This window comes from Mizuhopecten yessoensis, unplaced genomic scaffold (assembly GCF_002113885.1).
Source record: "Mizuhopecten yessoensis strain PY_sf001 unplaced genomic scaffold, ASM211388v2 scaffold921, whole genome shotgun sequence".
In the NCBI taxonomy this organism is placed as follows: domain Eukaryota; kingdom Metazoa; phylum Mollusca; class Bivalvia; order Pectinida; family Pectinidae; genus Mizuhopecten; species Mizuhopecten yessoensis.
In genome coordinates, this window is record NW_018403788.1 from 385813 (window position 1) to 447242 (window position 61430).

At 41.0% G+C, this 61430-nt stretch overlaps 2 protein-coding genes across 2 annotated transcripts in view; one reads left to right on the forward strand and one right to left on the reverse strand.

The window, feature by feature from the left end:
* LOC110455101 (transmembrane and TPR repeat-containing protein 3-like) overlaps window positions 1–2108 on the forward strand; it is a 60292-nt gene extending 58184 nt beyond the window's left edge. Inside the window, exon 20 of the mRNA XM_021505048.1 lies at window positions 1–2108. This exon is cut by the window's left edge and continues 97 nt beyond it. Within this exon, the coding sequence (XP_021360723.1) occupies window positions 1–500 (500 nt within the window). The 3' untranslated portion in view covers window positions 501–2108.
* A 12865-nt stretch (window positions 2109–14973) lies between these two features.
* LOC110455111 (probable helicase senataxin) lies at window positions 14974–60621 on the reverse strand (the record flags this gene model as incomplete). Its single annotated transcript, XM_021505060.1, has 16 exons — window positions 14974–17079; window positions 17198–17285; window positions 18016–18120; window positions 18275–18421; window positions 19326–19415; window positions 24840–25009; window positions 26598–26705; window positions 33765–33950; window positions 34251–34322; window positions 43233–43363; window positions 43470–43586; window positions 52533–52635; window positions 55402–55554; window positions 58740–58889; window positions 60117–60226; window positions 60412–60621. Coding segments are annotated over 16 exons (2066 nt in total), but the record flags the coding sequence as incomplete, so codon positions are not given.
* Between the last annotated feature and the right edge of the window lie 809 nt (window positions 60622–61430).

Sequence of the window (61430 nt, forward strand, 5' to 3'; positions counted from 1 at the left end):
AGAAGTGTCTCGCACGCGTCCACAACATGGCTCCCGAGGAGGAGTACATCTACAACCATCTACAGATCGTACGTTCTCGCATCAACGATGCCATCAAGGCTCACAAAGAAAAACAGCGCGCAACACAACAGGCAGCAACAACTGAGCAGAGTACACCAGGCAAACAGCAGCAGGGACAACATCAACCAAAGCAACAGCAGGAACAACATCAACCGAAGCAACAGCAGGAACAACATCAACCAAATCAACAGCAGGAACAACATCAACCAAATCAACAGCAGGAACAACCTCAACCAAAGCAACAGCAAGGACAACAGCAGGAACAGCAACAACAGCAAGCAACGCAAAAGAAGCAGCAAAATCAACAACGTAAACCAACTCCTCCTAACCATCAACCTCCCCCACCACCAAAACAACAGAAACCCTCTAAAAATCCACCACAACAACAGAAACCACCTAATCGTGCTTCTCACTCAGATAACTCCCCACCCAGACATTGATACGTCTATACACAGCTGTATTGAGCCGTGTTTGCTGTGTGAATGTGTAGGAAGTGGTGTGATACAGTATGTAGTGTTAACTTTGCCAATGTTTGTGTTAGCTGGTAGTATATATGGTAAGGTAGCTGTATGCTTGGTATATATTTAGCTGGTGTCGAGTAACTGATACAAAGTTGTAATGGAGATGTATTTGTTAGTATTTTATTGTGGGTATGATTTTTTGGGAGTATATATTTTGAACAATCCAGCCCATTATTAGAAATGAGGATATATATAGTTTTGCATATGATAGGTTGTACATATATCAAGAAGCTGAGTTACTTAGCTGATAACAATATTGAGTCAAAGGTTGCCAAAAGGATACATAACAAGTCTTGTTCTACCATTGGTATAGGTTTGGTGATACACCTTCCCATCAGAGCTCGTTTGTAGGGAGGACAGTAATCTCAGTAGGCCCACATCCAATGTTTATTTGTTCTTGTATTATCTACGCATAGTAATCTTACTCACTTTTTAAAGCCATGAAGAAACTTTAAAGTTGAGTTAATACTGTCTTCAGGTACTAAAATTGAGTTCATAATATTCTGCAGGTACTAATTTTGAGTTGATAATAGTCCTAAGATATTAATATTGCTATAAAAAGAGTTACTGTATAGCGCTTTAAATTTGCGGGGTCAATATTTAGTGGTTTCGTATTCAGTTCATATTCGTGGGGGTTTAATTTCTCTGCGCACCCGAATCCCATGTGTCGTGCAAAGTATTTTGTGTGTCATCATTTAAGGGTTAAACATCGAAATACAGGTTAACTGTTTGAAAACACTGATCCCAAGCGTCATCATTCGCCAGTGACTTCACTCAGAAGGAAATCAAATGTTTATGTATCTTTGTAGGAGTAAACTGTTATCAATAAATCACCTACTGTGTACACATACATAGGTTGTGACCACTTATAGGTAAGTGTTGTTTTTACATGGACTGCCCAGTTGTCCGGTGATAAACTGATTTGAGTTCATTCAAGTTTGCATAACAGCGTTGGGTTATAAGTATTTTCAACATATTGTGATAAGGTCCATAAAAGTGGTTAATATTTTCAATAATTTCGCTGGTGTTTAGAATTCGCGGATATTAGTCAAAGGGAGATTAAAACCCCGCGACATATAACCGCTATACAGTATATGATGATTTAAGCTAGCAGCTGTCAAGGTGTTATCTCTCCATAAGTAGTTCAGTGATTTTTCCCCATGAGACTTCAGCTTGCAGCCCATAGTTAGCATCTCATTTTGATGCTAGGCAGGTTGGTTCATTGGTTGGGGAAGTGTACCATTGGCAGTGTAAAAGTCCCAAGTTTGACTCGGCAGTTTGTGTTTTTTTGAACATTGTAATTCTCATGGAATTTTTCTGTAGAAAACACTTAAACAAATGTTTCAGAATAGAGGGATTGTAATATGTTTTATTTGATGTGCCCTTGACCTTAATAGTGCATGTTGGACAGCACTTCTCAGTAATAGGGTGTACAGATGAAAACCTGCTGAAGTCTATCTACTTGTTACTCAGTAATAGGGTGTACAGGTGAAAATCTGCTGAAGTCTATCTTGTTGTTTCTCAGTAATAGGGTGTACAGGTGAAAACCTGCTGAAGTCTATTTACTTGTTACTCAGTAATAGGGTGTACAGGTGAAAACCTGCTGAAGTCTATTTACTTGTTACTCAGTAATAGGGTGTACAGGTGAAATCCTGCTGAAGTCTATCTACTTGTTACTCAGTAATAGAGTGTACAGGTGAAAACCTGCTGAAGTCTATCTACTTGTTACTCAGTAATAGGGTGTACAGGTGAAAACCTGCTGAAGTCTATTTACTTGCTCCTTTGCTGTCTCTTTCTCAGAACTTCGCTGTTCATTGGCTTTCCTGTCTAGTCAGGTCTCACACTGTTTTACTGCTACATGTTGACTGTAGGAGAAACTTAAAAACTGAAAATAATTTCTAGTAAACTTGCTGATAATAATAATTTATGTTATGAATTCATTATATTTTTATGGAACCTTAGAAGTTCTATTTTCATATATATTTGTAGTTAATAAAATAGTAATTTCGCTATAAAGCTTATTTTAACATATAATAATGGTGAATCAAATTTAGAATATATAAATTGTGATCAAGTAAAAACAAAAGGTTATTGAAGTGACTTACCTAGTATGACCTAGTGGCCTGTATCTGTCTGTCTGTGGCCGATATATTACATAAGTATACATCCTGTTGTATAGATATATTAGTAAAGTGTAAAAGATTTCTATTTTACTGGAGACTGATGCACAGGTGCATTGTGTTATATAAATATATATATATGTAGTTTAATAGATTGACTATATAGAGACTATGATAACATGATAGTGTTCATTCGTATATTGTTCTAATGATGTATATATAGTAAGGTGTTGATGTTTTGGTTGGAGACTGATGTTGTGGGTGGAGACTGATGTTGTGGTTGGGGACTGATGTTGTGGATGGAGACTGATGTTGTGGTTGGGGACTGATGTTGTGGATGGAGACTGATGTTGTCGTTGGAGACTGATGTTGTGGTTGGAGTCTGATGTTGTGGGTGGAGACTGATGTTGTGTGTGGAGACTGATGTTGTGGATGGAGACTGATGTTGTCGTTGGAGACTGATGTTGTGGTTGGAGTCTGATGTTGTGGGTGGAGACTGATGTTGTGGATGGGGACTGATGTTGTGGGTGGAGACTGATGTTGTGGTTGGGGACTGATGTTGTGGATGGAGACTGATGTTGTCGTTGGAGACTGATGTTGTGGTTGGAGTCTGATGTTGTGGGTGGAGACTGATGTTGTGTGTGGAGACTGATGTTGTGGATGGAGACTGATTTTGTGGGTGGAGACTGATGTTGTGGGTGGAGCCTGATGTTGTGGGTGGAGACTGATGTTGTGGTTTGAGACTGACGTGGCGGTTGGAGACTGATGTGGTGGGGGGAGACTGATGTTGTGGTTGGAGACTGATGTTGGGGGTGGAGACTGATGTGGTGGTTGGAGACTGACGTGGCGGTTGGAGACTGACGTGGTGGGTGGAGACTGATGTTGTGGTTGGAGACTGATGTTGGGGGTGGAGACTGATGTGGTGGTTGGAGACTGACGTGGCGGTTGGAGACTGATGTGGTGGGGGGAGACTGATGTTGTGGTTGGAGACTGACGTGGCGGTTGGAGACTGATGTGGTGGGTGGAGGCTGATGTTGTGGTTGGAGACTGATGTTGTGGATGGAGGCTGATGTTGTGGTTGGAGACTGATGTTGTGGTTGGATACTGATGTTGTGGTTGGAGACTGATGTTGTGGGTGGGAACTGATGTTGTGGTTGGATACTGATGTTGTGGTTGGGGACTGATGTTGTGGATGGAGACTGATGTTGTCGTTGGAGACTGATGTTGTGGTTGGAGTCTGATGTTGTGGGTGGAGACTGATGTTGTGTGTGGAGACTGATGTTGTGGATGGAGACTGATTTTGTGGGTGGAGACTGATGTTGTGGGTGGAGACTGATGTTGTGGGGGGAGACTGATGTTGTGGTTGGAGACTGATGTTGTGGATGGGGACTGATGTTGTGGGTGGAGACTGATGTTGTGGATGGGGACTGATGTTGTGGGTGGAGACTGATGTTGTGGTTGGAGACTGATGTTGTGGGTGGAGACTGATGTTGTGGTTGGAGACTGACGTGGCGGTTGGAGACTGATGTGGTGGGTGGAGACTGATGTTGTGGTTGGAGACTGATGTTGTGGTTGGAGACTGATGTTGTGGATGGAGACTGATGTTGTGGTTGGAGACTGATGTTGTTGTGGTTGGAGACTGATGTTGTGGGTGGAGACTGATGTTGTGGATGGAGGCTGATGTTGTGGATGGAGACTGATGTTGTGGTTGGAGGCTGATGTTGTTGTGGTTGGAGACTGATGTTGTGGGTGGGGACTGATGTTGTGGGTGGAGACTGATGTTGTGGTTGGAGACTGACGTGGCGGTTGGAGACTGATGTGGTGGGGGGAGACTGATGTTGTGGTTGGAGACTGATGTGGTGGTTGGAGACTGATGTTGTGGTTGGATACTGATGTTGTGGTTGGAGACTGATGTTGTGGTTGGAGGCTGATGTTGTTGTGGTTGGAGACTGATGTTGTGGGTGGAGACTGATGATGTGGTTGGAGACTGATGTTGTGGGGGGAGACTGATGTTGTGGATGGAGACTGATGTTGTGGTTGGAGACTGATGTTGTGGGTGGAGACTGATGTTGTGGATGGAGACTGATGTTGTGGATGGACTGATGTTGTGGTTGGAGACTGATGTTTTGTGGAGATCAATGGTTACCATTGTCTTGTAGTTGTACCAAGTGGTTGATTCTACATTGATCTCTATTGCCTGTTTGGATTGATAAAGTTATATAAAAATTATTTTGGAAAAAAACCCCATATGTAGGTGATTTTATTATGCAGAAACTCTCAGTGATTTAGTATAGTGAAACTTTGTAAGTCCAGATACCCTAAAATCTCAATGTATAGCCTGATACAGGAACTTAAAAAAACAGATTTCGCTCAGAAAGCAGTTGATGACTATTTTGAGTAAATGAAATGTGTTAGATATGATATAGATATCAAAAACAAAAAATACCAATGTCACTATCGAATAAAAAAAAGAGCAAAAACATTGTTTAAATATAGGGCCTATATTACACCAGTTAACTAATTTGAAAGCAACACCTCCATGGAGCTAGCTATGGACAAAAGGCTGGGATTCATACAGAAAAAAAATAAGCTACAGCTTCTTATCAAGAAATTAGGGTATTTTGGTTTCTGCAGTGTTTCTACATTACTATTGATTTGTGACTTAAACTAGTATAGCCAGTCAGTCTTAGTTCAGGAAATGGTGTACATACCCAGTGTGGGACGTTAAAACAGTGTCTTCCCCCCACTATGCCTTGTGGAACACCTACAGTGCTGTGTACAGCTCAGACAGATTATTGCCATGTAGGAACACTTAGTGTCGTCTTACTGAAGTAACAGACTAAACGGGCATATTTTTAAAAACGTTTGTGTGAAGTTGCTGACATTACCTGTATCTGTTGTCATGGAGATATAGTAATATTTTTTTTGGAATGAAGTTGTTCTAATATTGTGATTAAGAAGTACACTTTGTCAGAAATATTTGTGTTGTCATGGAAACGTATCATATCATTGTAGTTGTTGTTATGGAGATGTATATATAGTGTTGTTGTGAGATGGAATTGATGAGGACCATTTGTACACTTTATATCCCGAGTAGGACTGGACATCGATCTTAATATTTACATAGATAAGAAATATCACTATGGTTACCATGAATGTTTGTTAATGAAGTTTAGAAGCCAAGACCAACATAAACAGACCAGCCAGCATACTGTTTTGTTGGTAGTGACCAGCCAACATACTGTTTTGTTGGTAGTGACCAGCCAACTTACTGTTTTGCTGGTAGTAAGATTTTTTGATTTTTTTTTTAAATTGTTGACATGTATTTTGCTATTAATTGTTTAATAGATTTTAAAGAAATTAATTGCATGCAATTGTTTTTTATGTCAATGTTAAATATTATATGATTATCTGCCTTGTTACACAACGACAGAAGTGTACTGTTGTATACATCATACTTTTATGTTTGTAATTATTGTACTAGCTAGAGACTGTTTTGTTACATTAGACAAGTTCATTCTCCCATGTAGGGGATTCAGGTTAGCCTATTTTCACCTGTAGGAGTTAGGTTGAAGATCCAAGTAACTCCCTTGTAGTGTTGCACTTTCATTTGCTGGTAGATTGTCACTTTGTTTCTAATTTAACAGAACAGTACACTAAATGAAGGAATGTGGACATTTCTAATTTAATTCAAACGAGAAAGTGGTCCGAGCCATTTATAATTTCATCTTTGTAAACCGTTTATGTCAGAGACATTCCTTATTTCATCTCTGTATACTGTTTATTGCTAATGGTTGGGCTAGCCGTCTGGACCATTTGAACACGTCCAGAACCCACTACACATTCCCTGGTGCTGTTCATTATTTCCACTCATGTTCTCTTACTTTTGATCATTATAGTTTTGCTCCACTCGTGTACTTTTGATCATTATAGTTTTGCGACACTCGTGTCCTCTTACTTTTGATCATTATAGTTTTGCGATCAGTTTTTTTTAAATTTTGTTCCACACCATATTAACAGCCAAGGTCGTTTAAGGACATGTTTTTTTTTTTTTTTTTTTTTTTTTTTTTTTTTTTTTTTTNCTTGTTTACTCAAAGGGAGAGTTGTTTGCAAATTAAAATATTTCACGTTTATTCATTCCAGAGATGACTAAATAAAGAAACAAGCATCCTCTCCAGGACAAATTCAAGTGTTCCTCATAAAAACGTTCAGGTTTAGTTCATCTAATAACAAGGTTTACAAATTACCATGTTGTTATTCATGCTGTTTTTGTTTTCTTAAAATCACACATTTTTAGTACCCGGATGTCTTTAGTCTGACAAGTATTTTGAAAGAGCTAGCTGGCAAATTGCATAAAAGAAAATAGCCATACTTCAGTGGTATTTTTTCCAACATTTCCGTGGCTGTTGAGTAATGGTGGGGATTATAGTGCTTCTGTGCAGATATCAAGATACCCCACCTCGAGTGGAATCAGTCTATAGGCTTCAATAATAATTTCTATGTTTTTTTGGTTTTGACAAATGTAGAGTACTATTCTTGTGTTATCAGTTGGTGAAGAATATTCCAAAACTGTAATCCATTGACCCTACAAAACCTATTACTGTGCATTCCAGAGCCTTGTATAACGACACACATGGAATCAGGCTGTACCAGCCGGTGTATAATGGATTGTTAGAAGTAGTTAACAGCTGTAACGGTGCGGTCATTGTGTCATAGTGGTGTTACAGTTTTAGTGTGGTACCACAACTTACAAGATTTACCTGTACCATACAGAATCATTGGATTACTGTTGGTGTTTTAAGTTAATGCTAATATTCAATGACAAATACTCCATCTTGATGAAGAATGTGTTGGTTTTACACTGTACTAAATGAATGGTTATATTTGAGTTACAAGAGTCAGAAGTATTTATTGATGAAACATTTGATCACTCACATTTCAATAAATATATTTTTTGTACAAATTACTTGATTTCGTTTCATTCTCCAAAGTGATGGCTTTGCACCGACGTAATAATAATGAATTATCAAAATGGTAATAACGGTACTTGAAAATTTTCAAAACTTTTTCTTCATTTTAACAACTAAATATGTTCAAACATGTTCTTTAAATGTTCTTGATAATCAACGTTTTTCCACAGATTTATTTCCTCATTCATTTGAGTAATTGTCTTTATCATTCCATAATGCTTTCATTCTTCTAATCAATTTTAAACCAGTCATCAAATATTTGATAAAATAAGTTGACCAGATTAGCTGTATTTGTGTCCATATAAGCTTTCATTTCCCAAATGTCAGGGAAAACCTAGATTTAACAATAATGTTTACTCCAGTGAGCCTATGTTTGCCTACCCTCTGTAGAACTGTTAATGACTGCCTACCCTCTGTAGAAATGTTAATGTCCGCCTACCCTCTGTAGAACTGTTAACGTCTGCCTACCCTCTGTAGAACTGTTCATGTCTGCCTACCCTCTGTACAACTGTTAATGACTGCTTACCCTCTGAAGAACTGTTAATGACTGCATACCCTCTGTAAAACTGTTAATGTCTGCCTACCCTCTGTACAACTGTTAATGACTGCCTACCCTCCGTAGAACTGTTAATGACTGCCTACCCTCTGGAGAACTGTTAATGACTGCCTACCCTCTGGAGAACTGTTAATGACTGCCTACCCTCTGTACAACTGTTAATGACTGCTTACCCTCTGAAGAACTGTTAATGACTGCATACCCTCTGTAAAACTGTTAATGTCTGCCTACCCTCTCTAGAACTGTTAATGTCTGCCTACCCTCTCTAGAACTGTTAATGTCTGCCTACCCTATGTACAACTGTTAATGACTGCCTACCCTCCGTAGAACTGTTAATGACTGCCTACCCTCTGGAGAACTGTTAATGACTGCCTACCCTCTGGAGAACTGTTAATGACTGCCTACCCTCTGTAGACCTGTTAATGACTGCCTACCCTCTGTAGAACTGGTAATGACTGCCTACCCTCTGTAGAAATGTTAATGTCCGCCTACCCTCTGTAGAACTGTTCATGACTGCCTACCCTCTGTAGAACTGGTAATGACTGCCTACCCTCTGTAGAAATGTTAATGTCCGCCTACCCTCTGTAGAACTGTTCATGTCTGCCTACCCTCTGTACAACTGTTAATGACTGCTTACCCTCTGAAGAACTGTTAATGACTGCCTACCCTCTGGAGAACTGTTAATGACTGCCTACCCTCTGTAGACCTGTTAATGTCTGCCTACCCTCTGTATAACTGTTAATGACTGCCTTCCCTCTGTAGAACTGTTAATGTCTGCCTTCCCTCTGTAGAACTGTTAATGACTGCCTTCCCTGTGTAGAACTGTTAATGACTGCCTACCCGCTGTAGAACTGTTAATGACTGCCTACGCTCTGTAGAACTGTTAATGACTGCCAACCCTCTGTAGAACTGTTAATGACTGTCTACCCTCTGTAGAACTGTTAATGATTGCCTACCCTCTGTAGAACTGTTAACGTCTGCCTACCCTCTGTAGAACTGTTAATGTTTGCCTACCCTCTGTTGAACTGTTAATGACTGCCTACCCTCTGGAGAACTGTTAATGACTGCCTACCCTCTGGAGAACTGTTAATGACTGCCTACCCTCTGTAGAACTTTTAATTTCTGCCTACCCTCTGTAGAACTGTTACTGTTTGCCTACCCTCTGTAGAACTGTTAACGTTTGCCTACCCTCTGTACAACTGTTAATGACTGCCTACCCTCTGTACAACTGTTAATGACTGCCTACCCTCCGTAGAACTGTTAATGACTGCCTACCCGCTGTAGAACTGTTAATGACTGCCTACCCGCTGTAGAACTGTTAATGACTGCCTACCCGCTGTAGAACTGTTAATGACTGCCTACCCGCTGTAGAACTGTTAATGACTGCCTAACCTCTGTAGAACTGTTAATGACTGCCTACCCTCTGTAGAACTGTTAATGACTGCCTCTCCAAGGTGAAAATTACTTACACTGCACTTAAATAAGCTGCTCAGGTCATATTATCCTATCCTATTTACATTGGGATCTACTGATCTAAACAGGAGTTAGATCTACACCCAACCAATAGTTTTTTTGATACAGTGTGTTTAACCTCTATCGATAGGCGAAATGTCCCGTAGCCGAGCAACAAAACTTACCTTCAAGCCAATTGAGCTACAAACTTCACAGAGGTTAAGGTCAAAGTTCAAGGTAAAAAAAAAATGTAGTGCAACATGTTTAAGCCATGCATATATGTGGAGCTGCCCGACCCTAGCTGCAGTACTTGGTCCATAACTCGCATTCATTCAAAAACCTAACCAGCTTGACGTACGTATGGACAAGGGTACACTATAGGCACAGCACAAAGTTATTGCAGGACATAAACAAGAGGTCCATTGGACCTGTATCGCTCACCTGGTTTTATATTTAAGTCATTACAACTGAATGCATTAGTACATCTTTATATGAAATTTCCTCAAAACCAGACAAGATCTATGTTCTAACCCAACTGGGACCACACTATCTGACTGACCCTCAACTAATCAGGGCCTCTATTGAGTTGCCATGATAACAGATTTTGAAATAAGTAATATGTCATATTACAGGGTGTAATTAGACAATACTTAAATTTTCATTCAACTATAAGCTTTTATAAACCTAGAAACCAATTTTTAACAATTTATGAAAACTACACCATAGAATATCATAATCTAGCTGTACCATTTCTTAGGACTGCAGGGGTCAAATCAACCTCATTCAATTAAGAAATGCTTGTTTATCCTCAATAAGGTTGTTGACCATATTTTGTACAATCCACTCAGGCAATTAGGGGGTATTAGCGTCTTAAAGCAAAATATTAGATAATTTTCCTGTTTGGGGCCCGGTCTTCCTAGCCCCAGGTGTCGAACCAGTCTCATTTATTTAGGCAATGATTGCCCTCCCCCAATGAAGTTTCAGAGCAAATTTGATTGATATCTTCTTTGGCGTTTAGGAGGAGATGTGTTTTAAAGCAAATTTAGTTAAGTTCCCCTTCAGGGCCCCGCCCCCCTGGCCTCAGGGGTCAAACCAACCTCACTTATTTAAGAAATGATTGCCTTCCCCCTAGTGATGCTTCAGACTAAATTTGGTTGAAATTCTCTTTGGCGTTTAAGAGGAGATAGGTTTTAAAGAAAAAGTTGACAACGGAAGGCGGACACTGCGCCACGGCATAAGCTCACTATGGTCCTTCGGACTAAGTGAGCTAAAAAGTGTGAAGAACTCATCAGCTGAAGTCAAGTTGATGGAACAGATACAGTGCAGTCCTTCAGGTTTCACACATAGTGACTTATCTCTGACGATAATAATTCACATAGAACAGAACACAAATTTTAGTATTAAAAAATTCTTATTATTAAGTGGTCTTGACACTTAAGACATGAAAAGTACAATTCTAACTATCACCCAGAGGAAACAACTCTGGATCTAACAAAGTGGATTTCGGCGAATTTCACTGTACAGACATGCTGTACAGCTCACAGAACCATCTTCACAAACTAGCTGTAACCCACTGTAGTCCAATGTCCCACAGTCACCACAGCTGGACAACACTGACTTAATGTACATGTGTGAACACAAATGTGGACTTCAAATTTTGACATGACATACTTGTCTTTCTATCCAGTGAAGTTTCATAAAACTTTGCTGAAAATTAAAAGGGGAGTTGTGTGAACAACATTGTCTACAGACGGACATTCCAGTATACCCCCTCTGTCTACAGACGGACATTCCATTATACCCCCTCTGTCTACAGACTGACATCGGACATTCCAGTATACCCCCTCTGTCTACAGACGGACATTCCAGTAAACCCCCTCTGTCACAGATGGACATTCCAGTATACCCCCTCTGTCTACAGAAGGACATTACAGTATACCCACTCTGTCTATAGACTGACATTCCAGTATACCCCCTGTCTATAGACGGACATTCCAGTATACCCCGTCTGTCTACATACTGACATTCCAGTATACCCCCTCTGTCTACAGACGGACATTCCAGTATACCCACTCTGTCTACAGACGGACATTCCAGTATACCCCCTCTGTCTACAGAAGGACATTCCAGTATACCCCCTCTAACTTGGATAATTTAGTTCACAGCCACTGCAGCTGATACCAATTGCATTTGGACATTTTTATTAAAAACCTTTCCTTTATACAACATTTCTCTTCCCATCCCAGGGGACAATCCTTTCCTTTATACTACATTTGATTCCCTTGTCCCAAAGATGCCTTTTAGTAATTAGAAACTTGTTTTTGTAGCCAATAGACAAACTTTGGTATAAAAAATTAACAAAGGGCCATATATATCTCTTTATATAGTGGGGCACGAGACCCGAATTTAGAATGCGACACTCCTACTTCACAAGATACATAACTATAGCAAGTTTGGTCAACGTAGGTGAAATAAAATGGAAGTTATGCTGTGGACAAACTAAGATATAAAAAATAAACAAAGGGCCATAACTCTATATATAGAGGGGCACAAGACCTGATTTTAGTGCGAGAGATTCCGCCTTCCCTAGATACATAGATATGGTAAGTTTGGTCAACGTAGGTGAAATAACATGGAACTTATGCTTCAGACAAACTTCGGTATAAGGGCCATAACTCTGTATATAGGGGGGCACTGCACGGCTTCAGTGGGTGATGCAGGTATACCTAAATTTTGTTTAAGATATCTTTAACAGTTTAGAAGTTGTGCCGTGGACAAACTTCGATATAAAAAATAAACAAAGGCCCATTATATAATGGGTCACAAAACCTGATTTTATTGCGAGAGATTCCGCCTTCAGAAGATACATAAATAAGGTAAGTTTAATCAATGTAGGTGACAGAACATGGAACTTATGCTTCGGACAAACTTTGGTATCAAAAAACAAACAAAGGGCCATAACTCTGTATATAGGGGAGAACAAGACCTAATTCCAGTGCACTGCACACCTTCTGTGGGTGATGCAGGTATACTTTAAGTTTGAAAAAGATATCTTTCACGGTTTAAAATTTATGGGCCAGACAAGAATTTACTGAAAATGTTGCACTTATTTGACCTTTGACCTTTGACCTTGAGGTGAAGGTCACGGTGACCTAATTCCTGTGCACTGCACACCTTCTATGGGTGATGCATGCATAACTCAAATTTCATTAAGATATCTTTAATGGTTTAAAAGTTATGGCCCGGACAAGTTGCGATTAGAAGAACCATAAGAAGAAGAAGAAGAACCAGTACTAATACAATATGTCTCCCTTCATTCGAAGGGGAGACATACTTAATGATCAACTCTTCAAGATAAGTACAGTTTCAAATACTTAAATGCCCAATTACAAACTTACAGTTTCAAATACTTAAATGCCCAATTACAAACTATCATATATTTGGCACAGTCTGCAGGAGCCATGCCAATGAGCTAATCCTTGTAGTGTGAGTGTTAATCTCTTCATGCCCACCAATCACCCATACAAGGTTAAGGGTTAGGGATCTTAACACTGTACAGATGAGATGATAATGATTGACTGAAAATAAAAATTCTCAACACAACCAACACTTATTTGGAACATTGATCCTTATATCATCACAACCTAGTATACACAAAACTTACAAGTATCAGGTCAACCTTACCATACTCAGGTTCTGTCCACAGAACTTGTACATCATCAAACCACAATTATATTAAAAATCAAAAGTTTATTCATACACAAATATCACAGCTGATTTCATACTGGGTAAAATAATCAAGGTCACATTCAATGACCTTCACCTTACTAGATGGATGGTTACAGACGACAGAATCCCCTGAAATATCTAGTACAGTACATATCGTAAATTGTTTATAAGTAAATACTTTGTACTGTACTTACCATGTGTATAGGTAAATACATTGTACTGTACTTACCATGTGTATAGGTAAATACATTGTATTGTACTGACAGTGGGTACAGGTAAATACATTGTACTGTACTTACCATGTGTATAGGTGAATACATTGTACTGTACTGACAATGTGTACAGATAAATACATTGTACTGTACTACCAATGTGTACAGGTAAATACATGGTACTGTACTGACAGTATGTACAGGTAAATTCATTGTATTGTACTGACAATGTGTACAGGAAAATACATTGTATTGTACTGACAATGTTTACAGGTAAATACATTGTATTGTACTGACAGTGGGTACAGGTAAATACATTGTACTGTACTGAAAGTGTGTACAGGTAAATACATTGTATTGTACTGAAAATGTGTACAAGTAAATACATTGTGCTGTACTGACAGTATGTACAGGTAAATCCATTGTATTGTACTGACAATGTTTACAGGTAAATACATTGTATTGTACTGACAATGTGTACAGGGAAATACATTGTACTGTACTGACAATGTGTACAGATAAATACATTGTGCTGTACTAACAATGTGTACAGGTAAATACGTTGTACTGTACTTACCATATGTATAGGTTTATACATTGTACTGTACTGACAGTGTGTACAGGTAAATACATGGTACTGTACTTACCATGTGTATAGGTAAATACATTGTATTGTACTGACAATGTTTACAGGTAAATACATTGTATTGTACTGAAAATGTGTACAGGTAAATACATTGTACTGTACTTACCATGTGTATAGGTGAATACATTGTACTGTACTGACAATGTGTACAGGTATATACATTGTACTGTACTTACCATATGTATAGGTATATCCATTGTACTGTACTGACAGTGTGTACAGGTAAATACATGGTACTGTACTGACAGTGTGTACAGGTAAATACAATGTACTGTACTGACAATGTGTACAGGGATATACATTGTACTGTACTTACCATATGTATAGGTATATCCATTGTACTGTACTGACAGTGTGTACAGGTAAATACAATGTACTGTACTGACAATGTGTACAGGGATATACATTGTACTGTACTTACCATATGTATAGGTATATCCATTGTACTGTACTGACAGTGTGTACAGGTAAATACATTGTATTGTACTGAAAATGTGTACAGGTAAATACATTGTACTGTACTGACAGTATGTACAGGTAAATACATTGTATTGTACTGACAATGTTTACAGGTAAATACATTGTATTGTACTGACAGTGTGTACAGGTAAATACATTGTACTGTACTGACAATGTGTTTTGGTAAATACATTGTACTGTACTGACAGTGTGTACAGGTAAATACATTGTACTGTACTGACAATGTGTATAGGTAAATACATTGTACTGTACTGACAATGTGTACAGGTAAATACATTGTATTGTACTTACAATATGTAAAGGTAAATAAGCAAGTAGTCCTGTTCATTAAAGCACACAATCTCCACCTTTTTCAAGGTTCAGCACAAGGCCTTTACACCCTATCAGTGAACATTGAGATATCACCTAACACTGATTGATTGCATTTCTCCCAAAATTTAACATACAATAATAATAAAAGTAACAGAATGTGGTAATACAGTACAGTGTAGACTTAGAGAATATGGTACAATGTAAGTAATACAGTGAAGACTTAGAGAATATGGTACAATGTAAGTAATACAGTGTAGACTTAGAGAATATGGTACAATGGAAGTAATACAGTATAGACTTAGAGAATATGGTACAATGTAAGTAATACAGTGTAAGTAATACAGTGTCGACTTAGAGAATATGGTACAATGTAATTAATACAGTGTAGACTTGGAGAATATGGTACAATGTAAGGAATACAGTGTAGACTTGGAGAATATGGTACAATGTAAGGAATACAGTGTAGACTTGGAGAATATGGTACAATGTAAGGAATACAGTGTAGACTTGGAGAATATGGTACAATGTAAGGAATACAGTGTAGACTTGGAGAATATGGTACAATGTAAGGAATACAGTGTAGACTTGGAGAATATGGTACAATGTAAGGAATACAGCGTAGACTTAGAGAATATGGTACAATGTAAGGAATACAGTGTAGACTTGGAGAATATGGTACAATGTAAGTAATATAGTGTAGACTTAGAGAATATGGTACAATGTAAGTAATATAGTGTAGACTTAGAGAATATGGTACAATGGAAGTAATACAGTGTAGACTTAGAGAATATGGTACAATGTAAGTAATACAGTCCTAGTACACCCCCACATGTCAGGTTTGTGGATTGTCCCAGTATACATCAACATGTCAGCTTGGTGGATTGTCCCAGTATACATCAACATGTCAGCTTGGTGGATTATTCCAGTAGACTTCCAAATGTTAACAGATCGTTACAGATCTCCAAAGCCAGGTTTGTGGAGTTCCCTGTATACTTCCATATAAGTACATGGATTGTTGATTGTTACAGTTGTTTGTATGTCAAGTTGTCTCCTGATAGACCTCCACATTATAGGTAAGCGGATTGTTTTCAAATCTCCAAGGCAGCTTGGTGGATTGTCCCAGTATACATCAACATGTCAGCTTGGTGGGTTGTCCCAGTATACCTCAACATGTCAGCTTGGTGGATTGTCCCAGTATGCACATCAACATGTCAGCTTGGTGGATTGTCCCAGTTTGCCTCAACATGCCAGCTTGGTGGATTGTCCCAGTTTACATCAACATGTCAGCTTGGTGGATTGTCCCAGTTTACCTCCACATGTCAACTTGGTGGATTGTCCCAGTAAACATCAACATGTCAGCTTGGTGGATTGTCCCAGTATACCTCAACATGTCAGCTTGGTGGATTGTCCCAGTATACCTTAACATGTCAGCTTGGTGGATTGTCCCAGTTTACCTCAACATGTCAACTTGGTGGATTGTCCCAGTAAACATCAACATGTCAGCTTGGTGGATTGTCCCAGTTTACCTCAACATGCCACCTTGGTGGATTGTCCCAGTATACATCAACATGTCAGCTTTGTGGATTGTCCCAGTTTACCTCAACATGGCAGCTTGGTGGATTGTCCCAGTTTACCTCAACATGGCAGCTTGGTGGATTGTCCCAGTTTACCTCCACATGTCAACTTGGTGGATTGTCCCAGTACACATCAACATGTCAGCTTGGTGGATTGTCCCTGTATACCTCAACATGTCAGCTTGGTGGATTGTCCCAGTATACATCAACATGTCAGCTTGGTGGATTGTCCCAGTATACCACAACATGTCAGCTTGGTGGATTGTCCCAGTATACCTTAACATGTCAGCTTGGTGGATTGTCCCAGTATACCTCAACATGTCAGCTTGGCATCCGTTTAAAACAGGCCTGTATAACAGTAGAGAAGTTGGTCTGACCACCACATTCGAGAACAACACTGCGGTTCCTTGCATCGTCTATCAGGATCCTCCAGTCTCCTCCAGGCCTCTGTAATTGAGGATGAGATTTTTCATTTTCTATAAATACTTACGCCTTATATCATTCTTATGTATGTTATGCTTTATAAATACAACTGGAACTCTCTAATTCTGTTCAGTAAGCTTACCTCTAGAGAGCTGAGGTTTCCCACCACATACATTGCTGACCTCGCCCTGGTCAAAGCTACATTCATCCTCTTCCTATTGCCAACAAATCTGCAAGAAAAAGGTCAGAGGTGAGGTCAATTAGAAATAGAGAGGTAACATTCATACAAATAATAACACCTTGTGTTGCAGGTATATTGTAGAATTACTGTCCCTGACATGGCATAATGGTGAGTTTTATCTTTATATAGGTCTATAGATCTTTCTGACACAGGACATATGATGATGACCCTTGACCTTGATACATACCCAATGCCTCCAGACCTGCTGGCCCTGACACATGACATGATGATGACCCTTGACCTTGATACATACCCAATGCCTCCAGAACTGCTGGCCCTGACACATGACATGATGATGACCCTTGACCTTGATACATACCCAATGCCTCCAGACCTGCTGGCCCTGACACATGACATGATGATGACCCTTGACCTTGATACATACCCAATGCCTCCAGAACTGCTGGCCCTGACACAGGACATGATGATGACCCTTGACCTTGAGACATACCCAATGCCTCCAGAACTGCTGGCCCTGACATAGGACATGATGATGACCCTTGACCTTGATACATACCCAATGCCTCCAGAGCTGCTGGCCCTGACACATGACATGATGATGACCCTTGACATTGATACATACCCAATGCCTCCAGAACTGCTGGACCTGACACAGGACATATGATGATAACCCTTGACCTTGATACATACCCGATGCCTCCAGAAATGCTGGCCCTGACACAGGACATATGATGATGACCCTTGACCTTGATACATACCCGATGCCTCCAGAACTGCTGGCCCTGACACAGGACATGATGATAACCTCTTTTTCTCTGCCCTGGAATCCATCTACAGTCCCCACCTCAATGCTTGCCATTTTCCTGAAGGACAAAGTTTGTACATTAATTATTGTTTCTATAACATCAAATCTGATACTCACTACATTTTATATGGTTAACATCCCCTCATTATTTACTGATTTAATCACAAAGCATATACAGGCTCACTAACATATAGTAGAAGAGTGGTACTCACCATTGTCTTAAGTAATCAACAATCAAAGACTTCTGGCTCTGGTACGGGGCAATGATTCCAATGTCTGTCTGTGGGATGTCTGTGTGGCGTATGATTTTGTGGCAGAGCATTGCCACAAAGTGAGCCTCAGCCTCATTCTTTATGGACCTATAACACAATCATATCTCGGCCTGAGATCAAACTCAATATTTTTTACGGACGTTTTGTACTTGATTATATTGGTCTATAGATGTATTAGTGTCACATGGTTTAGCCGCATCCATCAGGGTTCTCCCCAGGTGAATCAGCTGATACAGAGTCGTTTCATCTTCAGTTAGAAATCCTCCCTACCCTATCAGCTTAACAGCATGGCCCGTATCGCCTGGTTACTTGTACTAAAGGGAGTCTTTAACACAAGAATTAGACACTGATTAAATGACAAGGCACCCTAGTCCAGCAGTGTCCAACACTGGTTTGTAGCAGGGTGGTGTATGCCGTAGGGGGCCTGTAATTAGTGGGGGAGGGGGACCAGAGGACAAGTTAACAGGAGTCTGGCATGTGTGTTCACTCGACCCTAACAAAGCAATTATGTCCGGTCCCCTTAGCATGGTCAATAAGTGATTAATCTGCAGAAACTGTGCAAGACTTGAAAACCAAACACTTGATAGAGCTTTATATTATGATTGAATTTACTCACATATGATTGCATTTGACAGTGCTCAAACAATGTGTATATTCAGTTAAATATGGACGCCATCTTGGATTGTGTGAAGTACTGTTACTTTATAACCTCCTTTTCCCAATATTTCCCCATATCATCCATGATGTATTTGGTTTTTTTCTTAAGTTACTGCCGTAGACCTTTATCAGAGACACCTGAAGATTTGCCTCCCTTAAGATGTGTTAAAGATTTGCCACACAACTCTTTTAGTTTGAGACTTTCTTCAAAACTCTCATAGGCTACATGGAAACAATTTCCTCACAGATCCCTTAGACTGAAGAAATCTAGGATGCTGCAGATGTTTTAAAACACTCCCACTTTATGCATTCATTTTACATTGACTTTTCTTACCCTGCCTGTGAGCTCTGTTCTTGACCTTCGTCGATGTTAAACACCAGGTAGGGCTTCAATGGAAAGTTGTGGCCTCGCTCCTCCACACACCTACAGTGTAAATATCAGCTGTACATTACCACACACCTTAAGTGTAAATATCAGCTGTACATAACCACACACCTACAGTGTAAATATCAGCTGTACATAACCACACACCTACAGTGTAAATATCAGCAACCTAGAGTAAATATCAGCTGTACATTACCATACACCTACAGTGTAAATATCAGCTGTACATTACCACACACCTACATTGTAAATATCAGCTGTACATTACCAGACACCTAAAGTGTAAATATCAGCAGTACATTACCACACACCTACATTGTAAATATCAGCTGTACATTACCATTCGCCTACAGTGTAAATATCAGCTGTACATACCCACACACCTACAGTGTAAATATCATCTGTACATTACCAAACATACAGTGTAAGTATCAGCTGTACATTACCCCACACCTACAGTGTAAATATCAGCAGTACATTACCACACCCCTACATTGTAAATATCAGCTGTACATTACCACAAACCAAAAGTGTAAATATCAGCTGTACATTATCACACACCTACAGTGTAAGTATCAGCTGTACATACCACACACCTACAGTGTAAATATCAGCTGTACATTACCACACACCCACAGTGTAAATATCAGCTGTACATTACCACACACCAAAAGTGTAAATATCAGCTGTACATTACCACACACCTACAGTGTAAGTATCAGCTGTACATTACCACACACCTACAGTGTAAATATCAGCTGTACATTACCACACACCTAAAGTGTAAATATCAGCTGTAAATTACCACACCCCTACATTGTAAATATCAGCTGTACATTACCACACATATACAGTGTAAGTATCAGCTGTACATTACCACACATATACAGTGTTAGTATCAGCTGTCTTTACAACACCCCTACATTGTAAATATCAGCTGTACATTACCAAACCTACAGTGTACGTATCAGCTGTACATTTCCACACACCTACAGTGTAAATATCTGCTGTACATTGCCACACACCTACATTGTTAATATCAGCTGTACATTACCACACACCTACAGTGTAGGTATCAGCTGTACATTACCACACACCTACAGTGTAAATATCAGCTGTACATTACCACACACATACAGTGTAAATATCAGCTGTACATTACCACACACCTACATTGTAAATATTAGCTGTACATTACCACTCATATACAGTGTAAAAATCAGCTGTACATTACCACACACCTACAGTGAAAATATCAACTGTACATTACCACACCCCTACAGTGTAAATATCAGCTGTACATTACCACACACCTTAAGTGTAAATATCAGCTGTACATTACCACACACCTACAGGGAAAATATCAACTGTACATTTCCACACCCCTACAGTGTAAAGATCAGCTGTACATTACCACTCATATACAGTGTAAAAATCAGCTGTACATTACCACACCTACAGTGTAAATATCAGCTGTGCATTACCACACACCTACAGTGTAAGTATCACCTACAGTGTAAATATCAACTGTACATTACCACCCCCCTACAGTGTAAATATCAGCTACACATTACCACACACCTACAAGATAAGTATCAGCTGTACATTACAACACACCTACAGTATAAATATCAGCTGTACATTCCCACACACTTAAAGTGTAAATATCAGCTGTACATTACCACACACCTACAGTATAAATATCAGCTGTACATTACCAAACCTACAGTGTAAGTATCAGCTGTACATTACCACACATATACAGTGTTAGTATCAGCTGACTTTACAACACCCCTAAATTGTAAATATCAGCTGAACATTACCACACACATACAGTGTAAGTATCAGCTGTGCATTACCACACACCTACATTGTTAATATCAGCTGTACATTGCCACACACCTACAGTATAAATATCAGCTACCTAGTGTAAGTATCAGCTGTACATTCCCACACCCCTACAGTATAAATATCAGCTGTACAATACCACACATCTACAGTGTAAATATCAGCTGTCCATTACCACACACATACAGTGTAAATATCAGCTGTACATTACCACACATATACAGTGTAAATATCAGCTGTACATTACCACACCCCTACATTGTAAATATCAGCTGTACATTACCACTCATATACAGTGTAAAAATCAGCTGTACATTACCACACCCCTACATTGTAAATATCAACTGTACATTACCACACCCCTACGGTGTAAATAGCAGCTGTACATTACCACACACCTACAGTGTAAATATCAGCTGTACATTACCACACCCCTACAGCATAAGTATCAGCTGTACATTACCACACACTTAAAGTGTAAGTATCAGCTGTGCATTACCACACACCTACAGTGTAAGTATCAGCTGTACATTACCAAACCTACAGTGTAAATATCAGCTGTACATTACCAAACCTACAGTGTAAGTATCAGCTGAACATTACCGCACACCTACAGTATAAATATCAGCTACCTAGTGTAAATATCACCTGTACATTACCACACACCTAAAGTGTAAGTATCACCTGTACATTACCACACATATATAGTGTAAGTATCAGCTGTACATTACCACACACCTACAGTATAAATATCAGCTACCTAGTGTAAGTATCAGCTGTACATTACCACACACCTACAGTGTAAGTATCAGCTGTACATTACCACACACCTAAAGTGTAAGTATCAGCTGTACATTACCACACATATATAGTGTAAATATCATCAGTATATTACCACACATATACAGTGTATATATCAGCTGTACATTACCAAACCTACAGTGTCAGTATCAGCTGTACATTACCACACATATACTGTGTTAGTATTACCAACCTCATTATTGACATTTGTTTGTTTGGGGCTTAACCTCCTCACAACAGTCAGGGTCGTATGATACATTGGTAGACACAACAGTCAGGGTCGTATGAGACATTGGTAGACACAACAGTCAGGGTCGTATGAGACATCGGTAGACACAACAGTCAGGGTCGTATGAGACATTGGTAGACACCACAGTCAGGGTCGTATGAGACAATGGTAGACACAACAGTCAGGGTCGTATGAGACATTGGTAGACACAACAGTCAGGGTCGTATGAGACATTGGTAGACACCACCAGAAAGAGGAAGTAGATAGGTAATAAAGAAGACAAGAAAGATACAGGAAACGAAAAATCATTACTGACATGACCCCCTGATTCTATAAAGGTACATATAGCACAAACAAGGAATGTCTATATGTGACACTTTGATGAACCCTGTCACGTTCATCAGTTTTGATCATCATTTTGTACAATCATAACAATTGACAGTGATGTGATTGTCCCAACTTGTATATATTAACAACTTTGTGCATATATGCTTTTCCAATCATTTGTTATAGGAACCTCTTTACAATCCATACTTACCAACTTATCACACATAAACACTTCACTGGTTGTGTTATAGGAACCTCTTTACAATACATACTTACCAACTTGTCACACATCAACACCTCACTGGTTGTGTTATAGGAACCTCTTTACAATCCATACTTACCAACTTGTCACACATAAACACTTCACTGGTTGTGTTATAGGAACCTCTTTACAATCCATACTTACCAACTTGTCACACATCAACACTTCACTGGTTGTGTTATAGGAACCTCTTTACAATCCATACTTACCAACTTGTCACACATCAACACCTCACTGGTTGTGTTATAGGAACCTCTTTACAATCCATACTTACCAACTTGTCACACATCAACACTTCACTGGTTGTGTTATAGGAACCTCTTTACAATCCATACTTACCAACTTGTCACACATCAACACCTCACTGGTTGTGTTATAGGAACCTCTTAACAATACATACTTACCAACTTATCACACATCAACACTTCACTGGTTGTGTTATAGGAATCTCTTTACAATTCATACTTACCAACTTGTCACACATAAACACCTCACTGGTTGTGTTATAGGAACCTCTTTACAATCCATACTTACCAACTTGTCACACATAAACACCTCACTGGTTGTGTTATAGGAACCTCTTTACAATCCATACTTACCAACTTGTCACACATCAACACTTCACTGGTTGTGTTATAGGAACCTCTTTACAATCCATACTTACCAACTTGTCACACATCAACACCTCACTGGTTGTGTTATAGGAACCTCTTTACAATCCATACTTACCAACTTGTCACACATCAACACTTCACTGGTTGTGTTATAGGAACCTCTTTACAATCCATACTTACCAACTTGTCACACATCAACACCTCACTGGTTGTGTTATAGGAACCTCTTTACAATCCATACTTACCAACTTGTCACACATCAACACTTCACTGGTTGTGTTATAGGAACCTCTTTACAATCCATACTTACCAACTTGTCACACATCAACACCTCACTGGTTGTGTTATAGGAACCTCTTTACAATCCATACTTACCAACTTGTCACACATCAACACTTCACTGGTTGTGTTATAGGAACCTCTTTACAATCCATACTTACCAACTTGTCACACATAAACACTTCACTGGTTGTGTTATAGGAACCTCTTTACAATCCATACTTACCAACTTGTCACACATCAACACTTCACTGGTTGTGTTATAGGAACCTCTTTACAATCCATACTTACCAACTTGTCACACATCAACACCTCACTGGTTGTGTTATATGAACCTCTTTACAAACCATACTTACCAACTTGTCACACATAAACACTTCACTGGTTGTGTTATATGAACCTCTTTACAAACCATACTTACCAACTTGTCTCACATCAACACCTCACTGGTTGTGTTATGGGAACCTCTTTACAATCCATACTTACCAACTTGTCACAAATAAACACTTCACTGGTTGTGTTATAGGAACCTCTTACCAATCCATACTTACCAACTTGTCACACATCAACACTTAACTGGTTGTGTTATAGGAACCTCTTTACAAACCATACTTACCAACTTGTCACACATCAACACCTCACTGGTTGTGTTATGGGAACCTCTTTACAATCCATATTTACCAACTTGTCACACATCAACACTTCACTGGTTGTGTTATAGGATCCTCTTTAAAATCCATACTTACCAATTTGTCACACATCAACACCTCACTGGTTGTGTTATAGGAACCTCATTACAAACCATACTTACCAACTTGTCACGCATCAACACCTCACTGGTTGTGTTATGGGAACCTCTTTGCAATCCATATTTACCAACTTGTCACACATCAACACTTCACTGGTTGTGTTATAGTAACCTCTTTACAATCCATACTTACCAACTTGTCACACATCAACGCCTCACTGGTTGTGTTATGGGAACCTCTTTACAATCCATACTTACCAACTTTTCACACATCAACACCTCACTGGTTGTGTTATAGGAACCTCTTTACAATCCATACTTACCAACTTGAAGTGAATGTTTAGAAATGCCTCACCTGTCCGAGAGAAGCCTGCCTTCATACACATACTGGCTGGGGAAGGCTGCAATCTCGGGGTTCATACGATACTGTGTGTCCAGTAGTATGACCGGGTTATGTTCCTTGTATTTATAGTAGCCATACATACGCTCAAACATAGACTGGCCAAAACATTTCTGTTCTGCTTTCTGTTGAAATAAACCAATAAGTGGATAACCCTTCCGTGTTTTAAGATTATGTGGTATTATTTTATATCACAATTATACAAAGTAAATACAGATACTTGCAATAGTATGATCACAATATACTAACACAAATCTCCAAATACAGAAGGTTTATCCCCATTTTAATTCACATAGGCTAAAAACAAAAACAAAACATACACAACGTTACAGTGAAGCAGAACATAAAACACCGTCACACGTTGAATGTACGATGGTTGAAATTAATTCATTTAAAAATTACACGAGACATTGTGTGCACACTGTTTAAGCTATTGATTAAAGGGGCATAACTCAGTAAATTATAGTCGGACAAGGGTTGTTATCAATCTTCTCTGAGCTCTCATATTTATTAACCTTCCTATGAAGTTTGAAGTTAATCCGTTGAAAATTACTCCAAACATTGCATGTCCACCCACCCACTTGCCCGGCTGCTCACAAGATAACATAATATGTCCCCTCTTTCGACAGGTGAAGAAAAAGGTTTGGTTTAGTTTGATTTGGTTTGGTTTAATTATGTTTAATGTCCTATTAACAGCTAAGGTCATTTAAGGACGTGTTCTTTGTGTGTAGTGTATGCATGCTTGCGTGTGTGTATGCAGGAGACAGGGTATGTTGGTGTGCTTGCCTCCTTGTGATAGCACAGATATGATGCCGACTTTATAGTGCTATGTCACTGAAATAACATGCCGGAGGCACCCAGCTAAACATTCTTGTAACCCTGTTACTGTAATACCCACCCTGGAAAGGACAGTTGGGGACAGATGTTACTGTAATACCCACCCTGGAGAGGACAGTCGGGGACAGTTGTTACTGTTATACCCACCTTTGAGAGGACAGTCGGGGACAGTTGTTACTGTAATACCCACCCTGGAGAGGATAGTCGGGGACAGTTGTTACTGTTATACATACCCTAGTTGAGCATGACTACTGTCTATTATGTGTACTTATCATGACATTGTAAATAATTTCACTCTATTTGTATTAAATGAATTTATTATTTTTAATTGTAACAGTTGTTGGTAGCAGTGACCTGTGCAATATATGCAAATGGACTTTTGGTCTAAGCCTGCCAATATCTGTCTATGATAGTGTATATATATGCTGAAATAAATGTATTTGTACATGTACTTGTATGTGTGTGTAAGTGTGTATGAGGTGTGTGAGATGTTTCCTTCATGAGTTACTTCCCCTTAGCCTTGTGTTAATATGAATTATTTTGTGTTAATTTTTTCATTTGCAACATGTCTAAAATATTATGTCTCCTTGTTTATTCAACTTTGGCCATTTGACGGAGAGAATTTATATAGGCTTTGCCTGTTATTCAATCCAATTGATTACGACATCTTGTCAATAAAATTTGATGAAATGAAAATACATACCCTGGAGAGGACAGTTGGGGACACTTGTAACTGTAATACCCACCCTGGAGAGGACAGTTGGGGACACTTGTTACTGTTATACATACCCTGGAGAGGACGGTCAGGGACAGTTGTTACTGTCATACATACCCTGGAGAGGACGGTGGGGAGAGAGTTGTTACTGTTAAACATACCCTGGAGAGGACGGTTGGGGACAGTTGCTCTGGGTCCCCCACCATGATAAGCTTACTGGTCCCATACTGAAGTGGAATGAGACAGTCCAACTCTGTCGCCTGTGACGCCTGCAATAAAAACAAAGTTGTCAGTTCACCAAACAAATATTTCTTAACTTGTAAACTATCAAATGCCACTGTAAAAGAAATACCTGTCACTACCTGTGTGTTATACAGTGTACCATGTTACCCCTCCTGTGTGTTATACAGCGTACCATGTTACCCTTCCTATGTGTTATACAGTGTATCATGTTACCCTTCCTGTGTATTATACCGTGTACCATGTTACCCTTCCAATGTGTTATCCACTGTACCATGTTACCCTTCCTATGTGTTATACAGTGTACCATATTACCCTTCCTGTGTGTTAAACATTGTACCATGTTATCCTTTATGAGTGTTATACAGTGTACCATGTTACCCTTCCTGTGTGTTATATAGTGTACCATGTTACCTTTCCTGTGTGTTATACAGTGTACCATGTTACCCTTCCAATGTGTTATCCAGTGTACCATGTTACCCTTCCTATGTGTTATACAGTGTACCATGTTACCCTTCCTGTGTGTTATACAGTGTACCATGTTACCCTTCCTGTGTGTTATACAGTGTACCATGTTACCCTTCCTGTGTGTTATACAGTGTACCATGTTACCCTTCCTGTGTGTTATACAGTGTACCATGTTACCCTTCCTGTGTGTTATACAGTGTACCATGTTACCCTTCCTGTGTGTTATACAGTGTACCATGTTACCCTTCCTGTGTGTTATACAGTGTACCATGTTACCCTTCCTGTGTGTTATACAGTGTACCATGTTACCCTTCCTGTGTGTTATACAGTGTACCATGTTACCCTTCCTGTGTGTTATACAGTGTACCATGTTACCCTTCCTGTGTGTTATACAGTGTACCATGTTACCCTTCCTGTGTGTTATACAGTGTACCATGTTACCCTTCCTGTGTGTTATACAGTGTACCATGTTACCCTTCCTGTGTGTTATACAGTGTACCATGTTACCCTTCCTGTGTGTTATACAGTGTACCATGTTACCCTTCCTGTGTGTTATACAGTGTACCATGTTACCCTTCCTGTGTGTTATACAGTGTACCATGTTACCCTTCCTGTGTGTTATACAGTGTACCATGTTACCCTTCCTGTGTGTTATACAGTGTACCATGTTACCCTTCCTGTGTGTTATACAGTGTACCATGTTACCCTTCCTGTGTGTTATACAGTGTACCATGTTACCCTTCCTGTGTGTTATACAGTGTACCATGTTACCCTTCCTGTGTGTTATACAGTGTACCATGTTACCCTTCCTGTGTGTTATACAGTGTACCATGTTACCCTTCCTGTGTGTTATACAGTGTACCATGTTACCCTTCCTGTGTGTTATACAGTGTACCATGTTACCCTTCCTGTGTGTTATACAGTGTACCATGTTACCCTTCCTGTGTGTTATACAGTGTACCATGTTACCCTTCCTGTGTGTTATACAGTGTACCATGTTACCCTTCCTGTGTGTTATACAGTGTACCATGTTACCCTTCCTGTGTGTTATACAGTGTACCATGTTACCCTTCCTGTGTGTTATACAGTGTACCATGTTACCCTTCCTGTGTGTTATACAGTGTACCATGTTACCCTTCCTGTGTGTTATACAGTGTACCATGTTACCCTTCCTGTGTGTTATACAGTGTACCATGTTACCCTTCCTGTGTGTTATACAGTGTACCATGTTACCCTTCCTGTGTGTTATACAGTGTACCATGTTACCCTTCCTGTGTGTTATACAGTGTACCATGTTACCCTTCCTGTGTGTTATACAGTGTACCATGTTACCCTTCCTGTGTGTTATACAGTGTACCATGTTACCCTTCCTGTGTGTTATACAGTGTACCATGTTACCCTTCCTGTGTGTTATACAGTGTACCATGTTACCCTTCCTGTGTGTTATACAGTGTACCATGTTACCCTTCCTGTGTGTTATACAGTGTACCATGTTACCCTTCCTGTGTGTTATACAGTGTACCATGTTACCCTTCCTGTGTGTTATACAGTGTACCATGTTACCCTTCCTGTGTGTTATACAGTGTACCATGTTACCCTTCCTGTGTGTTATACAGTGTACCATGTTACCCTTCCTGTGTGTTATACAGTGTACCATGTTACCCTTCCTGTGTGTTATACAGTGTACCATGTTACCCTTCCTGTGTGTTATACAGTGTACCATGTTACCCTTCCTGTGTGTTATACAGTGTACCATGTTACCCTTCCTGTGTGTTATACAGTGTACCATGTTACCCTTCCTGTGTGTTATACAGTGTACCATGTTACCCTTCCTGTGTGTTATACAGTGTACCATGTTACCCTTCCTGTGTGTTATACAGTGTACCATGTTACCCTTCCTGTGTGTTATACAGAGTACGATGTTACTCTTCCTGTGTGTTATATAGTGTACCATGTTACCCTACCTTTGTGTTAAAGAGTGTACCATGTTACCCTTCCTGTGTGTTATACAATGTTATCCTTCCTGTGTGTTATACAGGGTACCATGTTACCCTACCTTTGTGTTAAAGAGTGTACCATGTTGCCCTTCCTGTGTGTTATTCCGTTTACCATGTTACCCTTGCTGTGTGTTTTACAGCGTACCATGTTACCCTGCCTGTGTGTTATACATTGTACCATGTTACCCTGCCTGTGTGTTATACATTGTACCATGTTACCCTTGCTGTGTGTTTTACAGTGTACCGTGTTACCCTCTCTGTGTGTTATACAGTTTACAATGTTACCCTTACTGTTTGTTATACAGTGTACCCTGTTACCCTTCCTGTTTGTTATACAGTGTACAATGTTACCCTTCCTATGTGTTATACAGCAATGTTACCCTTCCTGTGTGTTATACAGTGTACAATGTTACCCTTACTGTGTGTTATACAGTGTACCATGTAACCCTTCCTGTGTGTTATACAGTGTACCATATTACCCTTCCTGTGTGTTATACAGTGTACCATGTTACCCTTTCTGTGTGTTATACAGAGTACAATGTTACCTTTTCTGTGTGTTATACAGTGAACCATGTTACCCTCTCTGTGTGTTATACAGTGTACCATGTTACCCTTCCTGTGTGGTATACAGAGTACCATGCTACCCTTCCTGTGTGTTATACAGTGTACCATGTTACCCTTCCTGTGTGTTATACAGTGTACCATGTTACCCTTCCAATGTGTTATACAGTGTATCATGTTACCCTTCCTATGTGTTATACAGTGTACCATGTTACCCTTCCAATGTGTTATGCAGTGTATCATGTTACCCTTCCTGCGTGTTATATAGTGTACCATGTTACCCCTCCTGTGTGTTATACAGGAAGGGTAACATGTTACACTGTATAACACACAGGAGGGGTAACATATTACCCTTCCTGTGTGTTATACAGTGTACCATGTTACCCTACCTGTGTGTTATACAGTGTACCATGTTACCCTACCTGTGTGTTTTACAGTGTACCATATTACCCCTCCTGTGTGTTATACAGTGTACAAAGTTACCCTTCCTGTGTGTTATACAGTGTAACATGTTACCCTTTCTGTGTGTTATACAGTGTACCATGTTACCCTTCCTGCGTGTTATACAGTGTACCATGTTACTCTTCATGCGTGTTATACAGTGTACCATGTTACCCTTCCTGCGTGTTATACAGTGTACCATGTTACTCTTCCTGCGTGTTATTCAGTGTACCATGTTACCCTTCCTGCGTGTTATGCAGTGTACCATGTTACTCTTCATGCGTGTTATACAGTGTACCATGGTGCCCTTCCTGCGTGTTATACAGTGTACCATGTTACCCTGCCTGCGTTTTATACAGTGTACCATTTTTCCCTTCCTGCGTGTTATATAGTGTACCATGTTTCCCTTCCTATGTGTTATACAGTGTACCATGTTACCCTTTCTGTGTGTTATACAGTGTACCATGTTCCCCTTCCTGCGTGTTATATAGTGTACCATGTTTCCCTTCCTATGTGTTATACAGTGTACCATGTTACCCTTCGTGTGTGTTATATAGTGTACCATGTTACCATTCCTATGTGTTATACAGTGTACCATGTTACCCTGCCTGCGTTTTATACAGTGTACCATTTTTCCCTTCCTGCGTGTTATATAGTGTACCATGTTACCCTCCCTGTGTGTTATACAGTGTACCATGTTACTCTTCATGCGTGTTATACAGTGTACCATGTTACCCTTCCTGTGTGTTATACAGTGTACCATGTTACCCTCTCTGTGTGTAATACAGTGAACCATGTTACCCTTCCTGTGTGTTATATAGTGTACCATGTTACCCTACCTGTGTGTTATACAGTGTACCATGTTACCAAAACGGTCTGAGTTTGATTACTGAATGTGAAAATGTATCATGTTTAAAGAGTGTACCATGTTACCCTTCCTATGTGTTATACAGTGTACCATGTTACCCTTCCTATGTATTATACAGTGTACCATGTTACCAAAACGGTCTGAGTTTGATTACTGAATGTGAAAATGTATCATGTCTTCTGCCATACAGGATTGGTTTTCTTTAAAGATCCTCTTGTTACCTTACAAACTAATATCTCTGGCAAGGTTTTCATCTTGGCTAGCAAAAGTAATTAGGCTGATAAAACTGGCATCAACAAGAGGCCCAAGGTCCTTAGCGGTCACCTGAGTTATATCATACATTGTAGGTACTGGTAGCTTTATTTTATTGTTTAGATGTGATGTGGAAATCAGCATGTAAACTAAGTGAAATACAATACTTGTCATGTCATCAAAGGATAAGAATTTTAAAACATTTGTAAATGTTCCCTTTGGGGCCCCGCTCTAACCCCTGGGGATGGGGTAGGAATTCCAAGTTTACAATGTGATACCGTCATCCACCAAAGATGATTCTGACCAAGTAAAAATAATTTCCAACAGAAAATTGTCAAAATATACCCAAAAGTGTTGTTTCCCTATATAAACTATAGTAAACTTTACCCCCTCCCCAAGGGAGAACGGATAGCTCGGGGGTCCTGAAATTTACAATTTAAATAAAGCCCCTGATGATCTTTCCATCCATGCAGAGAAAATGACTGTAATACCTCTGAGTCTGGAGAAGAGATTTATTGAAATATTGGTTAATTTTCCCTTTGGGGCCCCGCCCTGGCCCCTAGGGTTGGGGTAGGAATTCCAATTTTACAATTTAAAACCATCTTCTTTCAAGGATAATTCTCAACAAGTAAGAATAATTTCCAACAGAAAATTGTCAAAATATACCCAAAAGTGTTGTTTCCCTATATAAACTATAGTAAACCTTACCCCCTCCCCAAGGGAGAACGGATAGCTTGGGGGTCCTGAAATTTACAATTTAAACTAGAACACTGACAGGTCAGTAAGGGCCCCGTCTTGTGGCAATATATCCCTCATAATCATCAAGAAGCGATCTGCCCATATAGCTGAGCTTGAAGTTTGACATTTGGACTTCAAAAAGAATTGCAAGGAAGCAAAATATACATTATACGTGTACTATGATGTGAGTCTAGTTTCCTTCCACCTCCATATTTGCTGGGCTAACAGAAATGTAAATACCAGTGCAACACTCATTTGTTAGCTTTGATTTGTTTTATTTCACCTTATAAACCTCCTCCATCAAGAGCCAGGGTCAAAGTCAGAGATCAACTTTGTCTTTGACCTTTGGACCCAAATGACCTTGACCTTTGACCCAGTGACCCTGATCTTTGGTCAGTTGACTTATTCTTGAATTCAGACCAACATTGCTTAATCATGTCATAACAAAATGTTCATCAGTGAAAAGATGCAAAATTTGACCTTGACCTTTGACCTTGACTTTTTTTTACCTCAGTGTGTCTCTTTGTTTAATTCCGAACAACTTTGCTTCCTAATGTCATAGCGAAATGTTCACCAGTGAAAAGCTACAAAATTTGACCTTGACCCCTGACCCGATGACCTTGACCTTAGGTCAGTTGACTCCTTGTTTAATTCTGATCAACTTTGCTTCATAATGTCATAACAAAATGTTCATCAGTGAAAAGGTGTAAAATTTGACCTTGACCTTTGAACATAATGACCTTGACCTTTGACCTTGACTTTTTACCTCAATATGTATTTTTGTGAACTGAACATCTTGACCAAGTTTCATGTACATCGGTCCATAGATACCAAAGTTATCAACCAGGAACAAAATTTGTGGACGGACAGACAGACAGACAGAGTGATTACTATAGGGCACCCGTATCGGAGATACGGGGCCTTAATAAAGCCCCTGATGATCTTTCCATCCATGCAGAGAAAATGACTGTTATACCTCTGAGTCTGGAGAAGGAGATTTATTGAAATATTGGCTAATTTTCCCTTTTGGGCCCCGCCCTGGCCCCTAGGGTTGGGGTAGGAATCCCAATTTTACAATTTAAAACCATCTTCCTCCTCCAAGGATAATTCTCACCAAGTAAAAATAATTTCCAACAGAAAATTGTCAAAATATACCCAAAAGTGTTGTTTCCCTATATAAACTATAGTAAACTTTACCCCCTCCCCAAGGGAGAACGGATAGCTTGGGGGTCCTGAAATATACAATTTAAATAAAGCCCCTGATGATCTTTCCATCCATGCAGAGAAAATGACTGTAATACCTCTGAGTCTGGAGAAGAAAATTTTTGAAATATTGGTTAATTTTCCCTTTGGGGCCCCGCCCTGGCCCCTAGGGTTGGGGTAGGAATCCCAATTTTACAATTTAAAACCATCTTCCTTCAAGGATAATTCTCACCAAGTTTGAAAAAATTCCATCCACTGGTTCTTGAGGAAAAGTTGATAATGTAAAAAGTTTACGCACGACGGACGACGACGGACGGAAAGTGATTGGAATAGGTCACTTGAGCAAAGCTCAGGTGACCTAAAAATGTTGAAACTGTTTTATATTAAAAGTTTTATATTTCATCTGGCTAAGATAATATACTGGTATTTTGTCTAGATATGAAAGTATTCAGACATTTTGACTAGCTATGATAAAATATAGCCATTAGGAAGAAGACAGTGATGCTATGAAGGCATGTGTTATTTCTCTCTGCCTTCCATTACCAATCAAGTGACCTTACCTCGTCCATTATGATGCAGTTAAAGAAGAAGGAGGACTGGTCACCAGGGTGACGACTGCGTAGAAGGTTTTGTACGCTGCCACTGCCAAAGCTGTTCAGCGTACCACATATAACGTGAGCCCGCCATAGCACATTCTTTTTTATCTCATACTCCTCCGCAGGAGTCAAAGATGTACTTTTATTTATCTGTAAACACAACAACGCTTGTCATAAAACATCCCTTTCTATTTTGTGGTATATCAGCCACTAATATACAACAATACTGATAATATGTGTAATATAGTTCCTTTTTCCAATACATTATTTGAATATGATTAGCAGTATGAAAAATTAGGCATGGGTGTCTTTTTGACATGCTGTTTTCATCTAGCTGATTCCATTTTCAGGAAAGATTTAAGAAGAATGTAATGTCGCTAACTGTCAAAATTTAAAGCTAAAAACACAATATCATTTATGATTATTAGTAGCAAGTCTGATGTCACCTACATTTCTATACTGGTATTTTAGGTCGGCCTTTTTCTGCTCCAACTTCTGTAGGTCTGCCTGCAGCCGCTTCCTCTGTAGAAAATACGACAAGATTTTAGTGTAAACAGTTGCTAATCTAAGTTTGTTTTTATCTATAAACCAGAGCTGTAGGAGGATAAAGCGTAGCTCGCCTATTGGTGATTTATGTTGTAAAATAGCAAATATCAATAGAAACCTATGTACAGTAAAACCTCGGTATAATGTCCATCATTTCATTTAGCACCTCACTTACCTCCAACACGTATCAGGTCCCTTAATTACGTTAAGAATTCCTTATACATTTCCCTCAATTTATTCCCAAACCCCTTCCTCCTACCATTCCTCTGTTCTCCCCTCTCCCTACCCCTCTGTTTTCATTTCAGAATATTTATTGTTCAGATCTTAGATACAAAGGAATTGGGCAACAGGCAAAGCCTATGAGCGCCCTCTCCTTACAGTTATAAACAGTTTACACACATCATATTGAATTGAAGTGATGATAAAACATGTATATAATGTACATGAATTTTGATATTTGCATGTCATTATTAATTTTTTTGATAATGGTTGTACAAAAACTAGATTTTACAAAAAATGGTAATTAAAGTTATGCTGGTGGACAGCACATAGTACAATTATGTACTGGTATCATTCCATAAAGCAAAGGCATGTGAAAAAAGATAAAGTAAGTGGAATCTAGTAAAAGCGTCTTGTATCTTTAACGAATCTCTGAACCATCTCCAAGATACTTATATTCATATTGGTATCGAGTCTTCGACATCCATAAAGAAAAGTCTGAGTATTTAATGGAATAATGTCATTAAGAGCAGAAATGGAATTCAGGAGAATTTGCCTTTGATTAGTATACAGAGTACAATGGAAGAGAAGTGATCACAGTCCTCAACAGGAGAACTACATAAGCAGGCAGGGGTATCAATTAGGTGAGATTCAAATAGATCTGAATTTAGGTTACTGGCACAGTTTCTAAGTTGACAAAAGGTAATATTAAATTTTCGATCACCACTGTATTTATAAAACATTTGGGTTGAGAATTCATTTCATCCGAGTGTAAAAAATCTCTTTATAGATCCAATGGATGTCATTGTGGGATACAGGCAAGTTTGATTATTCCATTCAGACATCAGTTTCGGGAAAAAACTGGCATTATATAACTGAGTTCTTGGTATAGGAACATCAAAAATTCTATTGTGGCGAAGATGATAATTGTCAGTATTATCATTAATGTACGGTTGAATTATATCATAGACATGAGAGGGACATTTCCTATTATATATTTTATAAAAAGTAATATTTTGATGCAAATGTCTTCTTCTATTAAGTGTTATAAAACCAGATTCTCTATATAAGATAGCATGACTTGTTCCACGTCTTAACCCTGAAATAATATGTGCTGCTTCTAGTTGGATAGACTCCAAGACACTGCATTCATTCTGCGTGCAGTTTGCCCATATAATATTTGCATATTCCAGAATTGGACGTATAAATGTGATATGTATAGTTTCGAGTGACTTTCTATCAATTTTGTATTTCAACATTCTAAGTATATTAATTCTTTTATAAGCTTTTTCGTATATATAGTTTATGTGATAGACCAATTAGCCTTGCTGTTGAAAAACAAACCTAGGTGTTTATGATTAGAAACATTAATAATTGATAATTCATCAAAATATAGGTTAGGATGCAGTGTCTCAGAATCAACCCGCCTCGAGAAGAGCAGGGCTACAGTTTTATCTGGATTAAAGATAATTCCCCATTTTCTAGCCCAGATTGAATTTTTTCTTAGATCATCATTTAACATATTAGCACATTCTTGCCTGTCTCCCTCAATGAGACCATATAAGGAGGTATCATCAGTAAATAGTTTGAAGTTTGAGGCCAATTCATCACCAATATCATTAATATATAGTAAAAACAAAAAAGGACCAAGGACTGAACCTTGAGGTACCCCTGCCTGTAATGTTTTCCAATTAGACTTATACCCATCTATGACCACTCTCTGTTATTGGTCTATAGTTGGTTGGATCACTTTTATCTCCCTTGCCCTTATAAACTGGGGTAACATGAGCATTTTTCCGTCTATTTGGTAGCTTGCCGGTAGAAATAGATTTGTTGAATAGGAGATAGAGTGGTTTCACAAGAGATTGGGAAACCCCTTTTATGAATTTTGGAGGGATGCTGTCAGGGCCTGAAGGTTTATTAGTATTGAGTAGATCGAGCTGATCAAAAATGTCCTGTTCGGTTATGTCTATTGTTGAAAAGTTATGTCGGGGTCAGGGGCAGTCAGGAGGTAAATCGTCAGCATTCTTTTCAGTTACAGAAATCGAAGTGAAATAATCGTTAAAAGATTCCTCTTTATCTATGGGGTGGATTTTCAGTTCGCGGTTGATAATCAATGGAGAGTCATTTTCGTTTTTGTTTTTGAGATTGATAACCGATTTTGCAATACGCCACCAATTTCCGGGGGGTATGGTTTTATCAATTAAGAAGATTGAAGTTTAGATAAATATTTTTCTTTAGCTTCCAGGACTAAGGATATAACTTCATTCCGAATAGATCTAAATTTTGCCCAAAAAGCTGGAGTATTATGTAGCTTAGCTATGGAATGCTGGCAATTTCTTTGTCTAATTTTGAGTCTTGATACCATTAATCATCCAAATTTTATCATTAGGTCTTATAGTTACTGTTTTATGTGGCATGCATAGGTCGATAGCAGTTAGGATTAACCCTGCCCCTCTGTCTCCTATCATTCCTTCTATCATTTCTCCTGTCCTCGACCTCCCCTCTCCCTATCCCTCTGTCTCCTACCATTCCTCCTGTCCTCCCCTCTCCCTATCCCTGTCTCCTACAATTCCTCCTGTCCTCCCCTCTCCCTACCCCATTTCTCCTGACCTCCCTTCCCCTACCCTTTTAAGTCCTACACCACTTACCATTTCTCCTGACCTCCCCTCCCCCTACCCTTCTGTGTCTTACACCACCTACCATTTCTCCTGACCTCCCTTCTCCCTACCCGCTGCCCTTCTGTGTCCTACACCAGCTACCATTTCTCCTGACCTCCACTCCCCCTACCCTTTTTGCTCCTACCCCACCTACCATTTCTCCTGACATCCGCTCCCCATACCCTTTTTAGTCCTACGCTATTTACCAATTTCTCCTGACCTCCCTTCCCCCTACCCTTCGCTACCCTTCTGTGTCCTACACCAGCTACCATTTCTCCTGCCCTCCGCTCCCCCTACCCTTTTTAGTCCTACAACACCTACCATTTCTCCTGACCTCCCTACACCACCTACTATTTCTCCTGACCTCCCTTCCCCCTACCCACTACCCTTCTGTGTCCTACACCAGCTACCATTTCTCCTAACCTCCACTCCCCCTACCCTTTTTGCTCCTACACCACCTACCATTTCTCCTGACATCCCTTCCCCCTACCCTTTTTAGTCCTACAACACTTACCATTTCTCCTGACCTCCCTTCCCCCTCCCCGCTACCCTTCTGAGTCCTACACCAGCTACCATTTCGCCTGACCTCCGCTCCCCCTACCCTTTTTAGTCCTACAACACTTACCATTTCTCCTGACCTCCCTTCCCCCTACCCACTACCCTTCTGTGTCCTACACCAGCTACCATTTCTCCTGCCCTCCGCTCCCCCTACCCTTTTTAGTCCTACATCACCTACCATTTCTCCTGACCTCCCTTCCCTGACCTCCCTTCCCCTACCCTTTTAAGTCCTACACCACTTACAATTTCTCCTGACCTCCCCTCCCCCTACCCTTTTGTGTCCTACACCACCTACCATTTCTCCTGACATCCGCTCCCCATACCCTTTTTAGTCCTACGCTATTTACCAATTTCTCCTGACCTCCCTTCCCCCTACCCGCTACCCTTCTGTGTCCTACACCACCTACCATTTCTCCTGCCCTCCCTTCCCCCTACCCGCTACCCTTCTGAGTCCTACACCAGCTACCATTTCTCCTGCCCTCCGCTCCCCCTACCCTTTTTAGTCCTACACCACTTCCCATTTCTCCTGACCTCCCTTCCCCCTACTCGCTACCCTTCTGTGTCCTACACCAGATACCATTTCTCCTGACCTCCGCTCCCCCTCCCCTTTTTAGTCCTACACCACTTACCATTTCTCCTGACCCCCCCTCCCCCTACCCTTCTGTGTCCTACCCCACCTACCATTTCTCCTGACCTCCGCTCCCCCTACCCTTTTAAGTCCTACACCACTTATCATTTCTCCTGACCTCCCCTCCCCCTACCCTTTTTGCTCCTACACCACCTACCATTTCTCCTGACATCCGCTCCCCCTACCCTTTTAAGTCCTACACCACTTACCATTTCGTCTGACCTCCCCCTACCCTTCTGTATCCTACACCACCTACAATTTCTCCTGATCTCCCTTCCCCCTACCCGCTGCCCTTCTGTGTCCTACACCAGCTACCATTTCTCCTGACCTCCCCTCCCCCTACCCTTTTGTGTCCTACACCACCTACCATTTCTCATGGCCTCCCTTCCCCCCTACCCTTCTGGGCCCTACACCACCTACCATTTCTCCTGACCTCCCTTCCCCCTACCCGCCACCCTTCTGTGATGTACACCAGCTACCATTTCTCATGACCTCCCTTCCCCCTACCCTTTTACGTCCTACACCACCTACCATTTTTCATGACCTCCCTTCCCCCCTACCCTTCTGTGACCTACACCACCTACCATTTCTCCTGACCTCCCTTCCCCCTACCCTTCTGTGCCCTACACCACCTACCATTTCTCCTGACCTCTCTTCCCCCTACCCGCTACCCTTCTGTGTCCTACACCACCTATCATTTCTCCTGACCTCCCTTCCCCCACCCTTCTGTGTCCTACACCACCTACCAATTCTCCTGACCTCCCTTCCCCCTACCCTTTTTAGTCCTACACCACTTACCATTTCTCCTGACCTCCCTTCCCCCTACCATTTTTAGTGCTACAACACCTACCATTTCTCCTGACCTCCCTTCCCTCTACCCTTCTGTGTCCTACACCACCTACCATTTCTCCTGACCTCCCTTCCCCCTACCCTTCTGTGTCCTACACCACCTACAATTTCTCCTGACCTCCATTCCCCGTACCCATTTAAGTCCTACACCACTTACCATTTCTCCTGAGCTCCCTTCCCCCTATCCTTTTTAGTCCTACAACACTTTCCATTTCTCCTGACCTCCCTTCGCCCTACCCTTTTTAGTCCTACACCAGCTACCATTTCTCCTGACCTCCCTCCCCCCTACCCGCTACCATTCTGTGTCCTACCCCACCTACAATTTCTCCTGACCTCCCCTCCCCCTACCCTTTATAGTCCTACACCACCTTCCATTTCTCCTGACCTCCCTTCCCCCTTCCCTTTTTAGTCCTACAACACCTACAATTTCTCCTGACCTCCCTCCCCCTACCCTTTTTAGTCCTACACCTTCTACCATTTCTCCTGACCTCCCTCCCCCCTACCCGCTACCCTTCTGTGTCCTACACCCCCTACCATTTCTCCTGACCTCCCTTCCCCCTCCCCTTTTTAGTCCTACAACACCTACCATTTCTCCTGACCTCCCTTCCCTCTAACCTTCTGTGTCCTACACCTCCTACCATTTCTCCTGACCTCCCTTCCCCCTACCCTTTTTAGTGCTACAACCCCTACCATTTCTCCTGTCCTCCCTTCCCCCTACCCTTCTGTGTCCTACACCACCTACCATTTCTCCTGACCTCCGCTCCCCCTACCCTTTTTAGTCATACACCACCTACCATTTCTCCTGACATCCGCTCCCCATACCCTTTTTAGTCTCCTGACCTCCCCTCCCCCTACCCTTCTGTGTCCTACACCACCTACCATTTCTCCTGACCTCCGCTCCCCCTACCCTTTTTAGTCATACACCACCTACCATTTCTCCTGACATCCGCTCCCCATACCCTTTTTAGTCCTACACCACCTACCATTTCTCCTGACCTCCGCTCCCCCTACCCTTTTTAGTCCTACACCACCTACCATTTCTCCTGACATCCGCTCCCCATACCCTTTTTAGTCCTACACTATTTACCATTTCTCCTGAGCTCCCTTCTCCCTACCCTTTTAAGTCCTACACCACTTACCATTTCGTCTGACCTCCCCTCCCCCTACCCGTCTGTGTCTTACACCACCTACCATTTCTCCTGACATCCGCTCCCCATACCCTTTTTAGTCATACACTATTTACCATTTCTCCTGAGCTCCCTTCTCCCTTCCCTTTTAAGTCCTACACCACTTACCATTTCGTCTGCCCTCCCCTCCCCCTACCCTTCTGTGTCCTACACCAGCTACCATTTCTCCTGCCCTCCCCTCCCCCTACCCTTTTTAGTCCTACACCACTTACCATTTCTCCTGACCTCCCTTCTCCCTACCCTTTTAAGCCCTACACCACTTACCATTTCGTCTGACCTCCCCTCCCCCTACCCTTTATAGTCCTACACCACCTACCCTTCTGTGCCCTACACCAGCTACCATTTCTCATGACCTCCCTTCCCCCCTACCCATTTTAGTCAAACAACACTTTCCATTTTTCCTGACCTCCCTACACCACCTACCCTTCTGTGCCCTACACCACCTACCATTTTTCCTGACCTCCCTACACCACCTACCGTTTCTCCTGACCTCTGGTCCCCCTACCCTCTACCCTTCTGTGTCTTACACCACCTACCATTTCTACTGACCTCCGTTCCCCCTACCCTTTTTAGTGCTACAACACCTACCATTTCTCCTGCCCCCCCTTCCCCCTCCTTTTCTGTCTACTTCCATTCTTCCTATCCTCCCCTCCCCCTACTGTTCTGGCTCCTCCCAGTCCTCCTGTCCTCCCATCCCCCTACTGTTCTCTTTTTAGTCCTACACAACCTACCATTTCTCCCGACCTCCCTTCCCCCCTACCCTTCTGGGCCCTACACCACCTACCATTTCCCCTGACCTCCCTTCCCTGACCTCCCTTCCCCCACCCTTTTACGTCCTACACCACCTACAAGTCCTACACCACTTACCATTGCGTCTGACCTCCCCTCCCCTACCCTTCTGTGTCCCACACCAGCTACCATTTCTTCTCCTGACCTCCCTTACTTACCATTTCTCCTGACCCCCCTTCCCCCTACCCTTCTTGGTCCTACACCACCTACCGTTTCTCCTGACCTCTGGTCCCCCTACCCTCTACCCTTCTGTGTCTTACACCACCTACCATTTCTCATGACCTCCCTTCCCCCACCCTTTTACGTCCTACACCACCCACCATTTCTCATGACCTCCCTTCCCCCTCCCCTTTTTGCTCCTACACCACCTACAAGTCCTACACCACTTACCATTTCTACTGACCTCCGTTCCCCCTACCCTTTGTAGTCCTACACCACTTTCCATTTCTCCTGATCTCCCTTCCCCCTACTGTTCTGGCTCCTCCCAGTCCTCCTGTCCTCCCCCCCCCCTACCCTTCTGCGTCTTACACCACCTACCATTTTTCCTGACCTCCCTTCCCCCTACCAATTTCTCCTGACCTCCCCTCCCCCTACTGTTCTGTCTTCTCCCATTCCTGCTGTCCTCCCCTCCCCCTACTGTTCTGTTCTGTCTCCTACCCTTCCTCCTGTCCTCCCCTCCCCCCTACTGTTCTGTCTCTCCCTCCCTTCCTCCTGTCCTCCCTTTCCCCTACTGTTCTTTCTACTTCCATTCCTCCTGTCCTCCCCTCCTCCTACTGTTCTGTCTCTCCTTCCATTCCTCCCTTCCTCCCTTTCCCCTACTTCTCTTTCTACTTCCATTCCTCCTGTCCTCCCCGCCCCCTACTGTTCTGTCTCTCCTTCAATTCCTCCTGTCCTCCCTTTCCCCTACTGTTCTGTCTCCTTCCATACCTCCTGTCCTCCCCTCCCCCTCCTGTTCTGTCTCCTTCCATTCCTCCTGTGCTCCCCTCCCCCTACTGTTCTGCCTCCTTCCATTCCTCCTGTCCTCCCTCCTGACCTCCCTTCCCCCTACCCTTTTTAGTCCTACCACCTACCATTCCTCCTGTCCTCCCCCTACTGTTCTGTCTCCTTCCATTCCTCCTGTCCTCCCCTCCCCCTACTGTTCTGTCTCTCCTTCCATTCCTCCTGTCCTCCCTTTCCCCTACTGTTCTGTCTACTTCCATTCCTCCTGTCCTCCCCTCCCCCTTCTGTTCTGTCTTCTCCCATTCCTGCTGTCCTCCCCTCCCCCTACTGTTCTGTCTCTCCTTCCATTCCTCCTGTCCACCCTTTCCCCTACTGTTCTGTCTACTTCCATTCCTCCTGTCCTCCCCTCCCCCTACTGTTCTGGCTTCTCCCATTCCTGCTGTCCTCCCCTCCCCCTACTGTTCTGTCTCCTTCCCTTCCTCCTGTCCTCCCCTCCCCCTACTGTTCTTGTTCCTTCCATTCCTCCTGTCCTCCCCTCCCCCACTGTTCTGTCTCCTTCCATTCCTCCTGTCCTCCCCCCCCCCTACCGTTCTGTCTCCTTCCATTCCTCCTGCCCTCCCCTCCCCCTACTGTTCTGTCTCCTTCCAGTCCTCCTGTCCTCCCCTCCCCCTACTGTTCTTGTTCCTTCCATTCCTCCTGTCCTCCCCTCCCCCCTACTGTTCTGTCTCTCCTTCCATTCCTCCTGTCCACCCTTTCCCCTACTGTTCTGTCTACTTCCATTCCTCCTGTCCTCCCCTCCCCCTCCTGTTCTGTCTCTCCTTCCATTCCTCCTGTCCACCCTTTCCCCTACTGTTCTGTCTACTTCCATTCCTCCTGTCCTCCCCTCCCCCTACTGTTCTGTCTCCTTCCATTCCTCCTGTCCTCCCCTCCCCCACTGTTCTGTCTCCTTCCATACCTCCTGTCCTCCCCTCCCCCTACCGTTCTGTCTCCTTCCATTCCTCCTGTCCTCCCCTCCCCCTACTGTTCTAAAACCCTTCTGTTACTACTGTACACATACATGCACATTGTTGGTGTCTGCAGGATCCATGTGTTCCAGTTGATTAGACAGCACCGATATCTTCTCAGCAAGGCTGGCAAGCTCTCGTTGAGAACTTTGTGGGAAATTCTTCTCCTTCTTTCGAGCAATCTCTGTAACAGTGACAGTGTTACTTTACAAATTGAGTTTACCATACCGTACCGTACAAACAACTCTGTATATATATAATGACCACAGTTTACCAATCTCATACCGTACCGTTCTGGATGTGGCCATGGACAATTTCACTGAAAGTGTGTTTAGCCACATCTTTGTGTACTGAGGACATCTTCCCAATTCTCACCACACGTAGACCATAAGGCAGTTGGTTTGGGTCTGTTAAAATAAAATAACCAGACAACTAGAACACAGACAGGTCAGCAAGGCCCTACCATATGTTTACCCCTATATATACGCCATATTCCCTGAGCAGAAGCCACAGCAATCATTTAGAATTGGTGATAAAGAGTTATGCATGTTTGTAATCAGACAAATACCAGTTACTATCAATCATGACAGCCATCTTGTTTTATGGGATCAGGTTTATAAGTTCTCTTTTACCATGTTCTTTATGTTCATAATATTCATTAATTCATTAATGTTCATAAATCACATATCTTGAACAAAATCATATCAAAGAAACAAAAGTAACAGCCATATGTGCCAGTTAATCAGAAGCAACTTGAGACTTGGGTAAGTGGTATACGAAGCAAGTTTAATCAAAATCCAATCATCAAATATTGTGTGGAAAACAATCAACCCATCAGAATGCAGCAGACTCATTAAATATGCGCAGAATATGCCAAACATCCAACCTCAGTGAAATTTCTTAATCAAAATTAGGTGATTCCTTCAGAAAATAGCCCGCAGATAGCAATCAGCCAATCAAAAAACAGCATTCTCTTTAAAGATGAGTAGAATTTGCCAATCATTGAACCTAAGAGACTTATATGAGTACTACATCAGCAAAGTTTGACTAAAATCTGATCTTCCCTTCACAAGATATCATGCCGAAAGCAAACAAGAGGCCCAGAGGGCCTGTATCGCTCACCTGTTTCTTTTGTTACAGGAAACTGACATTTAGGTAACTACAGACCAAATTTGGTAACTAGTACACAAGACATTTTAACATCTCTTAAATGCTTAAGATATTGTTGTTTGAAATTTGAAATTGTAATTTTAAAACTTTTAACCCACGTTGACCTTTGACTCCGGCTAGCACTTAAAGTTGACATTTGACCTCATTACTGTAATTTAGAAAAAGATTTGCACTGCTATACCCAAGTATCATGACTCTAGACCAAATGCTTCTTAGGATATCGTCGTTTGAAGTTTTGAACATTTTTTATTCCTGTGACCTTGAAAGTAGGTCAAAGTCATTTTAATGAGGAAACTTTATAGCACCCTATCCCTGGTACCTACTGGCCAAATATCAAGACCCTGGGCCTTATGCAACTTGAGAAGAAGATTGTTAAAGCTTTTAACCCATGTTGACTTTTGACCCCCAACTAGCACTTAAAGCTGACATTTAACCTCATTACTGTAATTAAGAAAAAGATTTGCGCCACAGTCCGCCAATATTTTCATGTTTGCGTAGGGCACAAAGCCGTTCATTGGAAAGTTACATATTATATTACACCAAAGTATTTCCACATCAACCATGCCAAACCCTTCAAAACCTTTATTATCATCGTAGGTGACGCTGGAAAATAAATGTTTACCATCATATTAATCACTTCAATCTACACGTCCACCATTTTTATGACGTTTTTTCTGATTTGAAATTTTCTCGCGCACTTTGGTTATTACTAGGGTACATTGCTGGGAATATCGAAAGTAATGACAAAACAACCAATAAGAAGTCTTCTACTATACGCTTTGGGTTTGGTATAGCAACAGTCCGCTTTCACACTTTCTGTTTACCGATCAAAAACCTACAGACCGAGCGCCACTATTGACGGCCCGACTTTTCGAAACCACTATTATGGCGCGTAGCAGCCTAAGGGTTAAAAGTTGTCCTTTAACCTCATTACTGTGACTAAGAAAAAGATTTGCACTGCTGGTATACATAATATACTCAAGTATCATGACTCTAGTCAAAATGCTTCTTAGGATATTGTTGTTTGACGTTTTTTAAACATATTTGAGCCCTGTGACCTTGAAAGTTAGTCAAGGTCATTTTAATGAGGAAACTTTATAGCACTCTATCACAGGTACCTACTGGCCAAATATTATGACCCTGGGCCTTATGGAACTTGAGAAGAAGATTGTTAAAGCATTAAACCCATGTTGACATTTGACCCCCGAATAGCACTTAAAGTTGACCTTTGACCTCATTACTGTAATTAAGAAAAATATTTGAACTGCTGGTCTACATAACATACTCAAGTATCATGACTCTAGTCCAAATGGTTTTTAGGATATAGTTGTTTCAATTTTTGAACATATATGACCACTGTGACCTTGAAAGTAGGTCAAGGTCATTTTAATGAGGAAACTTTATAGCACTCAATCCAAGGTATCTACTGGCCAAATATCATGACCCTAGGTCCTCCAGTTCTTCAGAAGAAGTCGTTTTAAAGAAAAAGTTGCCGGACGCCGGACGACAGACGGATGACGGACGCTGCAGTATGGCATACGCTCACATGGCCCGTCGGGCCAGGTGACCAAAAAATGGACAGACAGATGGGACAGGAAAAGCTCAGATTATTAAAGGGCACTGCATCTTCCATCCTGGGCCCTTATAAGAAAATACATTCTGCCAAGTATACTCTGCACCTTTTGAACCCTTCACTGCACCAAGTATACACTGCACCAAGTATACACTACACCAAGTATACACTACACCAACTATACACTACACCAACTATACACTATACCAAGTATACACTACACCAAGTATACACTACACCAACTATACACTACACCAACTATACACTACACCAACTATACACTACACCAACTATACACTACACCAACTATACACTACACCAACTATACACTACACCAACTATACACTACACCAACTATACACTACACCAACTATACACTACACCAACTATACACTACACCAACTATACACTACACCAACTATACACTACACCAACTATACACTACACCAACTATACACTACACCAACTATACACTACACCAACTATACACTACACCAACTATACACTACACCAACTATACACTACACCAACTATACACTACACCAACTATACACTACACCAACTATACACTACACCAACTATACACTACACCAACTATACACTACACCAACTATACACTACACCAACTATACACTACACCAACTATACACTACACCAACTATACACTACACCAACTATACACTACACCAACTATACACTACACCAACTATACACTACACCAACTATACACTACACCAACTATACACTACACCAACTATACACTACACCAACTATACACTACACCAACTATACACTACACCAACTATACACTACACCAACTATACACTACACCAACTATACACTACACCAACTATACACTACACCAACTATACACTACACCAACTATACACTACACCAACTATACACTACACCAACTATACACTACACCAACTATACACTACACCAACTATACACTACACCAACTATACACTACACCAACTATACACTACACCAACTATACACTACACCAACTATACACTACACCAACTATACACTACACCAACTATACACTACACCAACTATACACTACACCAACTATACACTACACCAACTATACACTACACCAACTATACACTACACCAACTATACACTACACCAACTATACACTACACCAACTATACACTACACCAACTATACACTACACCAACTATACACTACACCAACTATACACTACACCAACTATACACTACACCAACTATACACTACACCAACTATACACTACACCAACTATACACTACACCAACTATACACTACACCAACTATACACTACACCAACTATACACTACACCAACTATACACTACACCAACTATACACTACACCAACTATACACTACACCAACTATACACTACACCAACTATACACTACACCAACTATACACTACACCAACTATACACTACACCAACTATACACTACACCAACTATACACTACACCAACTATACACTACACCAACTATACACTACACCAACTATACACTACACCAACTATACACTACACCAACTATACACTACACCAACTATACACTACACCAACTATACACTACACCAACTATACACTACACCAACTATACACTACACCAACTATACACTACACCAACTATACACTACACCAACTATACACTACACCAACTATACACTACACCAACTATACACTACACCAACTATACACTACACCAACTATACACTACACCAACTATACACTACACCAACTATACACTACACCAACTATACACTACACCAACTATACACTACACCAACTATACACTACACCAACTATACACTACACCAACTATACACTACACCAACTATACACTACACCAACTATACACTACACCAACTATACACTACACCAACTATACACTACACCAACTATACACTACACCAACTATACACTACACCAACTATACACTACACCAACTATACACTACACCAACTATACACTACACCAACTATACACTACACCAACTATACACTACACCAACTATACACTACACCAACTATACACTACACCAACTATACACTACACCAACTATACACTACACCAACTATACACTACACCAACTATACACTACACCAACTATACACTACACCAACTATACACTACACCAACTATACACTACACCAACTATACACTACACCAACTATACACTACACCAACTATACACTACACCAACTATACACTACACCAACTATACACTACACCAACTATACACTACACCAACTATACACTACACCAACTATACACTACACCAACTATACACTACACCAACTATACACTACACCAACTATACACTACACCAACTATACACTACACCAACTATACACTACACCAACTATACACTACACCAACTATACACTACACCAACTATACACTACACCAACTATACACTACACCAACTATACACTACACCAACTATACACTACACCAACTATACACTACACCAACTATACACTACACCAACTATACACTACACCAACTATACACTACACCAACTATACACTACACCAACTATACACTACACCAACTATACACTACACCAACTATACACTACACCAACTATACACTACACCAACTATACACTACACCAACTATACACTACACCAACTATACACTACACCAACTATACACTACACCAACTATACACTACACCAACTATACACTACACCAACTATACACTACACCAACTATACACTACACCAACTATACACTACACCAACTATACACTACACCAACTATACACTACACCAACTATACACTACACCAACTATACACTACACCAACTATACACTACACCAACTATACACTACACCAACTATACACTACACCAACTATACACTACACCAACTATACACTACACCAACTATACACTACACCAACTATACACTACACCAACTATACACTACACCAACTATACACTACACCAACTATACACTACACCAACTATACACTACACCAACTATACACTACACCAACTATACACTACACCAACTATACACTACACCAACTATACACTACACCAACTATACACTACACCAACTATACACTACACCAACTATACACTACACCAACTATACACTACACCAACTATACACTACACCAACTATACACTACACCAACTATACACTACACCAACTATACACTACACCAACTATACACTACACCAACTATACACTACACCAACTATACACTACACCAACTATACACTACACCAACTATACACTACACCAACTATACACTACACCAACTATACACTACACCAACTATACACTACACCAACTATACACTACACCAACTATACACTACACCAACTATACACTACACCAACTATACACTACACCAACTATACACTACACCAACTATACACTACACCAACTATACACTACACCAACTATACACTACACCAACTATACACTACACCAACTATACACTACACCAACTATACACTACACCAACTATACACTACACCAACTATACACTACACCAACTATACACTACACCAACTATACACTACACCAACTATACACTACACCAACTATACACTACACCAACTATACACTACACCAACTATACACTACACCAACTATACACTACACCAACTATACACTACACCAACTATACACTACACCAACTATACACTACACCAACTATACACTACACCAACTATACACTACACCAACTATACACTACACCAACTATACACTACACCAACTATACACTACACCAACTATACACTACACCAACTATACACTACACCAACTATACACTACACCAACTATACACTACACCAACTATACACTACACCAACTATACACTACACCAACTATACACTACACCAACTATACACTACACCAACTATACACTACACCAACTATACACTACACCAACTATACACTACACCAACTATACACTACACCAACTATACACTACACCAACTATACACTACACCAACTATACACTACACCAACTATACACTACACCAACTATACACTACACCAACTATACACTACACCAACTATACACTACACCAACTATACACTACACCAACTATACACTACACCAACTATACACTACACCAACTATACACTACACCAACTATACACTACACCAACTATACACTACACCAACTATACACTACACCAACTATACACTACACCAACTATACACTACACCAACTATACACTACACCAACTATACACTACACCAACTATACACTACACCAACTATACACTACACCAACTATACACTACACCAACTATACACTACACCAACTATACACTACACCAACTATACACTACACCAACTATACACTACACCAACTATACACTACACCAACTATACACTACACCAACTATACACTACACCAACTATACACTACACCAACTATACACTACACCAACTATACACTACACCAACTATACACTACACCAACTATACACTACACCAACTATACACTACACCAACTATACACTACACCAACTATACACTACACCAACTATACACTACACCAAGTATACACTACACCAACTATACACTATACCAACTATACACTACACCAACTATACACTACACCAACTATACACTACACCAACTATACACTACACCAACTATACACTACACCAACTATACACTACACCAACTATACACTACACCAACTATACACTACACCAACTATACACTACACCAACTATACACTACACCAACTATACACTACACCAACTATACACTACACCAACTATACACTACACCAACTATACACTACACCAACTATACACTACACCAACTATACACTACACCAACTATACACTACACCAACTATACACTACACCAACTATACACTACACCAACTATACACTACACCAACTATACACTACACCAACTATACACTACACCAACTATACACTACACCAACTATACACTACACCAACTATACACTACACCAACTATACACTACACCAACTATACACTACACCAACTATACACTACACCAACTATACACTACACCAACTATACACTACACCAACTATACACTACACCAACTATACACTACACCAACTATACACTACACCAACTATACACTACACCAACTATACACTACACCAACTATACACTACACCAACTATACACTACACCAACTATACACTACACCAACTATACACTACACCAACTATACACTACACCAACTATACACTACACCAACTATACACTACACCAACTATACACTACACCAACTATACACTACACCAACTATACACTACACCAACTATACACTACACCAACTATACACTACACCAACTATACACTACACCAACTATACACTACACCAACTATACACTACACCAACTATACACTACACCAACTATACACTACACCAACTATACACTACACCAACTATACACTACACCAACTATACACTACACCAACTATACACTACACCAACTATACACTACACCAACTATACACTACACCAACTATACACTACACCAACTATACACTACACCAACTATACACTACACCAACTATACACTACACCAACTATACACTACACCAACTATACACTACACCAACTATACACTACACCAACTATACACTACACCAACTATACACTACACCAACTATACACTACACCAACTATACACTACACCAACTATACACTACACCAACTATACACTACACCAACTATACACTACACCAAGTATACACTACACCAACTATACACTACACCAACTATACACTACACCAAGAATACACTACACCAACTATACACTACACCAACTATACACTACACCAAGTATACAGTACACAGTATAACGTTAACTTAAGTTTGTCAGGACCATGAGCTAATCATTCCTAGACCGAGTTTCAGTCAAATCGGCCTATTAGAACTCATTTTTAAGCTTAAAATAGTTATTTTCAATATAGCGGCTGTTGCAGCCATATTGGATTTCTGATTGACCCGAAAAATTAACAACACTTTGTCAGGACTATGAGTCGATCATTCCTTCAAAGTTTCAGTTCAATCGGCCCAGCAGAACTGACTTTAAGTTTGAAATAGTTTTTAAAATGGTGGCCGTGGCGACCAAATTGGATTTCTGATTGACCCAAAAATTAACAACACTTTGTCAGGACCATGAGTCGATCATTCCTACAAAGATTCAGTTCAATCGACCTAGCAGAACTTGACTTTAAGCTTGAAATAGTTTTTAAAATGGCGGCCGTGGCGGCCAAATTGGATTTCTGATTGACCCAAAAATTAACAACACTTTGTCAGGACCATGAGTCGATCATTCCTACCAAATTTCAATTAAATCAGCCCAGCAGAACTAAACTTTAAGTTTGAAATAGTTTTTCAAAATGGCGGCCGTGGTGGCCATATTGGATTTCTAATTGACCCGAAAAATAACAGCACTTGGTCAGGGACATGTCAGTAACCTTTCCATGAAATATTAATGAAATCCCTTTGCCAGTATTTCAGCTTAAGTTGAAAATGTAAAATGTTAACGGACGCCGCACAACGAGCTAAAGCTCAGGTGACCTAAAAATGTACCAGTAGTAATAGAACCATAATACGTTACCTCTTGTTACACGCTTCTTGTGAGAGATCAACCTACGAATAACCTCGTCCACAGCAGCATTTGATGGTGTACAGAGACAAATACGCCCCTTTCCCTGTGTGTCCTGGGGTGAACAAAAATACAAATACAAATCAACTTGTGCATTCAGTTGTAATATAACTGTTACAGAAAAAAACTGACTGTGTAGTAATGAGGGCGTTCATAAATCTCAATGATCAGGTTTATACCATTCCTGGTCCCTCATATCCCCTTATAACAGGGACCTTCCTATCCCCTTATAACAAGGACCTTCCTATCCCCTTATAACAGGGACCTTCCTATCCCCTTATAACAGGGACCTTCCTATCCCCTTATAACTATCCCCATATGGCACAACCTCTCCTATCTCCTTACTATAAGGCCCCTCCTATCTCCTTACGACAAGGGCCCTCCTATCTCCTTACTACAAGGCCCCTCCTATCTCCTTACGACAAGGGCTCTCCTATCTCCTTACGACAAGGCCCCTCCTATCTCCTTATGATCTGGCTCCCTCTATCTCCTTATGACCCTGCCCCTCCTTGTGTCACAGCCCCTCCTATCTCCTTAAACGAGGCCCCTTTTATCTCCTTATGACATGGCCCCTCCTATATCCTTACGACAAGGCCCCTCCTATCCCCTTGTGATCTGGCTCCCTCTATCTCCTTATGACCCTGACCCTCCTTGTGTCACAGCCCCTCCTATCTCCTTATGACTCTGCCCCTCCTTGTGTCACAGCCCCTCCTATCTTCTTACGACAAGGCCCCTCCTATCTCCTTGCGACAAGGCCCCTTCTTTCTCCTTAAGACAAGGCCCCTCCTATCTCCATACGACAAGGCCCCTCCTATCTCCTTACGACAAGGCTCCTAACTCCCTGCGACAAGGCCCCTCCTATCTCCTTACGACAAGGCCCTTCCTATCTCCTTAAGACAAGGCCCCTCCTATCTCCATACGACAAGGCCCCTCCTATCTCCTTACGACAAGGCCCGTCCTATCTCCTTATGACAAGGCCCCTCCTATCTCCTCGCGACAAGGCCCTTCCTATATCCTTAAGACAAGGCCCCTCCTATATCCTTACGACAAGGCCCCTCCTATCTCTTTATGACAAGGCCCCTCCTATCTCCTTAAGACAAGGCCCCTCCTATCTCCATACGACAAGGCCCCTCCTATCTCCTTACGACAAGGCCCCTCCTATCTACTTATGACAAGGCCCCTCCTATCTCCTTATGGCAAGGCCCCTCCTATCTCCTTGCGACAAGGCCCTTCCTATCTCCTTAAGACAAGGCCCCTCCTATATCCTTACGACAAGGCCCCTCCTATCCCCTTGTGATCTGGCTCCCTCTATGTCCTTATGACCCTGACCCTCCTTGTGTCACAGCCCCTCCTAGCTCCTTATGACTCTGCCCCTCCTTGTGCCACAGCCCCTCCTATCTTCTTACGACAAGGCCTCTCCTATCTCCTTATGACAAGGCCCCTCGTATCTCCTTGCGACAAGGCCCCTCCTATCTCCTTATGGCTCTGCCCCTCCTTGTGTCACAGCCCCTCCTATCTCCTTATGACTCTGCCCCTCCTTCTGTCACAGCCCCTCCTATCTTCTTACGACAAGGCCCCTCCTATCTACTTATGACAAGGCCCCTCCTATCTCCTCGCGACAAGGCCCTTCCTATATCCTTAAGACAATGCCCCTCCTATCTCCTTACGACAAGGCTCCTAACTCCCTGCGACAAGGCCCCTCCTATCTCCTTATGACTCTACCCCTCCTTGTGTCACAGCCCCTCCTATCTCCTTATGCCTCTGCCCCTCCTTGTGTCACAGCCCCTCCTATCTTCTTACGACAAGGCCCCTCCTATCTCCTTAAGACAAGGCCCCTCCTATCTCCATCCGACAAGGCCCCTCCTATCTCCTTATGGCTCTGCCCCTCCTTGTGTCACAGCCCCTCCTATCTTCTTACGACAAGGCCCCTCCTATCTACTTATGACAAGGCCCCTCCTATCTCCTTATGATCTGGCTTTCTGTTTCTCCTCCTGACAAGGCCCCTCCTATCTCCTCGCGACAAGGCCCTTCCTATATCCTTAAGACAAGGCCCCTCCTATCTCCTTACGACAAGGCCCCTCCTATCTCCTTACGACAAGGCCCGTCCTATCTCCTTATGACAAGGCCCCTCCTATCTCCTTGCGACAAGGCCCTTCCTATCTCCTTAAGACAAGGCCCCTCCTATCTCCTTGTGACAAGGCCCTCCTATCTCTTTACGACAAGGCCCTTCCTATCTCCTTATGACAAGGCCCCTCGTATCTCCTTGCGACAAGGCCCCTCCTATCTCCTTATGACAAGGCCCCTCCTATCTCCTTATGATCTGGCTTTCTGTTTCTCCTCATGACAAGGCCCCTCCTATCTCCTTGCGACAAGGCCCTTCCTATCTCCTTAAGACAAGGCCCCTCCTATCTCCTTACGACAAGGCTCCTATCTCCATGCGACAAGGCCCCTCCTATCTCCTTGGGACAAGGCCCCTCCTATCTTCTTGGGACAAGGCCCCTCCTATCTCCATATGACAAGGCCCCAGACAGAAATAATGATGTTTGGAAAGCTATGACACAAAATTGTGTCACTTAAAAAGTTAAAAACTGACCCTGTAGCAAGAAACTGAGGTTTTGTCATACCATAATCCTCTAATCTATAGATCAGGAAATGAAAATTTCAAAATTGACCCTAAATTGATTTCTCTTGTAAAGCTGATTCTACCCCGTTACAGTAGTTTATGAACTTGTAAAATGAAAGTGGTAACATGTCAATATGAAGTAGAGACCTAAATGATGATAAGACGTCACTGTGAGGTGACACTATTTTAAAGACTCACCCTGATGATTTTGTCCACTATACCGACGATGGTGTGAGATTTGCCGGTCCCTGGTGGTCCCTGCAGCAGACAGACCCGTGGCAGATTGACAGGCTGCATGGCCACCTTGGCTGCCGTACAGATGGCCCTTTGCTGGGATGGATTGTAGCCTCTCTGTACCCAAATCAAAATATATACTCGAAAAGATCTGATGTATTTATGTCTCTTTGATGTGAATACTGAATTTTAGAAAAATGGTTCTTAATCATTTCAAAGCTGTGATAGAATATAGGGACAGTCTCAGTGTCTCGGGCCATAGCTCACCAACTATGTAACCTATGTGGTGGCTAACAGACTAAATGTACTATGTAACCTGTGTGGTGGCTAACAGACTAAATGTATTATGTAACCTGTGTGGTAGTTTACAGACTAAATGTACTATGTAACCTGTGTGGTGGTTTACAGACTAAATGTACTATATAACCTGTGTGGTAGTTTACAGACTAAATGTACTATGTAACCTGTGTGGTGGCTAACAGACTAAATGTACTATGTAACCTGTGTGGTGGCTAACAGACTAAATGTACTATGTAACCTGTGTGGTGGCTAACAGACTAAATGTACTATGTAACCTGTGTGGTGGCTAACAGACTAAATGTACTATGTAACCTGTGTGGTGGCTAACAGACTAAATGTACTATGTAACCTGTGTGGTGGCTAACAGACTAAATGTACTATGTAACCTGTGTGGTGGCTAACAGACTAAATGTACTATGTAACCTGTGTGGTGGCTAACAGACTAAATGTACTATGTAACCTGTGTGGTGGCTAACAGACTAAATGTACTATGTAACCTGTGTGGTGGCTAACAGACTAAATGTACTATGTAACCTGTGTGGTGGCTAACAGACTAAATGTACTATGTAACCTGTGTGGTGGCTAACAGACTAAATGTACTATGTAACCTGTGTGGTGGCTAACAGACTAAATGTACTATGTAACCTGTGTGGTGGCTAACAGACTAAATGTACTATGTAACCTGTGTGGTGGCTAACAGACTAAATGTACTATGTAACCTGTGTGGTGGCTAACAGACTAAATGTACTATGTAACCTGTGTGGTGGCTAACAGACTAAATGTACTATGTAACCTGTGTGGTGGCTAACAGACTAAATGTACTATGTAACCTGTGTGGTGGCTAACAGACTAAATGTACTATGTAACCTGTGTGGTGGCTAACAGACTAAATGTACTATGTAACCTGTGTGGTGGCTAACAGACTAAATGTACTATGTAACCTGTGTGGTGGCTAACAGACTAAATGTACTATGTAACCTGTGTGGTGGCTAACAGACTAAATGTACTATGTAACCTGTGTGGTGGCTAACAGACTAAATGTACTATGTAACCTGTGTGGTGGCTAACAGACTAAATGTACTATGTAACCTGTGTGGTGGCTAACAGACTAAATGTACTATGTAACCTGTGTGGTGGCTAACAGACTAAATGTACTATGTAACCTGTGTGGTGGCTAACAGACTAAATGTACTATGTAACCTGTGTGGTGGCTAACAGACTAAATGTACTATGTAACCTGTGTGGTGGCTAACAGACTAAATGTACTATGTAACCTGTGTGGTGGCTAACAGACTAAATGTACTATGTAACCTGTGTGGTGGCTAACAGACTAAATGTACTATGTAACCTGTGTGGTGGCTAACAGACTAAATGTACTATGTAACCTGTGTGGTGGCTAACAGACTAAATGTACTATGTAACCTGTGTGGTGGCTAACAGACTAAATGTACTATGTAACCTGTGTGGTGGCTAACAGACTAAATGTACTATGTAACCTGTGTGGTGGCTAACAGACTAAATGTACTATGTAACCTGTGTGGTGGCTAACAGACTAAATGTACTATGTAACCTGTGTGGTGGCTAACAGACTAAATGTACTATGTAACCTGTGTGGTGGCTAACAGACTAAATGTACTATGTAACCTGTGTGGTGGCTAACAGACTAAATGTACTATGTAACCTGTGTGGTGGCTAACAGACTAAATGTACTATGTAACCTGTGTGGTGGCTAACAGACTAAATGTACTATGTAACCTGTGTGGTGGCTAACAGACTAAATGTACTATGTAACCTGTGTGGTGGCTAACAGACTAAATGTACTATGTAACCTGTGTGGTGGCTAACAGACTAAATGTACTATGTAACCTGTGTGGTGGCTAACAGACTAAATGTACTATGTAACCTGTGTGGTGGCTAACAGACTAAATGTACTATGTAACCTGTGTGGTGGCTAACAGACTAAATGTACTATGTAACCTGTGTGGTGGCTAACAGACTAAATGTACTATGTAACCTGTGTGGTGGCTAACAGACTAAATGTACTATGTAACCTGTGTGGTGGCTAACAGACTAAATGTACTATGTAACCTGTGTGGTGGCTAACAGACTAAATGTACTATGTAACCTGTGTGGTGGCTAACAGACTAAATGTACTATGTAACCTGTGTGGTGGCTAACAGACTAAATGTACTATGTAACCTGTGTGGTGGCTAACAGACTAAATGTACTATGTAACCTGTGTGGTGGCTAACAGACTAAATGTACTATGTAACCTGTGTGGTGGCTAACAGACTAAATGTACTATGTAACCTGTGTGGTGGCTAACAGACTAAATGTACTATGTAACCTGTGTGGTGGCTAACAGACTAAATGTACTATGTAACCTGTGTGGTGGCTAACAGACTAAATGTACTATGTAACCTGTGTGGTGGCTAACAGACTAAATGTACTATGTAACCTGTGTGGTGGCTAACAGACTAAATGTACTATGTAACCTGTGTGGTGGCTAACAGACTAAATGTACTATGTAACCTGTGTGGTGGCTAACAGACTAAATGTACTATGTAACCTGTGTGGTAGTTTACAGACTAAATGTACTATGTAACCTGTGTGGTAGTTTACAGACTAAATGTACTATGTAACCTGTGTGGTAGTTTGCAGACTAAATGTACTATGTAACCTGTGTGGTAGTTTGCAGACTAAATGTACTATGTAACCTGTGTGGTAGTTTACAGACTAAATGTACTATGTAACCTGTGTGGTAGTTTACAGACTAAATGTACTATGTAACCTGTGTGGTAGTTTGCAGACTAAATGTACTATGTAACCTGTGTGGTAGTTTGCAGACTAAATGTACTATGTAACCTGTGTGGTAGTTTACAGACTAAATGTACTATGTAACCTGTGTGGTAGTTTACAGACTAAATGTACTATGCAATATTTTTACCAGCTGTATATCCAGTGTCACATTTTACCAGCTGTATATCCTTTCTGTATCTTACCAGCTGTGTACGTAAAGTCTCTGTCACTGGCTGTATCTCAGCGAACACATCTGCCCTGCCTGGCTCCAGTATGTGTCGCCACAGCACATTCCTGCGCAGCTCCACCAGGGCATTATACTGCCTTACAATTGATACAAGGGACACTACTCTCTGCAATCAAACATAAATTATAATGTGTGTACATCATGATTAACTCAATCATGCTTTAAAAAAACATAAAAAGACAAAACTGCTACCTATTGGGTCATGTCCCTTTGCCCCCCTTGCAGAGGGGGTGGGTCACAACCTTCTTTTATCTGGTATTACAAAATACGATTCCTTTGTCCTTGTAATCTTATGTTCCAAATATGATTGTAATATATCGAATACTTCAGGAGGAGGAGCTTTTTTAAATGTTTGAAAGCCAGTATGCAATTGACCCTGTTCTTTCTGAGGAAACACAACATTATACACAAAACAGTTCCCTTGTCCTGACAATGCTACATTACCATTTACCCAACTGTTTAAATCTTTCAAATACTTCAGAACTAATGGTTTAATTGTTAAAACGCCTTTATTGCCCCTATTTTGGGCTCTATCTCTCTGCCAACTGGGGGACCTGTAATAACATTGTATACAACAAGCAAATTCGTGGAATTTATATCCCCCGCTTTCAGGACATATTGTAGGTAAACATTACTGAGGTTAGGTTTAAACATGTGAGTACCGTGCTGTCGAGACAAAATGTATAGCTTGAAACTCGAAGAAAAAAAGCCTTATCTAATACTTGCTAGAGTCATTAAGAGGAAACATCAGATAATGACGTTTTTCGTTATTCAAGGGGCCATAACTCCGCCAAATAAAGTTCGCTGAAAGTGGTCATCAAACTTGGCCGAGCCCTGAAGTCATTTAACCCGAGTACTCAGTTTGAAGAAAACATTTCTTGTAGTTATTGCACGGAAACGAAGCGTGACAGACAGACAGACTAGATTGTTTACTTTACCTATGAATATACATAGATAGTGGCTTGTTCAGTTAACTTATAGATTCAATTCTTTTATCATCATAAGCAATACAACTTATTGATATTACATTACATGTATTATGCACATTACCATGTCATACAAAGTCAAGTTCAGGCCAGATACTAATAAGTATATTCACTATATAGATGTACCTGGTAGTGCTGAGTATTGCCATTAAGCTCATGATATGATATTGTGATACAGAGCCACGATACACAGATAAGTATCAGAAAGTCATATCCCAACAATGAAAATCTAAAAGTGTATATAATCTAGTCCAAGATTTTCACAATAGTGAAATTGCGATATGATATGTGTATTGTCTTGAGAAATATTGATCATATTGAAAGTATGAACGTATGAGCCGTAGTACCTGGAGAGTGGCTGGTTGTGGTGCCATTCGTATATTTCTGCCATTCCTTATCTTCAGTTTCAGCTTCAGAGTAGCCACATTCTGATTTCCCAAAGCTTGTGCATCTTCTCCTGAAAAATGTTCATTATGATGTCAAATATGAAAGGTCTGTATTTGTGGAGCCAAACAATTTTATACGAACCCTTAACGATAGTATTAAAATGCATTTTTCTATTCAACTATACATCCATGATATGTACCAGAAATTGAAAAGTATACAGTTTGCCCTTATATGTCTCCATTGTGATGTACTCACTAAGTAATGGAAGGCCATTGTAAAGTTGAGGGATGTCCTGGGCTTTGTGGTGTGTGACCCTCTCTATAAACCCAAAGGTGGCCCGCTGTACGTACTGGAGTGGCCCGCTAGGCTGTGCTGGGTCAGGCATCTCGGACACGTAGTTTAAGATGACAAGATCACTCTCACATGGGTATTCACCGGAGCTGTACTTCTCTCCCCTTACCACACCTGTCAACAAAACCCAGGAATCCTCATAACAAGAGGACCAGAGGGCCTGTATTGCTCACCTGAATATTTAAGCAGTCAGAGCAAAATATTCTCATTAAATATTATATTGCACTACAAATATTTCCCTCGCAAACTTTGTCGGCTCCATCTGATGAAACTACCAGCCAGGTATTATTATAAGATTCTATGCTTTTTGGTTCTTCTTCAGAAGTTTGACATATTTTTCCCTGTGACCTTGAAAGTAGATCAAGGTCATTTTCATTCTCAAACTTTTTAGGGCTCTATCACAGGAAGCCATCAGCCAAATATAAAGATTCTATACCTTTCAGTTCTTCAGAAGAAGTTGTTTGAATAGTTTGACACATTTGACCCCTGTGACCTTGAAAGTAGGTCAAGGTCATTTTCATTCTCAAACTTTGTTGGGCTCTATCCAAAGAATCCACCAGCCAAATTTGACGATTTCTATACCATTCAGTTCTTCAAAAGAAATTGTTTGAAGAGTTCACATTTGACCCGTGACCTTGCAAAGGAGGTCAAGGTCATTTTTGTTCTTACACTTTGTTGGGCTCTATCCCAGGAAGCCATCAGCCAAATATGAAGATTCGATACCTTTTAGTTCTTCAGAAGAATTTGTTTGAAGTGTTTGACACACTCCTGTGACCTTGAAAGAAGGTCAAAGTCATTTTCGTTCTCAAACTTTGTCGGGTTCCTTCCAACAAAGCTTTCGGGCAGGTGAGCCAACAAAATAGTGTCACTGAAAAGTAACCATACCTGTCAACATCACCCAGGTAACCTCATAACAAAATAGT